The sequence below is a fragment of the Silene latifolia genome, chromosome 4 (assembly GCF_048544455.1).
Source record: "Silene latifolia isolate original U9 population chromosome 4, ASM4854445v1, whole genome shotgun sequence".
Classification (NCBI taxonomy): domain Eukaryota; kingdom Viridiplantae; phylum Streptophyta; class Magnoliopsida; order Caryophyllales; family Caryophyllaceae; genus Silene; species Silene latifolia.
This window is the reverse complement of record NC_133529.1, coordinates 5,651,016-5,723,104: the sequence shown is the minus strand read 5'-3', so window position 1 is coordinate 5,723,104 and position 72,089 is coordinate 5,651,016. Positions and strand designations below refer to the sequence as shown.

The window sequence follows — 72,089 nt, the reverse complement described above, 5'->3', positions numbered from 1 at the left end:
TGATTTAATAAGGTGGATTTGAGTAAGTTTTTCTTGTCCGAAGTTATATCTTGAGTCGGTATTTATGGGAATTGTATGCAATTGTGATGTCTATCGGTGTGGTTGTGGTGCCTCGGGTGGTGATCCGGGCACGGTACATAGTCTTTGTGATGCGGGTATTTTCGCACTACGGTGTGGTCATGGTGGCGGTGTTGTGATGCCGTCACCGGTTGTGGTGGAGTAGGCGGGATGATTATGATTCGAGTTTCGAAAGTACATACCAGTTATACATAGATTGTTGTTTTGTTTGATGTTGCTCTCTGCGAGTTTCAGTTTGTGCTGATAGACAGTTGTCTTGCTTATTCATGTTTTCTTTACCAGGTTAAGTTGGGAATGAGGTAGAGTATGATGTGAAATAGAGTTGTATATGTTTCGTTGTTGTCATGGGATAGTGATAATCTGTTGATGGGACACGGTTGTGAGAGGTTGTTACAGTAATTTTGATCTTGTTCTAGATAAGGCTTTAGTGGACATGGTAATGGCAAGTGATTCGTAAAACATGTGTGGTAATGACCTGATAGATGCAGGTGGTTCATAATCCTTTGTTGAGGCAGTGAGTGTAGGGTGTTGGAGGAAATAGTGTCATGTTAAGTTGTGTATGAGTTTTGCGGTAGTGAAGGAAAGAACTTGAGGATCTAGTGTGAGTGTACGTAACGAGTGTAGATCGTGAGTTATGCTTTTGGGAGATGGGTGCCTTACATAGAGAGGTATGTTGTTTTGCAGTAATAATGGAGAGTTAGTATGGTTATTTTGCTACGAGTTTTATGGTATAGGTTAGATAGTGTGCCGTATGAGTTGGGGTATGGAAAATGTTTAAGTAAGAGAGCCTTGGATATGTGCATGGCGAGTGTTTAGATTATAGGTAGTTATCTTTGACATGCGGTGGTGATGAGGATAATGAAAAGATATATCTAGGATTTAGTATTAGTGAGTTACGAGGACGTAACATTTATCTTAAGAGGAGTAGGATGCGATAAAAGAGATTTTGATTTTAATGGTTGTTCATATGGTAATATATTTGGAAGTTTGGTTCTTGACGTCGAATAAAAGATAGATTCGTGTTGTGATTGATGTTGTTAAAAAGTCATGACCGTGCTTGTAGTAGCGTGATGTTTAGGAGTGTGAGAATATTTCGCTAGTGTTGACAGTTGGATGATGAGGTTACGAGTGTGAGTAAACTTCGAGGACGAAGTTCCTTTTAAGGGTGGTAGAATGTAACATCCCGTTTGATGTCTATGAGTGTCTTGGTATTGGATTTGATAGTTGATGATATTATGGGGCTAGCAGCATTAGAGGATGGTAGTTGGTTATGTATGGAGTTGGTGTCGTGAGAGATATATACGTGGTAGATACGATATAGTGAGTCATGTTGTGGAAGTAAACATAGTTGGTGGAGTGGGTGTTAAGAGTTCATGTTCTATGTTCGGTCGAGTTCTTGAGTCCTTAGCTAAGTTGTTGTGTCTTGGTCGAGTCTGTATGGTTGTTTTTATGTATGGGTTGAACTTCGGGGACGAAGTTCTTTTTAAGGAGGGAAGACCGTAATACTCCGTATTTATGAGTCTTTGGGTACTCTATCGAGTAGGCCTTACTCGTCGAGTAAGGGTAAGTTGCGTTTTAGAATAGTTTCGACTGTTGGGTACTCGATCGAGTAGCCGGGGTACTCGATCGAGTAAGGGGGTACTCGATCGAGTACCTTGGGTACTCGATCGAGTGTCCGTTTTTACGGGGAGTTTTCTCGGGTTTTGTTAATTATGCGATTAAGGTATTTAAACATATTCGTCATTGTTTTAATTCACTTTTACAAAACCTAAAACCCTGTTTAAGAGAGAAAGCACCACTTCATCTTCCTAATCGCATTCTTAGCAATTCCGAGTTCGACGGTCGGTTCTTGTCGTTTTTCGTGTCGTTGGATTCCTTGCGTCGAGGGTAAACTTTTAATATAGTTTTTATAATGTTTTGTTAAGATTGGTTAAACCCTAATTTAGGAATTGGGGTTTTGGTGTGTAGTTTGTGATGTGTAGTCTTTATGTGTTTGTATGATAGGAGGAGAATTCGTAGAGGAGCCGTTTTGATACAGATGTAGATACCGTCTGCGTGTTGTGCTTTCCAGGTAGGATTTCCTACTCGGTATTAGTCCCATAATGGGATATTGGTGATGTCTTTGTAGTTAGTTGTTTGATATGATGATTGTGATTGTGATTGTGATTGTGATTGTGGTTGTGTTTGTTGATGGTTCTCGAGATGCGTTCTCTACCGAGTGGGTCACTTGCGGGAGTGATCTCACGCCCTAGTTTCGCCCTTCGTGGAACCCGCCACGGAAGGGGATGTGCACATTAATGGGACGAGTTATCGCTCGTACGATGAGCGGGCTTAGGTGGAACGGCCGCGTCCCCATCGCGTAATGGGTCCAAAGGGGACATCAATATTGAGACGATGGGAGTTGGTGGTGTGTGTGTGTGTGTGTGTGTTCAGTTCGGTTGTCTGTTTATCTTATTGTTGATATATGTATTGAATTGTGTGATTAGTACGACCCGTTTAAATGTTTTAAAAACTCGTGGTGATCCATTCGGGGTGGTGAGCGATTATTGGGCGGTGTGATATGACGCGTATGGGATAGCCGGGATGAGTCATCACGTGGCGCTTAGAAGTCTTCCGCTCGTGTCGACGAAGTCTAGTAGCTTTGATAGTTTTAGCTGTAGACCGTATGAGAACCTTGTAATTTCTTTTGTTAGTTTTGGTTTGAACCTGTAATCACTTAATCTATAATTACTTTAAAAGTACGTTTCTTTATTGTCTTATGATATTCAGTACCTCGGGCAACCGAGATGGTAGTATCCTTATACCTGAGTGGTCCTGGTAAGGCACTTGGAGTATGAGGGTGTTACATACGATATGTTCATATAGTAGATATGAGAAAGATAAATAAAATATAAAACCTAAAAAATAAAAGATAAAAAATTGTGGTTCACTTTCGACGTGATAGCTACGTCCAACAACAGAAGGGGGAGACATTTTAATGATAATGAAAAGTTACATGCTTCAGATTCAGATTATAAAAGTTATATGATACTCCTTCCGATCCAGACAGATGTAAACATAAGCAAAAAGTGGTTATTTAAGAAAATGTGGAAATGTGAGGGGTAAAGTAAGAAATATTGATTGGGGCCACATGAGTTTAGGTGGATTAAATAAGTAATTGGTGAGTGGGTGAGTGGATGATAAAGTTGTAAATAGATAGTGGATGTAAGGGTAAGTTTGTCATTTTCCATGCCAAATATGGTATGTTTACATTGGCCTAGTTCATCCGTTTTAGGGAAGTGTTTACATCTGTCTGAATCAAAGAGAGTATATAACGGTTAGAATGAGGTAAAGACTAAAGAGAGTTTATATAAGAAAACTCCCTAAAACCTAATCATAACTATGATCATAAGCTAATAAACATAACCTAGCTAGCCCAAACAGATTATTTGGAAAACCATAGTCAGATATTGTTTAGTCATTTAAAACGACAACTATCAAATTCAAGACTTTATTCAACATTATATTCGTCTTATGATAAAAACGGGCTAAATAACAATTTTCTTGAACATACGAGAAGCTTTTTTTAATCCCTATATAATCATCTTTTGTTTCACCTAGCATATTTAACTGTTTTAAATGCAAGGCGACTTTGTCCGCTATATATAGACCTCACAACATTAACCCGGCTTGAAAAGGTTGACCCGACCTGAATTTGACACGAACTACAGTACCCAAATAAGACCCGAAACCCGAATTTGACCCCGACATGACCTGAAGATGACCAAGTTTATTTGTTGACCAAACCCATAAATAACCCGATTCGATATCACCCAATAGAAAATGAATCCGACAAAAACGTAACTCTAATTGACCAAAAGACTTGAAATCGTCAATGATTTAAAATCGCACTTAGTACAACCAAATGAGTTTGATGTGGTGGTTGCTCACCATATCTTTTAACCATGAGGTCAGGGGTTCAATCCCTACCCATGGAAATGAAGCAAACTTTTTGGCCAGCTCTTTACCTCTTCGTGAGAGCACCCGCGACGAGGAGATTATATACTATTGTCGACGGTGGACACCTCGGTTTACACCAAAAAAATTGTACTTAGTACGGAGTACTGTATTATTTATGTTAAATAAAAAATCAATCATCAAAAACTAAACAATAGATCCATAATAGTAGAACATAAAACTGGCTTTTTTTTCTCTCTTAATCATTAACCTAAAAATGACCCGTCCCCAAATAACTCGATCATCGCTTAACTCGAAAATGATCTGATCTAGAATAGTCCGACCCGCTTGACCCAAAATAACTCAACTAACATATTCGAAATCCGACATGACCCAACCAGACCCGAATTAACCCAATAATGTGACGTACTTGAATTGACCTAACCCGAAATTTAGTTGATTAACCCGTTTAGCAGGTTTAGTAGTTTGGCTAAAATTAACATTATCTTTAAATGTTTTTGTTAAAGCTATGGTCCACCTTGAGGAGATTTAGTTGGCAGTCTTGAAAAGGTGTTAACTTTTAAGTGTCCTTAGCACTTGGCAGTCTGCCAACTCATTATCTTTCAACTGTCACATTCACTCTCACTCCCACAGCAATGTTTCTGTTAGTTTTTCAGTCCTTTTTTTCTCCTTACTTTAACCCAAAATGTGACACTACTCATCTACGGATACTATTTATCTAAAGTTTAAACAGATTAAATATGTTATTATTTTCATAATAAGACAAACAATAAGTAAGATAATGGAGGCGATCTTATTATGAAAGTGATGACATATTTGACCTGTCTACATTTTTAGACGGATATACAAGTCTACGATAGAATAATTGTTACTTTAATTGGTTGCTTTTATTGTCCTTGCATTTTCAATCAATTTTTCCTTTTTTCGCATCAATATTAATGTGGAATTTATTTTGGTACAATAATGTAGGCTTTTTTACATTCAGTGTCGGATTCTTTGTTCTCAGTGACTTGTATACATCATAAAAGGATTTATGCAATTGACCGACATACAAATTATATAATCAAACCCGTCAAATTAGTCGGGTTTAGCTGTTTGAATCTGATTTCGATCTTTTAAACAATCATTTTATTATTGATATGATGATATCTAAGGAGTATGTTATAAGAAAATGATTATTTAATCATATGTTTGTGATTTTGAGAACTTAATTTTTTTTAATAATTAGTTCACAATTAATAAATAAATATTAATATTTTGATACTACTTATGCCTTAAATACACATAGATTATTAATACTCCTATTATATATTTTATATCACATTTAACATAAACAATATCTCCACCACATCGAGTCACCGGAAGGGTTTACCGGCATGTCACGTTCAAGTCTACTTGCAACTATATATTATATGAACATTTTATACCGTAATTATTTATGCTATGTGGTTCATTTAATGTTATTTACAATGCTATGTTGTAACTTTTAAGTTTGACACGGTCTTAATCAATCTATAACTCAAATTGTAAAAAGCAATGGAAGTTCAATTTCCATTATTCAATTTCTATATTACAAAACAAAGCCTAATTACAACTGATAAAAGTTTATAAAATGAAGTTAAGAATTTCTAAAATTGTATTTCACAACTAAGCCCTCTCTTGGAAGCCAAGTGATCTACACAAAGCCACAGGGTTGGCCTTGATAAATGCCCGAGAAACCTCTAAATCGCGGTCTTTTCCGTCTACCACCTTAGATTGGAAGTTATTAAAAAACCCTTTACTTAAAGATTCACTTTTATCCTTTTTAATTCCGAGTGTCGACCAAATAGAGCTTTTAGCGGCCTCATCAGGGTTATCGATCCTCAATGTCTTTGGCATCAGAACGGTACTAGTTGTAGTCGTAGAATTATCATTAGTTGTTACCATTTGTCCGTCCCTCGTATGTTTCCCGAGTGTAGGAAGGTTAAAAGGAATAGGAGCACCGGGGTGGTTCCAGTAAGGATGCTGGAAAATTGGCACCTTAAAAAGCTGCAGAAATGGTGTCGATGACAGAACATTGACACCAGGGTGGTTCCACATATAAGGCCACTGAAATCTATCAAACCCGTCTTTATATTGTTTGGCTTTGTGTGCCCCTGCCATCGACCTATCATCCTGATTATTCAGAACCTTTTTCTGACCCATATCGACGACAGAACCCATGGGCTCCCAAAATGGGTTGTCAGGCCCAAAAGTAAGGACAGTTCCATTAGGACTTAACCCAGAGTGGTTTAACCCATCAAACCGAGCTGATTCAAGAGCCTCAGACACTATCAGATGACTGAGCCGAGAAGCGGAGCTTTTATTCTTCCGTCTTCCAGCACCAACCGGAACATTCCTCATGGTCCCACCAGCAGTCCAGTACCTGTAACAACTCTTACAAAAGTGTCGCGGCTGGTTAATGTTGTAGTTGTTATAATAACAGAATTTGGTGTCCATGCTCTTGCATCTAGGACATGGGAGTAATTTGTCTGGTTTTTTAAGTTGTTTTTGGTCTGGATTTTTCGTGTCGTTTGATTCTTTTTCGATATCCTGCTGTGATTGTGAATCTTTCTCAGAATCAATTGCTTCAGCTGAGGAATTATCATCCTCTTGATTTTCCTCCATTGGTGATGCTTCTACCAATTCCTGAAATTTAGAAAGCCTATATGTTGCGCCTGTTTTTTTGACTTAATTTCGATTCTAATCGATTCGATTCGATTCGATTCGACTTCATTGATTCGATTCGATTCATTCGATTCACTCAATTGATTCGATTGATTCGATTGATTCGATCGATTCGATTCAATTCAATTTTTTATTTCAACATTACTATTATTATTCTTCTTGATATTCTTATTATTATTTTTATATGAATGTATTTACTATTGTTATTACTATTATATTATTATTTTTATATTTATTATATTACTATTATATTTATTAATAATTAATTCGTATTGTTTATATTATTATATTTATATTTAACATTTATTATTATTATTATTATTATCATTATTATATTATATTATATTTATTATTTTATTAATATATTTATTATTATTAATATTATTCATAACATATTTATTATTACTATTATATTTAATATTATTATATTAATAATTTATTATTTAATATTTATTATTTTATTAATATACTCATTATTAATAATATTAATCACATATTTATTATTATTATTATTATTATTATTATATTTAATATTATTATGTTAATGAGTTATTATATTAGACCTATTATTATTATTATTATTATTATTATTATTATTATTATTATTATTATTTTATTATTTAATTTTTAGTTATTATTATTAATATATTATATAATTATAAATAATCTTATCATTTATATAACTAATATATTATTATTATTATTACTTTATTTATTATTATATTAATATTTTATTTTTTATATATCTTATTAGATTATTATTATTAGATTATATTAATATATTATTATTAATGAATAATATTATAATAATATTTATTATTATTGGTATTATTTTTATTATAATATTTATTATTATTATTATTATTATTATCTTTTTATTATTATTTCAGTTCAGTTCAGTTCAGTTCAGATCAGTTCAGTTCAGTTCAGTTCAGTTCAGTTCAGCTCCATTAAGTTCAGTTCAGTTCAGTTCAGTTCTATTCAGTTCAATTCAGTTCAGTTCAGACAATTTCAGTCCAAAAGAACAGGGCCTTAGCCATTTTCACAAATTAAATTAAATTACCTGTATATTTCTACATATATTTGTTAAATTTGCCTTTTTTATTCGATATTTTAATAAAATGTAAACACATAATTATGACGGACTCTCAATAGCGTTATTAAGAAACCTCTCACATGATGGGATGAGGGACCCACTGAATTTATTTTTTTCCCTATTATATCTCCCACTAAATTAGTGAAAGGCGGTCTCTCATGAGACCTACTGTTATATAAAATAAGTCATCCTGGACTTGAAAAAAAATCTTATTAGTAAGATTAACCTATTTATATAGCAAATCTCGCTTTTGACCTCTGATCACAACCCTCTCTCCTACATGCCATTACTTTAATCGGTATGAGAGGTGACAAACTTATGACTGTTACAAATGAAAATTTATTTATATTTTTATTTGGTTTTAATTCATATTTCGTACCTAAACATATAAAAACCCTATCATAAATTCATGACAAAAATCCATATCAATGTATCTCTACTGACAGTTGAGACAATCTATTTTGCCTACTAAAGCAAACTTAATAAAGGAAAGAGTGCAAACACTGCTCAAACTTAGGAATTAAACATTGACCACTTAATTAAGAGATCAAAACCTTTTTTACTCACACTAACCAACTTTGGGACGTCGCAAAACGGGCGAACAAAACATGTAATAATAATATTGCAATAATTGCATACCTTATCAACTTGATCAACACAAGAATCATTAATACTAGAAGGAGAATGATAATCTTCATCTCCTTTGACTTGTATTTTTCTCCCAAACAAAGTAATTTGAGGATCCAACATTTTAACTTATGTTTATTGTTGTTGCTTTATTTGGTATTAAACTCACGGAAGAAGAGCAAAGAGCAAAGGGAGAAGAGACAGCTAGACAAAGGTGCAGTCGTTTATTATGTCTAGGCTTGTCGTTTTGTATAGAGAGAGAAATTAGTTTTGAGTATGTGGGACTTGGCAGTTGGCTTGCAGTGTCAAGGTTTGGGTTTTTGATCCGTTTATATCAAACTCCTTTGCCACGTCAGTTCCCTCCCATTTTTCAACCACATATTTTTCTCCCACTTTTTTCTCTTCTTTTATTTTCTAGTACTCATATTAAGACTGCAAATCTAGTGGGTTTATTTTGTTCACAAATTCTCATTTCATACAGCCATTTTCGTCTAAAGTGTTCAAACAGATCACATAAAGTCAATGATCACATGGTCACATATGCCCATTTGAAGACTTCAGAAAAAAAAAACGAGTTAATAGACTATACAATCAGTTGTAGAATAACTGAGGAGGTAGAATCTGAATGTTATAGTAAAGTTTCTGAGTTTTGCTTTTAAAAATCCGAGGTATATTATAAAGTTTCTGAATCTACCCTCTTAATCATAAAAAAATAAATTTTAAATAAGCTCAAAAAAATTACACATAAGCTCGGTTAGATATATGTTGGTTGTACGATACTAATATAGAACTGGTTGTAGCCTTGTAGGATAGTATTTGCGGAAGAAAATGGCCGTTTGAAGGGAGACCGTCTATATTGTGTTATATGTTATACATCGCATTTATTTGTTAACCTTTTATATTCTTTATAACAAATATTTCAATTAAAGCGTATTCAATGGGAACATAGTGATATATTATGGAATATGGATGATTGGATGGCTCAAGTAATATGTCAGTTTTAAGGAAGACCAACTGATGTATGATATTAGAGGTAGTTGGTAAATAACACCTAACCAAAGAAACAAACATAATTAGCCAAAAAGTGATTCGACAAGTTAAACACACAAAATTGAGCGAAATGAGTTCAGAACTACGCGAGAATTTATCTGAATTAAGCTAACACATCTTCACCTTTCTAAACTAATCTTATAGGTTCTAACTCCACAGTAAGAGCAGAAGTAGTAGAAGTGCAGAACTATTCTGAAAAAAAGGACATAGACTGAACTAAACTTCAAAAATTCGCGAAAGTGGCAATTTAGCCCCTTAACTTTGTTCAATGGTGAAATTAGGCCCCTTAAATTTCAATTGTAGCAGTCAACCCCCTTAACTTTAAGAAAAAAAATGCAATTCAAACTAAAATTTTATTTTTCACTAAAATCTCAAAAAAAAGTTCATTTTACATTTATATAATACAACTAATATCACAGAAAAATTATTAATTTTAACTATTAGTTTATATAAAATTAATAATCCACCTAAAAAATATTTTTATATTCATCTATAATAAAGAAAATAAAAATATGTAAATCTTATGAACTATTCTTATATTCATAATAAATTGTCTAACAATTGTAAAATTATAAAAAATAAAAATAAATAAACCTCGATATTACTGATGGGGCATATTCTGCACCGCTGACCAAGTCAACACACTGAGCAAGGTCAAAGATATCCACAAAGAAGTCAACGACTTAGATCGCTTTAGCCGATCTGACCCCATCGCCCGCTAGCTGTCGGTATCGGCATGGCAACCCGCCACCGGGCACATATCCGCGTACTCACATCCAAGACCCTCGTACTGCCCGCCGTAGGACAATCGGCCGAGGGTAGAACGGTCTTTCCACCTGATAAGCCACTTGGCCACTTGGCCACTACGTGACAAAAGGTGAAAGCCTATAAATACTCCTCAACCTTCATTGAGGAAAGGATCCCACAACTTAACCTAAAATACACTATTCATCCTGCAGAATATCTCCCTTATCTCTCTACAATACATTCCTAGCCAATTAGTATACAACTTATACCTCTAAGTTCACCGACTTGGCGTCGGAGCGAGTACGCTTGGCACAAAGCCAAGCCCTCGCCTGTTCATTGTTGCGGGAAAGGCCAAGAGAGGCGATAGGAGCGAGAAGGGTTCAACCAAAGACATTATTCTACAAGCCACGGTGGTAACGATACTTGCTCAAATTACACCCGAACAATTGGCGCCTGCCTCGTGGGGAGAGAGACACTAGAAGCTAGTCACATTCATTCCCAAACAAAAAAAAAAAAAAAAAAAAAAAACCCACCCAAAAAGCTAAGAAAATGTCTAAACAACAAGATGCAACAGAATCGACGAAACCGCATTTTACCAAGATGATACTTTCAACAATTCTCGAGTCATACGGCCCTCCACCGGTGGAGTAATCCAACCGAGTTCGGGATGCCATCAATACCCGACACGCCGCGCCCAACAACCAGGTCACCATCATGGGACGTATGGTTGACGTAGCTGCCGAAAATGCTCCTGACCTAATTAGTAACACGCCCGCTCACACCGTCACGCCGACAAGAGCAAAGCTGAAACTGTCCAGAGACCAGGGCCCAAAACGTGACTCCGAGAAATTTGAACGGAGCACTAGGAGAAGTCGACCCACCAAGTCGCCGGGAGCCCAAAGTGGGCGCGGTAGACCTAAGTCCTTCCCGCACTCGTGGGAGGACAGCGTCCGCCGCACGAACGAGGCTCACCCCGAAGGAGCTGAGGAGTCCGACTCAGCAGAGTTGGAGAAGAAGTCCGAGCCGAAGAAGGAGCCCCTCCCGCTACGGGGAGGAGCCAGTTAGGGACGCAAGGAGCCGATCGCCGCGTGTCGTTCGGACATGGTCGCAGCCCCTTAACGCCTACGTCCCGGAAGTCCCGGTGCCAAATAAGCTCAAGCCGCCACCCCCGTCATACAAGGGGATGGTGATCCAGTCGACCACGCCGAGGCCTTCGAGTCTTACATGTCGGTATGGGAGCACCGATGAGGTCTCAGGTGCCGAATTTTCCCAACAACTTTGCATGGGATGGCTCGTAGCCGGTATAAAGGGCTTCCCGATGGCTCTGTACTACTACGCCGACCAAGGGCGCCTTCCTAGCCCAAGACTCCCGCACAAGAGAAGGGCCGTAGAGACGCCCCGACCTCCCGACTATCGACAGAGGGGGGCGAGTCTCTCCGGAGCTACGTGAAGAGGTTTGATGAAAAGGTCCAGCAGATTCGAGAAATCAATCCCGAGCCGGCGGCCTTCGCGCCGATGAAGGGCCTCCCGAAGGGAGATTTAAAAATGAGCTCATCAAGTGCGGAGGCCCGAGCATGGACGCCGCCAGCAATGGCTTGGCCGACCAAGCCATCAAGGTAGAGGACTATCACAAGGCCCGGGTAGGCCCCAGCGAAGCCGAGCACCTGTGGGAAAGACGCCGTGGCGACAACAGGTCACGGTCCGACGAAAGACGCCGTAAGAATGATAGGTCGCGGCCGACAAGCTCGCCGGAAACAAAGCCCGCGGATACCCGGGGAGCTCGGAACGTACTACAAAAAAAAGACGAAAATCACACCCTCTGGTTGTATCGGCCGCCAAGTTTTCGCTTTGAGCAAGAACGAGGGCCGAAATGGGAAAGACCCCCAAAGTCGAGGAGTGACGGTGACACGAGCCAAGATCGCAAGTACCACGGCCACACCGGACACCTTACCAACGATTGCCGACACCTGAAGGATGCCATTGAGGAACTGATCCAAAAGGGGAGCCTCGGCAAATATGTTGCCAAAGGCCGAAAACCGAGATACCGGCGGATCGACCAAAGTCCACCGAGAGCGGTTAGGAGTAGTCAATGTCGTCATCGTGGACAAAAAAGCAAGGTCCGCTCATGAGCACAAACGGCCCCAGATGAGCCTCATCCGCCATCAACTTTGTGCCCAACACAAAGAACCCCCGCCCCAAAGATCCCGGACATGACCATTGGACAAGAAGACTACGATGGAGTCGCGCTTTCATAGAACCCACTTACAACCGCTGGACATAGCCAACCACTTGGTGAAGCGATGCCTGATTGACACGGGCGCCTACACAAACGTTATGTACAGAGAATGCTTTCTCGGCCTCGACCGAGGATCGAAGATCTCGAATCCCCGCACCGACCCATTGTACAGCTTTTTCTGGGGACGGCCCGGTACCCCGGGATCGGTTAGATTGCCGGTGAGGTTTGGCGAGGGGAATACAGCCAAGAGTGTTATGTCTGAATTCATAGTCATCGACGGCGTGTCCGCCCACAACGTTCTCGTAGGCCGGGTCACTTTGAGCGAGATCGACGCCGTGGTATCCATCAGGGCCCTGACACTGATATATGTCTCGGACGGGGAGGCGCAGGCTCACCTCGGAAAACGAAGACCCCGATTTATGGGAGGTTTACGCTAATAGCTCGAAGGCCGACATCGTTATTATCAGCCCAAACGGAGACGTGTTTGAGCACGCCTTGAAGCTTACCTCATTGGCCTCAAGCAATGAATCCAAATACGAGGCGGTAATAACCGGAGTTGAACTAGCTAAAGCACGGAGCAGAGCGTATCATGGTAACGACGGACTCACTCCTAGCGGCCAACCGCATCAAAGGGGAGTGCGAAGCCCAGACTACGGGACGATAAGGTATCTAGTGAGGGTAAGGGTCTGTCGCTTCGAACTAAAATCCTTCCGTCTACAAGACACCCCCGGATCCGGAAACGATCGGACCATCGGCATGGTCGAAGGAGCAGAGACCGAGGAGGTAGAGATTGACCCAGGCCGCACCGTAACCATCGGTGTCAACCTGGAACCAAAATTCGAGCCGACCTCCTGGACTCCGCCGAGGAAAATAAAGATGTTTTTGCATACTCGGCGGCCGAGATGCCAGTGTGAACCGGAGGTGATTGTTCACAAGTGAACGTACTCACCACCGCCGCCCATCAAGCAGAAATGAGGAACTCCTCCGCCGAGAAGGACGAGGCCATCAAAGCCGAAGTAGACAAATTACTAGCGGCGGGTTTTATCATGCCTTGCACTTACCCCGAGTGGTTAGCCAATGTTGTAATGGTGAAGAAGTCATCGGGGCATGGAGAATGTGTGTAGACTTTACCAACCTTAATAAAGCATGCCCCAAAGATTGCTACCCCTTGCCTCGAATAGATAGTTTGATCGACGCCACGGCAGCTACACCATGCCGAGCCCGATGGACGCCTTCTCAGGGTATCACCAAGTGTTCATGGCCGAAGAAGACATGCCTAAATGCGCATTTATCACCGCCAACGGCACATACATGTATAAAATGATGCCGTTTGGTTTGAAGAACGCCGGAGCAACGTACACGAGGCTGGTGGACAAAGTGTTCCAAAACCAAAAAGGGCGAAACATTGAGGCTTACGTCGACGATGCTATTGTAAAAAGCAAATCCGACAAATGAGCATCCGGCCGACTTACACGAAACATTTTGTTCACTAAGGAAATACAAGATGAAGCTCAACCCAATGAAATGCAACTTCGGTGTCCGGGCAGTAAATTCCTAGGCGTACTTGTCGCTGCCGGGGCATAGATGCCAATCCGCACAAGGTCCAAGCAATCCTAGACCTACCGGAACCAAGGAATCGGAAAGAGGTTATGATGTCGACCGGAGAATGGCGGCTCTTGCTCGTTTCATCTCTCGGTCAGCCGACAAAAGCACCCCATTTTTCAAAGTGTTGAAAGGAAATAAAGACTTCACTGGGGAGGAACAGAGCACGGCTTTCAAACAACTAAAAGCTCACCTTCGACTCTCCCAACTCTGTCCAGTGCCGATCTGGGGAGACACTATACCTATACATAGCATTACCTCGCCACGGTCGTCACCGTGATCATCGGGAAGAAGACAAGCAAAGAACACCCAATCTACTTCACACCATACACTCAAGTTCCCGCCGAGAGAAATTACCCACTAATTGAGAAAGCAAAATTCGCCGTTGTCGTTGCCACAAGGAAGTTAAAACCCTACTTCGATGCACACCCCGTGACGGTCCTAACCGATCACCGTTGGAGAAAGCTTTAGAAAAATTCGAGCAATCCTAAGCAGCTCATCAAATGGGCGGTGGAACTCTCCGGTTTCGGCATTCAATACAAACCAAGGCCTTCGATAAAGGGGCAAGCGCTTGCAGATTTCCTGGCCGAATGCACATATCAGGAAGAGCCAAACCCAGGCATATGGGAGGTCTACACCGACGGCTCATCCACGACGAATAGCTCAGGAGCCGGCATCCTTATCATCAGCCCAAACGGGGACGAGTTTGAGTACGCCCTGAAATTCACCTTCTCGGCCTCGAACAATGAGTCCGAATACGAGGCGGTGATAACCGGAGTCGAGCTAGCTAGGGCCGTTCCCGACAGCCTCCGGAGGAAGGAAATTCTTAATCGTCGCCGTTGACTACTTCACCAAATGGGTTGAGGCCGTAGCAAGATCCAAAGAAAGACCACAAAGAAATTGGCCGTCGAAAGGTAATCTGGGAAAACGTTATAACCCGCTTTGGATTGCCCCAAGTTATGGTATTTGACCACGGTCGAGAATTTTGGAGCGACCTAATAATGAATCTGTTAGAGGAGCTGGGCATCAAGTTTGCGATTCTCCGTCCGCCATCCGCAGAGTAACGGCGGGAGGCGCCAACAAAACCATCCTCACCCGCTTAAAGAAGACAAATAAGACCTTAAGGGAAGGTGGGCCGACGAGCTACTCCGGCCCCCATGGTCCCTTCGAACCACGAGAAAGAAGCAACGGGATACACCCTTCCACCTAGTCTACGGCCCGGCGCCCCGCGATCGGGCGACTTCATGCCGACATTCGTAACGACCACCTTTGACCCGCTTGAAAACGAGGAGGGCCTAAGGGCTTCCCGGATCTGGTCGAAGAGAGCCGAGACACGGCACGCCCGAACTTGGCCGTATATCGAACCGGATGAAGAGAGCCTACAAATCGAAGAGTCCACAAAAGGGACTTAAAAATAGGGGACCTAGTCCTAAGGAAGTCGGCCGCCACCAACAAAGGAAATATTCACGGCAAACCGACGGCCAATCGGGAAGGTCCCTGCGAGTAGTTGAGGAGATGAGGCCGGGTACATACCGGCTGACAGACATGGGAGGTGTGCCCTTGATGAGCCATTGGAACACCGACAACTTGAGAAAATACTTTGTAGAGAGCGGAGGTATCCAAACCCATTGTGGACACCCCAAATAAGACAATCATAACATATGAATGAAACGCCTGTTCCCCATCAAAGTGTCTGTCCCCTCCAAAATCTGCCACCAAACGAGGAAAGAAACGCTATCGAAGCCGCAACCCCGATTACCTCGGTCAAAACCGAGAGCGACGGGGAACACGACGGCCGATACGCTAAAAGATAGACGTATACTCGCCGCAATTGAGACGCCAATCTAGCGGTCAATATGCCTACACAGCTACTGACGACGCTTATCGGCCGCAACCCCGATTACCTCGGCAAAACCGAGAGCGACGGGAACACGACGGCCGATACGCTAAAAGATAGACGATACTCGCCGCAATTGAGACGCCAATCTAGCGGTCAATATGCCTACACGATTCTTACGGACGCTTATCGAGGCCGCAACCCCGATTACCTCGGTCAAAACCGAGAGCGACGGGGAACACGACGGCCGATACGCTAAAAAGAAACGTATACTCGCAGCAACCGAGACGCCAATCTAGCGGTCAATATGCCTACGCAGCGATTCGACGCTAAAGACGTTGAACACGCTTGACGTGCATTCAAACTGCCTCGGTCATGCCAAGTGCAAGAGCAAACGCACTCAATTAGTAACGCGAAAGAATAAACGAAAAACGTGATCAAAGCCCCGGCCAAGCCAAAGGCCGACAAAATAACTTTATTAGGATGATCGAAAGGAGAGTACAAACGACGGCCGTCCCCGTGGGGGTAGCCTAAACTCTACCTACCAAAGCATTACAAAAAAAAACGAAAAACAAAAGGAAAAGCAAAAGATTGCACTTGGGATTTGAAGCGCCAAAAGGATGGCAGGAGAGAAGGCTCAATAATTGGCCCCGAACACCGGCTATCCGAGACGCCAGGTGAGTCCGGTGACGACCGCCCGTCTCCCTATGCCTGTTGTTGCCCTCCATCAGTAGCAACAACATCTTCGGTGGCCGGCTTTGAGGAAGGTTGACCATCTCCAAGCAACTCCTTGGCCTCAGCTGTCTGAGCCACCTTCGCTGCCTCCGCCTTCTCCGCAGCCTCACCTATCTCATCCATGAATCGGTCATACTTTTCCCACGGGAAGGAGCCTTCGGGGACAGACCTTCCCGATTGCCTCCCGCCGCCTCCTCGGCCCGGTCCGAATCGGCGCACATTCTAGGGAGGAGATCATCTTGGAGCATCGCAATATCCTTCTCTTTTTGAGCAAGGACACTGCGCATGTCACTAAGCGCCTCCGCCTGCTTGTGGAATCGATCCTCCCACTCGTCCCTCTTGGCAACCACAAAGATGTCGTAGGCGCCTTTATACCTGTCCCGCTCCTCCATCATTTTGGCCGTGGCACCATCAAGATTCTCAACTTTGGCTCTCTCGGCCCTCGCAGCTTCTCGCCTCCTCCGCACGCCTCACAAAGAAGATGAAGATCCAGCTTAGCCTTCCCGCTTCCCCTTCGCAGCAGAAAGGTCAAGCTTGAGCCTTTGCAATCAGCCGCCCAGACGGGCCGTGGCCTTTTCTTGCTCCACGATGAAAGAGGCCGCCAGACGACTCCATCTCCCCAACCTCTTATATATTTCCTCGCCTTCCGCCACGAGCTCGGCGGAGTAACCTTCTCTGGGAGAGGAGTCCACGACGACGTTCGACCGCCACCTTTCTCGCCGCCTTCACAGTCGCTTCCCTACTTGCCGCTCAAAGGAGAACGACGATTCTTGCCGCGGTGGATCTACAAAAAGTTTACACAGAGCATCGATGTCACCTTGCGTTGACACGTCGAAAGCTTGCCGGAATGTCCAACGAGCCGCCAAATCAACCACAAGTTAAGTCCGTACAGTTCGAACCCTCTTAGTCGGAGGGTCTGGTGAGAGCAGCTCCTCCGCGGCCACGGTAGAAGCGGACGGTGGGTCTTTCCTCTTCTTCGAGAAGGGGCCTTAGCAACGGTCACCTCCCCCTCGAAATGTTGATCACCTCCACATGAACCTTTTCGCCACCGGGTCGAAGAGGAGTTGCCATTGATACGACCTCCCGACTTGACGCCGCCTTCTTTGTCCTCTTCGGCACGACGCCAAGAACCCGTGCCTGAGCCGTCTCCGGATCCAACGCCCTCGTCTGCTTGTCCATGAGTTCGTTAGGGGATAGTCGGCGATCCTTCGTTTCAGCCGTAGGGTGACGGATAAGAACCTTCCCGTCCTTATCAAGCCCCCACCTCTTCAGTCCTTCTCGACATGATCCCACCAAACCGATCTGCAAGAAACCGAACAAGAGTTAAATAAAAAAAAAAAGAGTAAGAACAAAGCTCGTAAAAAGGAACATAACGAGCAAAGGTGGGCCTCACACCGACCCCACTCACCCCATTGAGGGCTCGGATGAGGCCGACGCGCATAGCAGCTCGTCTTGAAGAATAACTGGCCTCGGGGCAGCCATCCCTCCTCAAAGATCAAATAGCCGCATTGCCCGCCTCTCATCCGCAGAAGAGGGACAAAAGAAGCGTCCATCTTAACCTTGCTCGCCCGGTGACGTATTTGTCGTACTCGTCCCGGGTCTCACACCGTAAGTGAACGGGGCCCCGAAAAGACCGAGGCAACGGGTAATCCTCCCGCACTCGGACATACACCATCGCTCTTGCCGCTTTGCGGAAGTAAGCTTGTTTACGGAGACATATCCCGCTCCATCTCGCACGCTATACCACCCCACCCTTCGGGCGAATGAGGGCCGAAGACTATGAAGTCGGCGGAATAAGTCAACCGTAGGGACCTCCCCTTTAAAGAGACAGAGCCATACAAAGCCGATTATTGTCCTCACGGCCAACGGATGCGGTTGGGCCACGCAAGATTCATAGCTCTGATGATGGGCACGACGTGTTCGTTCAAAGGAAACCGGAGCCCGTACTCCAATTGCCTAATGTACACGCCGATATGACCGGGGAGGACAAAGAGACCGCGACCCTCCCGAGGGAAAACAATTTTATACCCCTCACCAAGGAAGAAGTGATCTCCGAAAAGAGTTTCCCCGAGTCGCTTGCAAATTTGTTTGTCCAGCACGGTCGAGGCCACCGTGCAGCCTCACCATGATCCGGAATAGCCCTCCTCCCACCACCAACGGAGCCCCTCACCACGATCCGGAGTAGTAACCCTCCCACCGTCACCAGGAGCCCCCTCATCTTCATCCTCATCTTCCAACTCCTCCAGAGAGGCATCTCACCAAGGAGGAAGGAGACCTAGGGCCCCCAAACCTTAGCGGATGGCCTCCAAGATTCCTCCTCCTCTTCAAAACGCGACGGGGAACCCCGCCGCGCGAAGTACCAATCCCAAAGATCGCGAAGACATGATTCACAAAAATTACTAGCAAGAAAAATAAAAGTTTGTTTGTTTACCTTAAAGAAAAACACTCACGGATCAAATCCTCCGAAGATTAAGAAGAAGAAAACCCTTGAAAGTTTGGAGAGATGAAGATTTTAGAGAGAAATTTTCGAAAATAAAATGGAGGCCAAAATCACGGAATAACTACCCTATTTATAGAGAAAAGCCCATGAAGAAGGACTAATCAGGCACACCCCATGAAGCGTCAACCAATCGAACACACACGTGTCAAGCATGCAACCGCGAACGCCAATCGTCGCAACAGTTGAATGTCAATCAATGCAACAGTGACCAAACGTCTTCAACACGCCTATTCACATCTTTTTCGACTCGTTCATCTCCTCAAACAAATTCCTAGGTATCTAGTATCCGCCGGCCACCGATCAACCAAGCCATGGAGTACGGCGTGGGGCAATCAAAGTCAACCTAAGACTCTCGGCCGGTCTCGGCCAACATCATGTCCTTTTTCCACATCGGATACCCTTTACGCATCCATGTGGAGGGGGGATATGGTATATGGTGCGGCCTAGCAACAGCCACGCCGATACACAAAGACACCGATACAGAAAGATTTTCGAAATTTACTTAGTGCAGAATATATGCTCAAGATACATCTGAGCCCATACCACGGCATGACTACGCCGGGGCAAATTGATGGGGCATATTCTCGCACCGCCGACCAAGTCAACACACCGAGCAAGGTCAAAGATATCCACAAAGAAGTCAACGACTTAGATCGCTTAGCCGATGACCCGATCGGCCTCGCTAGCTGGTATCGGCATGGCAACCCGCCACCGGGGCACATATCCGCGTACTCACATCCAAGACCCTACGCCCGCCGTAGGACAATCGGCCGAGGGTAGAACGGTCTTTCCACCTGATAAGCCACTTGGCCACTTGGCCACTACGTGACAAAAGGTGAAAGCCTATAAATACTCCTCAACCTTCATTGAGGAAAGGATCCCACAACTTAACCTAAAATACACTATTCATCTGGTAATATCTCCCTTATCTCTCTACAATACATTCCTAGCCAATTAGTATACAACTTATACCTCTAAGTTCACTGACTTGGGCGTCGGAGTGAGTACGCTTGCACAAAGCCAAGCCCTCGCCTTGCTCATTGTTGCAGAAAGGCCAAGAGAGGCGATAGGAGCGAGAAGGGTTCAACCAAAGACATTATTCTACAAGCCACGGGTGGTAACGATACTTGCTCTGGAATTACACCCGGAACAATTACAATTATAAATTGTGTAAAAGTTGTAAAGTTATAAAAATTAAATTTTGTAATCGATTAATTAGATTATAAAATGAATTTTGGTGGAAGTTCATGAGAAATCAAACAATTGAGTTTAATTTCACTTTCCTCTCTTTCCCAATCGAGTCTCAAAAGGGCCTAATAGTGATCCTTTGGCTTTATTTTAACAAAAGTTAAGGGATTTAAGTGCTACAATTGAAACTTAAGAGATCTGATTTCACTTTTGAACATAAGGGAGCAAATTACCACTTACGCGTTGAACATTTGAATTGAACTTTTAGAAAGTGACTTAATGCGAAAAATAGCAAGACTTTTTTGTTAATTTTGTAAGCCAAATCACAAACCAAATTAAAGATATCACATAACAAACACAAAATTTCATTGAAAACGGGCACTATCCGTCACTAGTTGAAGACGGATAGTGCCCTCTCACAATTTGCAAGTTGCACTATCTATGGGTACTCCATTTCCCTCCCACTTGCCTTATTGTGAGAGGGGCACTATCCGTCACAAGCTTGTGACGGATAGTGCCCGTCACAAGCAAGACCAACTGCATAACAAATGGGAAAAAAACCAATGAGGTATATTTTATAGCACAAAATCTCATTGAAGACGGGCATTATCCGTCATAAGCTGAAGACGCATAGTGCCCCTCTCACAATATGTAAGTGACACTATTTATGGGGTGCTCCGTTTCCCTCACTTGCCCTTCTACTTGCCTTATTGTGAGAAGGAAACTATCCGTTTTTAGCTTGTGACGGATAGTATCCGTTACAAATAAGAACAACTGATTTTATAGGTGGATGCTATGGAAAAATCTTTATGTTTTGCATTTATTTTTGTCCCTTGTGGAAGGGGGTGGCACTACCCTATTGGCCCTATGGGGATAAATATGACCTTTATAGTTTGTCCTGCATCCTTTTTTTCTATGTTTATTTGTTCTTTTTTCTTCACCTATGATAAAATCAAAATATTAAAATGAAGTACTCTCGTCCCGATTAATTGTTATCCTTTAGTTTTGCATAAAGATCAAGAAAAGAAGAAGAAGCCAATTATAAGATGATGAGTGTACCAAATTGAGTGTGAGGAATTAAATTACTCATCAAATACAATTTTAAAATAAAGAGGATAATAATTGAAATACCACAAAATGAAATACGACAACAAATAATGGGGAGTAATAATTAACAAAGCGTCTTGCTTGTGACGGACTTGTGACGGGCTAATTCCGTCACAAGCTGAAGACATCTCACAAAAAGGGAGAGGGGACAGGATGGGCATCCCATGTGCTTCCCCACTTGCCTCTCATGGGTATTTTGTGAGAGGAAATGGTATCCGTCACAAGCTTGTGACGGATATCGCCGTCTTCAATGAGATTTTGTGAATAATTAAACTGGTTTTTGAATGATTGAAAATCTACCGGAGTAGAGGACTAATAGTTTTTGTGCTTTTTGGGTGTTTGGAAGGTCAGTATTTGTTGTGAAGTGAAGCCATGTATATCAATCAATATGTAATCAATATGGTACGTGCTCATTGGACCTACAACCACACACTACCAAAAATAGTTAATAACTCGAGACTCTTATACAGGTAGGATTGTAGGAACTAGGAAGTAAGGATGTGTAGCGGTCCAAACCGAGTTTGGACCGGAATTAGAATTGACAAAAATCTTGAATCGGAGCCGGACCAGATTACAAAAATTCCAGAGAGAAACCAAAGAGGAATATTTAACAAATGATCGCAATAAAGGAGTAACTAGTCAATTGCTCTTGGAGGGTGACCAAGGGCAGATCAATGTTTATTACTCCCTCTATTTCGGTAGATTGTTGGCCTTTAGTTTTGGCACAAAGACTAAGGAAAAAAGAAGGTCAATTACTAAGTGACAAGTACATCAAATTGAGTGTGAATTATCAAATGACTCATCAAGTTTATCATTAAAATAAAAAGGATAACAATTGACTGAAACTCTGAAAGAACCCAAAATAAAATAGGACAATAAATAAACGGAACAGATGGAGTATTTACTAAGGGAAAGAAGGATTGGGTTGAGGACTTTAATTAAGCTAGGGTGGGCAACTGTGGTTAACTGGGCCTTTCAGGTTGTCAATCAGAATAGCCCAATTAAACTAACCACGAAGAGAAATATAACACACACCTAGCTCAATGGCCCAAAAAGGCCAGCTACAAAACATATGGCCCCATGGGCTCAAACACATTGGATTTACCCACTTTCTAATTATTGGTCTAAACAACAACAACAACATCAGCGCTTTAACCCCAAAATAATCTAGGGTCGCCTGATATGAATCGTTTTTTAGAATCGTTTATGGGTTATCGGACATCTCAAAATGCGAAATATAGAAAAGGAAAAGTGAAAAACAAAAGTGACTGGAACATGGCTGCTAAAGGTCGTCGACAATTTACTAATTATCGTCGACAATTTTAATGAACTTCCTAATCTACCCCTCCCTCACACTCCCCCTTATATTTTTCATATTCTCCAAAAATCAACCTTTCCCACTTCAAAATTTAAAAAAAAAAACCGACTCACATAACAACAAAAAACCGTTTCAACCACATCATTTCCGTCATCAAATTTTTGAAAAAAAATATCGTAATTTAATTTACGAACTTTTCGAATAAAACGGTTTTAAACATATCGACTAATGACGGTAACAACAATCAAGCTAGTAACGATGTTCAAGAGATATGTTTACGTTTCAAGTTTATGATTTAACGAACGGATTAGCGATTATCGATCCACGCACCCAAAACTAATTTAAGACGGAAATTAATAATTTTTTTTTAAAAAAAAAAAATTGTTGAAAAAAGGCCTGGATGAAGAAATTTTTCGTCCAGGCCATGGTCCGGACAAAGAAATTTTTCGTCCAGACCATGGTCCAGACAAAAATATTTTTCGTCCAGACCCAGGTCTAGACGGAAAATATTTTCGTCCAAACCCAGGTCCAGACGAAAAATAATTTCGTCCGGAAAAAAAAAAAAAATTTAAAAAAAAAAAAAAAAAATTTTTAAAAAAAAAAAAAAAAAAAAATTCCTGGACGAAAATATTTTTCGTCTGGACCTGGGTCTGGACGAAAATATTTTCCGTCTGGACCTGGGTCTGGACGAAAATATTTTCCGTCTGGACGAAAAATTTCTTTGTCCGGACCTTGGTCTGGACGAAAATGTTTTTCGTCCGGAATTTTTTTTTTTTTTTTTTTTTTGAAAAAAATAATCATTTTCTGACTTAGATTAATTTTTTGTGCGGTAATCGATAATCGATAATCCGTTCTAACCATAACGATTCTATTCTAAACTACCTAAATCGATTGTTTTTTTTTTAAAAAAAACTTATTTTTCCGTCTTGTTTTGTTATCGATCTCGTTCATGTTGTTAATTACAAATCCCACTTTTTTTTTTTTTTGAAAAACCGTCTTTTTTTTTTGTTGGAGAGATTTTAGTGAGACGGAAATTGATTTGTGTTTTAGTGAGACGGAAATTGACTTGTGTTTTAGTGAGACGGAAATTGAGTCGTGTTTTAGTGAGACGGAAATGGAGTTATGTTATGAAGGGCAAACTTGGAAATTTACATTAAATGTCGACGATAATTAGTAAATTGTCGACGACATATAGCAGGACCCCTGGAACATGGTAAACATATAAGTTTTAAAATCGAAGTCCAAATTACTTTTAAAAAAACTTAGAATTTAAATCGAGATTAAAGATTAAAACGATTTTGAAAACCGAAGTAAAAGTAAAGGTCCGAAATACCTTCAAAAGTGAACCAAGTATATTAGTCTTTGTTGTTTATTTAACCTTCTCTGGACGATCATATACATACCAGCTAGTCTTGTTTGTGACGGGCTAATCCCGTAACAAGCTTTTGACCTCTCCTAAAAAGGGAGAGGGGCCCCACTCCATGTGCTTCCCACTCACCTCTCAATGGACATTTTGTGAGAGGAAACGGTATCCGTCACAAGCTTGTGACGGATATCGCCCATCTTCAGTGAAATTTTGTTACTTTTTGTCTTTCACTTTTTGTCTATAAATTTCACTACCCTTGCCAATACTAATGTTACTTTTTGTCTTGCACTAAGTTCTTCCACATTAGTTTTTGGGTAGAATTTAGTGGTGATGATATGTGGGTGTAAATGAAAGTAAGAGAGAGAATGTGGGATCATAAGTTATTATAACCGCAAATAATAGACAAATAAGAAAAGTGAAAGATCTTTGTGACTTTGACGTTTTAGGAAATGTGGAAGATCTTAAAGAATAGGAGGGACTATTATATTTATTATTCTCACTATTACCACAATTATTTTCACTGCAAATTCAATTATTTATATTACTTAAATTTGCCGGTTACTCTGTATTGTATTTGACCCGTCTTTAATTATAGACGGATATGTGCCGTCTATAATGAAATTTTGTGGAGATACAATGTCACAGGGCCATGACAAGGGCATCAAGACCATGCCAAGAGTAGGCCATGGGTGTGACAAGGTCATGGTATATTGCCATGGAGTACTCTAAAACTGTATTTTAAGACAAGTATCCACTATTTTCAAGTCGGCCTAAAAACAGGGGTGTCTAAGGCCACGGGTAACCACGGGCGTGGGAACCGGGCCTCCGCTTTTGGTCACCGTATTATAAGCTTTCATTAACGAAATTTAATACAAATCTCGAAGTATAATATACTTGTGCATTTATTTTGGGGCGTCATTTTTCCGTGTCGCACTGGGCCTCCATTTATTTAAAGACGCCCCTGCCTAAAAATTACTCCTTCTATGTATTTCAGAAGTGAGATCATTAAAAAACAGAGAAATATATAAATAGGGATTTTACCAAACAAAAAAAATCCTAGAGTGATCACAGTGAGAGTTTAAGTGTGTCGCAGCATGCCAGAAATGTTGACGCGCATCATTACGCTCTTGAAGTTGTCATGCTCCACTTCTAATAGTGAGCCTCATTTACCTTCATTTTCATCTTCACGGGGCAGCCACCATTGTATTATAGATGACACCTTTAGATACATGATCTTTCCATGTTCAACATTTCCCAACCTACTCATTAGTTGACTTGAAGCATTCCAACTTAATTAGGGTATGCTTAGCTTTAGCCTTTTAAGGGGGGTTTTACTTTACTTAACAGTATAACAGAATTATATGCATCATAAATTATAGAATAAGATAGTTTAACAGTGTCAAATGATTTTTTAATTGAGCAAAAACTTGTTTATTATTAACAATATACTCCCTCTTATTCACAATAAATCTCCCATTTCATTTTGACATAAAAATTAAGAAAACATACTACCTATGGAAATATAGAGTTAGTTATTCTAACAACTACTAAAGTTGTTAGAAAGTTGTTACAAGTTAGTTAGGGAGTTTGTTAGATTCCTAACAACTTGGTCTATATATACTATGATGTAATAGCATATTCATACAACACAATTCAATAAATTCATTTTACTTTCTTACACTAAATTCTCTCATTCTTCTCTCTAGATTCTTACTCATTCTCTTCATCATTGCGTTCATCAATCATCAATCATTAATCATGATGATTGATTAGAGATTTCATATGGTATCAGCCTAATTTTCGATCCAAATCACAAGTTTCTTTTCTTTCTTTTGCTTCCGCTTTCATTTTTTTTTTCTTCTTTCTTCTGATCTTTGTTCAAATCAGAGATCCAATTTGTTCCAGATCAATTGGTGTTATTCATCATAATCAGATCATTTTCTTCATTTCAAGATGCCTGAACAAACTTTTGAATCCAGCTACTATTCCATGCTTGATGATCCCCTCTTTCTCTCACCAACTGATCAGCCTAACTTACAGCTGACTGCTCAGTTGTTTGATGGTACTAATTTCATTCAATGGCAGCGTGATGTCATTCAATCTCTCTTCTCAAAGAACAAGACTGGTTTTATCACTGGTGAAGTTGCAGTTCCTCCCAAGACTGATAAAAAATATAATCAGTGGGTTCGTGTTGATCTCCTTGTTCTGTGTTGGATCTTGAATTCCTTGGAGAAGAATCTTCGTGAGAATCTGCAGTATGCTTCATCTTCAAAGGCTCTTTGGTCAGAGATTGTTGAGAGGTATGGTCAGCTCAATGCTCTTGAACTCTATGACTTGAAGAAAGATCTTAGTAATGTGAGTCAAGACAACTCTTCTCTCATTGAATATTATAGTAGATTGAAGTGTCTTTGGGAAACTATTGACAATCTTGACCCTATCCCTCAATGTACTTGTGGCATAATGGCTAAGTGTTCCTGTCAACTTCTTAAACGTTTGCTTGATAGGGAGGCACATTCAAAGTTAATACAATTGCTTATGGGTTTAAATGCTGGGTATGAGCATGTTCAAACCACTCTTTTGTCCATGGAACCCTTACCTCCAATTAATAAGGCCCTGGGATTGTTGCAAAAAATTGAAAAGCAGAAGCATATTAATGATTCTGCTGGGGACCTTCTTTCTGCTTCTGCTGCTTATGCTTCTAAGAAGAGGCATAACTTCTCAGGTCCTGATACTCAGGCTTCTAAGAGGCAGAAAGAGGATAATGCTGAGGATGGGTTTAAGCATTGTACCTATTGTGGTAGGGATGGGCATGTTATTGAAGACTGTTATAAGTTGAAGACCTGTACCTTTTGCAATGTTAAGGGTCACATACAGGATCATTGTTACAAGTATAAGGCTCATCTTGCTCGAAAGGGTAAAGGTAAAGCTTCAGGCAAAGGCTCTAATGTCCATCCTAGGCCATCTGCTAATAATGTGGATATCATGGGTTCTGAAGCTGATCAAGACTCTCAATATGAGTTAATTACTCCCCTGCAAGACTGTCTCTCTCTGTCTGATCCTCAGACTTCTCAGGCAGCTGCAGACTTTCATCAGGCACATTTATCTTCTGATGTTATTCAAGGGATCATCAGTTCTGTTACTCAGAGTGTTCTGATGGCTATCTCTGATTCTGCTGCTAATACTGAGTCTCAAAAACCTAATCTTGCTGGTTCTGCTCTTAAGTCTTCAGTCAACTTTGCAGGTATAATCAATTCTTATGCTTTTGCTGTCAATACCTGTAGTAGTTCATCTGTTTGGGTTGTAGACATAGGGGGCTCAGATCACATGACCTCTAATTTAGGTCTGTTACAGAATCTCAAACGTTTGAAGGTACCAATATTGGTTGGTTTACCTGATGGCACTGTTAAATCAGTCCATCACACTGGCCAGGTCTTATTAACAGGCACTTTAATTCTGCAGAATGTATTTTACATTCCTGATTTTAAACAAAACCTACTATCAGTAGGAAAGCTTGTTTCATCTACTAACTTAGATGTATCTTTTGGGAAATTTAACTGCTTGTCTCAGGACCTTTCCAGTAAAAGAGTAATTGCTGTTGCTCGAAGATTTGGAGACCTATATCACTTGGATACTAGTCAGTTCAAGACAAATAAAGAGCTTGCTTCAACTACTAGTTTTAGTTTGCTTTCATTTAAGCATTGTAATAATGGGATTTGTAATGCTGCTAAGTCAGTAGATCATTTTCTTTTTCATTCACGTGTTGGTCATACTAGTTTTGACAAGATGCATCATATGCCACATTGTGTAAGGAATGTAAAACCTTTCTTTTGTGATATTTGTGTACTGGCCAAACATCATAAGCTCCCTTTTCCAAGGAGTACTTCTTATGCTACACAGTTGTTTTGCTTCATTTAGATGTTTGGGGACCTTATAGAGTTTCATCTCTCAGTGGTGCCACTTCCTTTTTAACTATACTGGATGACCATTCTAGGAACACATGGACCTTTTTAGTACAAAACAAGGCCCAGGTACCTGCTCTGGTCAAACAGTTCATAGCTTTTGTAGAAACACAGTTTCATAAGCAGATCAAGATAATTCGTTCTGACAATGGAACTGAGTTTTTTCAAGTTCAGTGTTCTCAATTTTTTAAAGATAAAGGTATAATGCATCAAAGAAGCATTGTTGGAAGGCCACAACAAAATGGAAGAGTTGAACGCAAACATAGACATTTGCTAGACACTGCTAGAGAACTCAAGATTCAATCTAAAGTTCCCCCAAAGTTTTGGGGAGAGTGTTTATTAACTGCAACATATTTTATTAACAAAATGCCCACACCAGTGCTTAATTGGAAGACTCCATATGAATTGCTTTTTGGTAGTATACCTACATTTGATGAATTAAAGGTCTTTGGTTGCCAATGTTATGCAACTATGCCAGTTACTAATAAAGATAAGTTTGCACCAAGGGCAAGAAGGTGTGTTTTTATTGGTTATCCATATGGCCAAAAGGGCTACAAGCTTTATGACTTAGAAAAAAAAGGTCATCTTTACTAATTGGGATGTTGTGTTTCAGGAAACTATCTTTCCTTATGCCACTTCCCAAGACAATCATAGCTTGCCTCTGGTAACTGATATCAGTAACACTGATTTATGTCTTAATACCTTACATATAGATGGAAACCAGCAGACTCCTATTGAGTCTGACAGTCTCCATACTGATAATTCAGTATTCAATTCTCAGGATGATCAGAATGGGTCTTCAGTATCACCCACGTCTGAAGTTCCTTCTGTAATACAGTCTGATAATGGACTAACTGTCCAACAAGGATCTTCAAACCCACCTACATCTGACAATCCTTCTACATTACATTCTGATGTTGAACAGCATCATTCTCAGGATGAGATCATTGCTAGAAGGTTTGACAGGATTAGAAGACCATCAGTTTTACTTAGTGACTATCAGGTTACTCTACCTAAGGCTAATGCCTTACATGTCAAAGTTCTTAATGAACTATGATAACTAGTAATTTAGCATTATATTACCCATGCTTTTATCTTATTTTCGACTCGATTTTTGTGTGCTTATATGTTTAATTAGCTCATTTAATTACTAATTTATAATAACTAGTCGTATTAGTTATATTTAATAATTAGTCGGTTTTATATAATATTAGTCTTATTAACATTATTTTATTATTATATTAATTTAATGTGTAGGGAAGGCGGAAAAATAAAGAGGGGATTCGAGTCAAGCGCAATTAGAGACGGAAATTAAGGAACAAATTGAATCGAGACAGAAATAAGACGGGTCAAGGTAGAGTCAAAGGAAGGTGATGGAAAGATCCACATAAGCAAAGTCAACTCTTGACTTTAGCAACAGAGCAACAGCATTTCGTACCTGCATCATCAACCTTCCACCATTCATCAATCATTACCACCATTCACACCATTTCATTTCACCATCACCCACCTTCACTCACCATTAATTCACCTCCATCATACACCCATAAACTCACCTCCATTAATAACCACCTTCAAACCCTCCACGGCTCCACCACCATTCATAATCTTCATCACCATTAAATTCGACAGCCACCGTTCTCTGCCACCACTGTCAGTCGAGCACCCAACAACAACAACCCGCGACAACCACATCTCGCAATCACCAGCTCAACCACCAACCCGTGCTCCTCTTCTCTGCATTAACCCAGAACCGATCTCAATTTGATTGAGCAGCCCAGATTCGCCACCAATTCGACCACCACAGTCGAATAATCAACAACCACCATCTGCCCCTTCCGATTGGCAGCCTCCGTTCAATTTGTATTCGACTCGACAATCCGAATCGACCCACAAGTAGCCCAGGTTGAAGTTATGTCCCAATTGAATTTTAATTGCAGCTAACGGGTGAATCATGCTGCCGAGGGACTAAATGACGCCCGGTCGGGTGAAGTTATACCCGGGCGGGTCAAATGTTGCCCGGTCGGGTACAATCTTGGAGGAAGATATTTTGGCTTTTTGGCGGAAGAAGACAAAGGAAATGTGGAAGCCTGCATTGTTTTGGTATTAGCTGTGTGTCGTGTCCTCTTGTGACACTTTGGAGGATTATTATTATTATTATTATTATTATTATTATTATTATTATTAGTGGTATTATTAGACTAGTATAAAAGAGATATCACATTACACCTTACATTACACCCATTACTTTACCTTAGAAATTAGATTAGAAATTAGTCTCTCTTACTCTCTCAATATTTGTAGAACCCTAAATATTTCCCTTTCAATATTTCTTCAATAAAATTTGTAATCTTTACTTAATTAGTTTAATCAATCTCTTGTTTATCGAAGTTCTTCATCCCATCAATTCAAAGTTCCCATGTTATTGGTATAATTCTTTACTCTTATTTCTCTCTTTAATTTCATTTGTTTACTTTTTGCTTTTCTCTTAATTCTTGTTTAATTGTTCATGTTAGACTTCTTGTTGTTTAATTGATGCTATTATCTTTCTTGTTCATCTTTTCTTTGTTTATCATTGTTGTTGCTCTCAAAGATTGAATCTTTGAATTTCTCATGTTAAAGATTGAGTCTTTGAGTTTATTGAGTTAAAGTTTGTGCCTTTAGTTTAATCTTCATTGTCTCTTGAATTAAATTGTCTTTCCTTATAATTTAAGTTGGATTGTTGCATGATTAGTAATAGAATTTGTACTTCCATCATGATTATGCATAAAGATTCCATCTTTGTTGTTTCTCTCGCAATTAGGAACATGATTAGTGAGTAGTCTTCTACTAGGACTCGGTTTGACCCGACATGAGTAGTTTCACTAATTGATTCTCATATGGGCTAATTGTTTGGGGAAATTGGTGAGGGTAGTTTAGAGGAATTACATGGTTTAAGGATCGATTTTGGGTAATGTTGATTTGTGACCCTTGTCCACCAACGAGAGTTGGTTAGGTTGGGAATCGGATACCCGGAATTTGGTCTTATCGCTAACCTTAGTTGAGACCGAAAGGGAGAACTAAGGGAGGGTGCCTCTAGACTAGCGTTTGAAATCGACCCTCGAGAGAGGGAGTGAGATGACCCGGAATACGATGGGGGCTTAATGACCTTGACCAAGTTCTTGACCTCCTCGGAATTGTGCATGATTTTGGGGTAGTTGAGTGTTGAGTTAGGGATTCCTACCTTCGAACCCGAGAGGGGGGTTGGTGGGTAGTGCTAGTGTCCTACTTCGAACCCGAGAGGGGGGTCTTAGGCGAATTAGAGCCATCTCCTCCTTGCTTGTCTACCCGAGTGATTAGCCTAGGGAATTAGTATGTGGAATTACGAATTGTTGTGGGAGAACCGAGTTCTAGGCCTTTTAATCATTTGAATTACAACTTGTCCTTCTTTATCTTGCTCATTTACCTTTGTTTTGTTAAGTTTGTATTTCATTTTGTTTTAGGTAGCATTAGTATAACAACCTCATCTTATATTGCCGACTTAGCTAAGCACGAGAATTTAGACGATTAGTAATCACCCATGCTCCCTGTGGATTCGACCTCGACTACCCTACTACATTAGTTGAGTTATTTGTTTGATCGGGGGACTGCGACAAACCCCGCTTATCAAACTACAACTACTTGATAAACAATATTTACTTTCTTTGTGTAATGTAGTTTCTCAGCTTGAGCCTAGTTCATATAAACAAGCTTTAACTGACTCAAACTGGATTACTGCTATGGATGCTGAGCTCCAAGCTTTAGAACAAAATGATACTTGGGAGGTTACTAATTTGCCACCAAATAAGAAAGCCATAGGTAGTAAGTGGGTTTATAAAGTAAAACACAAACCAGATGGGACAGTGGAAAGATATAAAGCAAGGATTGTTGCTAAGGGTTATAATCAAATCAAAAACAAAGATTACAAGCATACTTTTAGTCCTGTTGCCAAGTTTGCTACTGTTAGAGTATTCATGGCCTTAGCAGCTATTAAGAACTGGCCCTTGCATCAGTTAGATATAAATAATGCCTTTTTACATGGTTTTTTAGATGAGGAGGTATATATGCTACCACCACAGGGCTATACTAAAGCTAAGAAAGGCCAAGTATGTAAACTAAAAAGATCTCTGTATGGTCTAAAGCAAGCATCCAGGCAGTGGAACCTGGAGTTAACAAAATTTCTTACTGGTTTGGGGTTTGTTCAATCCAAACAAGATTACTCCTTGTTTACCAGAACTAATTCTATAACAGGTTGTTTTTTGGCTGCCTTAGTTTATGTTGATGATGTGCTATTAACTGGTGATAGCTTGACTGAAATCATCTCCTTAAAGGCAAGTTTAAATGATAAATTTACTATTAAAGACTTAGGACCAATGAGGTATTTCTTAGGTCTAGAAGTTGCTAGAAATAGTTCAGGTATAATGATAAATTAGAGGAAATATATATTGGATATTATCAAGGATGCAGGATTAGAAAACTGTAAGTCAGTGGCATTTTCAATGCAAAAGGGTTTGAAGCTTTCTACTGTAAAAGGGACACTTTTGGATGATCCTGAGCCATACAGACGCCTGATTGGCAGGTTACTGTATCTCAACATGACACGTCCTGACATTTCATATAGCGTCCAACATCTCAGCCAGTTTGTCCATCAACCAAGACAAGAACATTATCAGGCTGCTGTCCATGTTATCAGATATTTAAAAGGCACTGTCAATACTGGATTGTTTTATTCATCAGCAGCATCAACTGTTCTCAAAGCCTACTCAGATGCAGATTGGGCAACTTGTGCATTCAGTTGCAGGTCACTTAGTGGTTATTGCATTATGTTAGGTACAAGTTTGGTTTCCTGGAAAACTAAAAAACAGGTGACTGTCAGCAAGAGTACTGCTGAATCAGAGTATCGCAGTATGTCTTATGCCTCATCTGAGATTGTCTGGTTGGAAAGGTTGCTTGCTGAGTTTCGTATCCAGGTGTCATTGCCTATTCCTCTTTTCTGTGACAACACTGCAGCTGAACACATTGCCTTACATCCTGTCTTCCATGAGCGTACCAAGCATCTCAATGTAGATTGCCATTTTGTTCGTGACAAGCAACATGAGAGGTTGCTGCAAACTGCTCATGTCAAGAGTTCTGATCAGCTTGCTGACATTATGACCAAGCCCCTAGGAGCTGCTGAACATCGAGCTTTCTGCTTCAAGCTTGGCCTCCACATTTCTGAGTGTAGTCTAGCTTGAGGGGGGGTTATGGGAATATAGAGTTAGTTATTCTAACAACTACTAAAGTTGTTACAAGTTAGTTAGGGAGTTTGTTAGATTCCTAACAACTTGGTCTATATATACTATGATGTAATAGCATATTCATACAACACAATTCAATAAATTCATTTTACTTTCTTACACTAAATTCTCTACTTCTTCTCTCTAGATTCTTACTCATTCTCTTCATCATTGCGTTCATCAATCATCAATCATTAATCATGATGATTGATTAGAGATTTCATACTACCCTACCATATAAATAAATTTGAACCACACAAATACACTACCCCACCATACAATTAAATTTGGACCACACAAACACTTACCAAAAAAGGAAATAGGGAATTTATTGTGAATAGACGGAAATGGAAATAAGGAGGTTTATCTTGAATAGGAGGGAGTATATTTTTTGGGTGTAGAGCATTCGGTTTAATCCGGATTCGAACCAGGTAGGACCACTATAGCGGTAAAGCTCTCCCTCATGAGTTTTAACATTGATGCATTCTCAGGGCTTGAACACAAGAGCTCTACTTTAGCTAGAACAACTCATTACTGGTTGATCTAAGTGCTTATGGGTATTATTAACAATATATAAGTAGAGGTGGACACAACACAAGTGTGGCCCAACCAGCGCCTTTAGGATAAATTTTGGCCAGCTCGGCCTCTAGAACAACCCGACTTGTCTCACCACTGGCTACTGCCGGGCCTTGACTTTAATTTTGAGAGCCGACCCGCTTGACCCGTGAAAAAAATAGCCCAGCCCGCCCCATCACGAATCGCTCTCAATTCTACCATTCCCCAAGCCTGGCCCGCCTGGCTCAGCCCTCATGAGCCCATCATGGTGCGGGCACGGGCCACACCACCACCAGCCTAATCTGACCCACATTCCACCTCTATGTATGAGTGTTTATGTGTATAAAAGGTCTATCTCACTCTGTAAAACGATCTTACACAATAATTAGTTAATCGTTTTCTTTAATCTTACTCATTATTTCAACTAACTTTTTTGCTATAAAAGAAACTCCCCTCAAAACCATCCTAGTGCCGACATATAGAAAGTGAGAGTGCAAAAAGATATGATCATTTAGCAAAAAAAGATTTGAGAGAATGTTTGATTATTAATTCAAATTCAATCTTTGTTTGCAATTATAAACCGTGTTCCAATTCACGTTCATATCAACTTTATTGTTGACTTAGTTGATATTGATTGCTTACTCCCACCACTCAAACACACTTCCCCACCCACACAATAAATTGCGCCACATTCCACCCAAACTACCAAAACAAAGAACAACTTCATCATCTTATTACACTTAGTTTTTCTTTAGTAGAATAGGATGGCATTGCCAAGAACTCTTCTTCAAATGCTAGTATTAATTCTTGGATTTTCCTATGTAATTATCGGCTTGAATGCGATCCCGACAACACGTAAGTTTTCATGTTTATTAACTCAACAATACAGTAGGTAGACTATACCACCAGTTATATGAAGTTAATTGTAGCTTATCATGTTTGCATGGTTTATGTTGTAGGAACTAAAAATCTTATGCATGGTAATCTTGCAAGTATGAAATCTTCAATCAAGTCCCTTCCGGTACGTTTACATGACACTTACATCATCCTTGTCTAATCTTCTAACATATATAAGAGTGGATCATCTGTTCCATACTTCCATTTAGTGTTATAGTTTCGAGATCCATATATACCTAATACTCCATATTAGTTATAATACAAGGTTTCCTCCAAGAGTAACACAAGATGAGACAGAAAAAGTGGTTGACAACATGTCTAACATTTTTGTGTAAATAAATTTTAAATTTAATATCTAATGCGGAGTATGTATTTATAAAATATATTAATCCAGGATAATGGCGAGAAAATTATTCAAGGAAGGATGGGTGTGGAGCTTGAAGACTACCCGGGATCAGGAGCTAACGATCGCCACACTCCGAGAGCGGCTCAATTATTTGGTAGAGGTTGTGTGGATTGTTGACACAATCTCTCTAGGAAAATTGGTTAAATTAAAATGGGATTGTCATATTAATATAATCTCTACTAATAAGTTGATTAACGATTACTCTATGTATTAGAAATTTGTACCCATATTATGTAATTAACTCTAGTATTATGTAACATACGGAGGGAGTATGTATGATCTAATTAGTCCTACGTTTTGTTCTTAATGGTTCCGGTCCGTATACAACAAAATGGCCAATCTCAACTTGAAAAATTGGGGCTCTTAACCTATCAAATTTGATGTTCAGGTACTCTAACCATGATATACCTTGATATATGTCTTATGTTGATTCGGTTTTTTTAACGTGTATCCTAAGAATACACATTAATAACCTAAAGTAGAAATATTTACAAGACATTCTCTTGAGATTTTTGAGTATAAACTCGTTTTTAGCCTAATCAATTGGAATTTCTAGAAATATTTTCACATTTAGGTCAACCATGCATGCCCTTACGACACACGTTAGAAAAACCGTCGTTATTAAACATTTAATTAAGCCTTACATTATATACATTAATACATATATATCATATAGTTGAAATACTAATTTCATGATGTTAATTAGTATCCAAATACATGGTCAGTGGTGGAGCCAGGGAGGGGCTAGCAGGGGCGGTCGCCCCCGCTGGCGTTTGAAAATTTTGAAATTTTTAGTTAAAATTTCCGAATTTTTTTTAGACCCCCTTATAATATAATCATTTCGCCCCCGCTGAAAATTTTCGCCCCCACTGACTTAAATTCCTGACTCCGCTACTGTACATGGTTATAAAAGCAATCAAAGGCATGTTAGAGGCTATGTTACTCCGATTCTTCTATTTTCCACGTACCCGTGTGACATTCAACACTCGGTATTCGGATATGAATATGACACTTCGACACCTTATTTTAAACCAAAATATGCATATTTTTCATAACAGCCGAGTCCGACCCGTTTTGGATACTTGTAAAAGAATCGGAACAATATATTGTACAAGATGTGCGAGGTGAGCCATAGGACAAGGCTTACGAATATTTAAGGGTCTAAAAGCAGTTAAGACTCTGTTCTTTCTGACTTAATTTCAATTTATTTAAATTCAGCTCGGCTCTATTAAATTAAGTTCAGTTAAATTTAGCTTAATTCAGTTCAATTCAACTTTTCTTTTTACAAATTAAATCTTATTTTAATTCTATTCAGTTTAATTGAGCTCATCTACTTTCAATTTCATTCACATCAATTTTTTTACAATTGGTCTCCCTTGTGACGGGTTACCATTTGTGGCGGATATTTTGTGAGTTAAAATGGTAACAAAATGGGTTAGTGGAAAAATGGGACCACATGAATAGTATTACAGAGAGAGAAAAAGTGAGTATTTTGTGAGGTAAAATGGTATCCGTCACTCAAGAGTGACGGATATGTGCCGTTACAAACAAGAATTTGTGATTTTTTTAACCGGAAAAAACGAGACTCAATTGGAAAAGAAGTGTAAAAGGATATCTCCCAAATAGTTGATAGTTTAAGACTCAAGTGGAATAGAAGTGTAGTAGTGGATATATAGTGTTACATGCAACATGCCACTATGTCGCCACTATATATTTTTCTGTCATCTCTTAAAGCTTTATATCATGCATTTCGTCTTACACATGCGTTGAAGAAACATTATAATGTTAGTGTGAATTTAAAGCCTTTGTTAGTGGATCTCAATGGTTCTTCTTTTTGCCAGCAAGTTAAGTAGGGAGGAAAATGACATCAACATCTAATAGTGCACGCACCACGCATGTTTCTCTTGCTCGAGTCGGGATTTAAAGTTAGGAAACTAAAATTTAGATACGTAGTTTAAACACGACTTTCTTCATGTTGTACGAACAAATTTCTAACGAATTTTAAGTTTTACAAGTATAATGTACTCCGTATTTTGATAATTAAACAAACCTTCTTTTTTTATTTTTATTTTTAAGACGGCATTTAGATCTGGCAAACAGGTCAATTAGATCAGGTCAATTCCAGTCGATCAATTTAAGGTTTACAAGGTTCGGGTCATTTTGGATTCGAGTCAACTATTGTGAAATTATTCAAGGATAATAATCAGTGAACAACAATAAACATACGGCTCGGGTTATATTGGTTTAGGTCAAGCTCCGGTCTTTAATTCGGGTGGTGAAACAGATTATTCAGAACGGGTTAATTTTGTCAGGTCTAATAGCAATACTCCGATTCGACTCCGTATATATTTGCTAGGAAATGAATATTTTTTTATTTAAAATACAGTATTTGCTTGGAAATCATGAGTACATTTTCCTGATTTTTGAAATGTGTATAATCAGTTGACCATTGACCTAGAAAAGCAAGGTCTATGACTTTTTTCACGGCGGGTCAAAAGCAATCCGGTTAACCCAAGTCAGCCTAACTCGGTTGTTCCCATATTTGAGCCCATGATCTAAAAAAGCCTATAGTTTGCCATATAACGGCCCAAAGTAATCTTAGGCCATTTTGGGCCAAATGTTTGTCCCAATATTCAGTTCAGTTCCCATCTTTTAAGAAGGTACTTTTTATTGTAACCCAAACCCAAATTGACCCTAAATTCTTGCAAATCCGAACACCCGAATTCGAATTGACCCGAACTGAACCCAACCCTAAGATCTACAAATACTTTAGTTTAGATTAGCAACCAAGTTAATGTAACTTTTAGTCCACGTGCTTGCGGGTAGATCGCCTATTTTGATGGGACGGGTATGGTCAACCCAATTAGTAGATTATACAACCAGTTGTATACGGTTGTATGGTGCAGAATCTGAGCTGTGTACTAAAGTTTTCGAGTTTTATTAAAAAGAATCTGAGCTATGCTTTAAAGTTTTTGAACTCACACTAAAACATTAAAAAAATAAACTCTTACAAAACTCAATAAAATTGTACATAAGCTCGGATTAACATATAGGTTGTACAATGCTTATTATACAACTGGTTGTATTGTAATATTTGTGTGGTCAACCAGAGTAGGCTTATTATAATGATCACGTGTAATAAATTTAGGCTCGTTGAACAATTTTCTCAAGTGTAGGACCGTTCAGATCCCGCCCAAACCCGCTAATGATCACCCCTACGTGAAATGATCGGAACCGAAAACGAGCCAAGCACCCTCCCAGGTCGATAACCCCCAGCTGCGTCGCCCCCATCGGGCAGGCGGCCATAGATTCCAATTGCTTAGTATTCCACCAATTAGTAACTCATGATTTCAGATTCCGAAAAGTCGTTCCGAATTCAATTCGAAACCTATCCCAACTCGATACATACTTGTCCTAAAATAAGCTTGGCCAGATAATGACTCAATTCAATGCCTTGATCCGGAAAAAATACGTTAACTCGATATAACCCGAATACGACCTAATCAAACCCAACCCATCCCAAGCCCATACCACCTACACGATTTTACATCCCCCATAATGAAGGATCCAACCCAAAGAAGCTGAACATTAGAGTAACGATTTGTGACAAGTAACAAGGGACAAATAGCAAGGACAAAGCCATAAATAACACAGACGTGTTCAAATGTGAACCATCCTAAAGTGAAGAAAAGTGACAAGTTTAGTCCTGAACCAAACTTGAACCCATCACCCAAAATCTCCCAAACAAATCACAACCCTTCATTTTCACAATCCAACGGTATTAAACCCTTCAAATATCTGTAACCATATCCCAACTCCATACTTGCATTAACAAATAAATGAACAAATAAAATTACTTGTAACAACCACCACACTTCACACTTGTTCACAGTTCAAATAATTTGGAAGGTCTGAAACTCAAGTGTTGTGGTAATGGCTTCATCAATGGCGTTCAAGTCCTTTACTGGTCTCCGTCATTCCACTCCAATGGCGCCTGAAACTACTGCTCTTGTTAAACCCACCTCCATTAAGATCAATACCAAGATTAGAGCTGGTCTTACTAGCCCCAAGGTTTAATTTTTCTTTTCTTTTCTTTTCTTTTCTTTTTTAATGATAATTTTATTAGAGAATATATTATCATATTAGGAAAGATATTATTATGGGTATCATAATAATATCCTATAGAATATTATTTAGGAATATGCTTGGAGTATCCTCCAAGACGGCCTCCTATATATTGTAACCGATCTCATTAATAATAATCAAGTCATTCAGTTATATCTTCCTTCTACTATCTTACATGGTATCAGCTTAAAATCGATCCTCTCTAAAAATCTTCCGCTTGCTTACAACTGCGTACCCAAACCGCTAGCCGGAGATGGCGATCCTATTACCATCTCCGGCTGGTCATCATTAAGTACCACCTATTCTTTCCTAATATGATAATATATTCTCTAATAAATTTGTCTATTTATGCATGCATGTTATTATATATGTTATGTCACATTGTTGATTTTTATGGGTTTTTGTTGGTGTATAATATGGTAGAAGTTAGTTTGTTTTAGGTAAATGATAATCCCCAAAATTTTAATTGGGGTATTATCCCATATCGGTAGAAAAACGGTTAAGAGCCGCGTTTATAATTAATAATTAAGTGGGTTACTTGTTCTTTCACCAACACCAATTGATTTTAGGATGAAACCCACTTGTTATAGGCCGGTCTCGGACTCTCGGTCCATTAGGTCCGAGGTTAAGATAGAAATGTCTTAGCCTAGTGGTTAATACCGACTTCTTGTAAGTCGGTTTTAGGAGACTAATCAGGGTGGATTTTGTTATTTGAGGGATTTTAATGGATTATTTATTGCAATTTGTAACCATAAGGTAAGGCCAGTAAGTAGTCATGAGAGACCGTCTCCCACTAAATTAGTGGGAGGCATAATAGGGAAAAAAAAAATCCAGTGGGTCCCTTTCCCATCAGAGTTCTCTCAATAACACTATTGAGATACCGTCTCTCCGGAATTACTCGTGATATACAATTCTTGACAATAAACTAGGAATGGAGATCCTAATAGTCTCTATATATAATAGGTGGAAGGTCGTAATCTTCGGGTTGCCGTGATTGGAGGTGGGCCAGCAGGAGGTTGTGCAGCCGAAACACTAGCAAAGGGAGGCATAGAAACGTTTCTAATCGAGCGAAAGATGGACAACTGCAAACCATGTGGGGGAGCCATCCCACTGTGCATGGTAGGAGAGTTTGACATACCCTTAGACATCATCGACCGAAGGGTAACAAAAATGAAGATGATATCGCCATCAAATGTGGCGGTTGATATTGGAAGAACCCTCAAACCACATGAGTACATTGGCATGGTTAGAAGGGAAGTACTTGACTCTTATTTACGTGAGAGAGCTGCTACTTCTGGTGCTACGGTTATTAATGGACTTTTCCTTAAGATGGACCTTCCTAAGTCACCTAATGCTCCTTATAAGCTTTATTATACTTCTTATGATACTAAGACTGGTGGTGTTGGTGTTAAGGAAACGCTTGAGGTTGATGCCATTATCGGCGCTGATGGTGCTAATTCCAGGGTCGCTAAGAATATTGGTGCTGGTGATTATGAGTATGCCATCGCCTTCCAGGTTTGTATACTCCCTCTGTCTCTGTCATTTGTTGTCTTTTTTCATATTGGGGTGTCTCAGTGAATAAGAATGAATTTGATGAACAATTTGTTCCATTTGTCACAGATTAATCACGCTCAATTTGTTCCATTTGTCATTTAGTAATTGGTCCATTCCTCTCTCCTTGGTCTTTGTGCCAAAACCAAAGAACAACAATTAACCGGGACAGAGAGAGTATTTAACAAATTATCTCAGGATTATTGTTCAATTAACTATTTTTTGTTTGCTTCATGTCGAACATAACCAACCTATATTAATATGTGAATCTTCAAAAGATGTAACTATTGTGGTTTTGTCTCGGCTAAGGAAGCCACAATGGCGGTTTCCATGCCAACGGGTTGGCATATGCTAGTCTATTCTAATTTTTTCGTGGTGAATGTCTTATAAACATAGTATGAAATCTTTCAGGAACGTATTAAGATACCCGACTCAAAGATGACATACTACGAAGACCTGGCAGAGATGTATGTTGGAGATGATGTGTCACCAGACTTCTACGGATGGGTGTTCCCCAAATGTGACCATGTAGCGGTAGGAACAGGAACCGTGACACACAAGCCTGACATCAAGAAATTCCAACTTGCCACACGCACTCGTGCCATGGACAAGATAGAGGGAGGAAAGATTATCCGGGTTGAGGCTCACCCTATTCCTGAACACCCAAGGCCAAGACGTGTGCTTGACCGAGTTGCATTGGTAGGTGATGCTGCAGGGTACGTGACCAAGTGCTCTGGCGAGGGGATTTACTTTGCGGCAAAGAGTGGAAGAATGTGCGCTGAAGCAATCGTGGAGGGGTCCGCAAATGGAAAGAGGATGGTGAATGAAGCCGACTTGAGGAAGTACTTAGAGAAGTGGGATAAGAAGTATTGGCCGACTTACAAGGTGTTGGATATCTTGCAGAAGGTTTTCTACCGGTCTAACCCAGCCAGGGAGGCCTTTGTCGAAATGTGTGCAGATGAATATGTGCAAAAGATGACTTTCGATAGCTATCTGTACAAGACTGTTGCTCCAGGAAACCCTTTGCAAGACTTGAAGTTAGCAGTGAGGACTGTCGGAAGCTTGGTTAGGGCATACGGGTTGAGAAGAGAGATGGAGAAGATCGAGGCTTGAGCTTTAAAGGCCGCTCATTTGATCTCGCCTTCCCTTTTACTATTGTCTGTAATTTGATTAGTAGTTAATCAACCCATGGACGGTTTCGAGATCAATCAATCAATGTAAGTAGAGAAAAATATTCTCCATAATACCTTCGTAGGGAATTAAATCAATCGTTCCCAATGCTTAAATTTGCTTAATAATCCGCTGAAACCCGAAAATAAGACATTTTCAGATGTCGAATCCAAAATTGTTCAAGACAACACATAGATAAACTTTAAAAAGAGCCCTAGGCAACTCTAAATAACAATAGGTCGGAAAGTTGGTTTTCCGACCCTTTTCCAAGCTATTCCGACCGATTTTGACGGTCGATAAATACCGACTTCCTAATTGTGATAAGACCATGCCCAAGCAAGGTCAATTGGTAGGTCATGACCTTGCTTGGTCATGCTAATGACATAATTAAACAAGTACAATTGGTGACCTTTGATGGTTAATTTGTGACCTTTTGCATCAAAAGGTCAATTTGTGACCATTGTTGAGCAAATTGACCACCTTGGTGACCTTCTAGGTGGATACTTTTTATTGGTTGAACAATAAAAAAATAATAAATAAAAGTATATAATATGATAGTGGGGTATGATTGGGAATGTTGTGAAGTGGAAAATGATCGGGTTGATGACCTAGGTCGCGACCTTCTGCTTGGGAGGGTGAAAATGGGTCAAGGTTAATAAGGTGGGATTAAGAGTAAAATCGGGTCGTGACCTAGTTAGCGTGACCACTGCTTGGGGATGGTCTAAGAGTATCAAGCAAAGTAAGAATATTGATCCTCCATGATACTTGTTTCTCCATCTAAATATTGATCTGCTTCACTAATCCTTGAAGTTTGAGAAATTAGGTCAGAATTCAAGTTGTTAATAAGCTTTCTCCTCTTATATTTAGCCTTGAAACAAGCTTGTCTTAATCTTTTGGTTCTAGTTTCAAGTTGTAAATCAGGAATTTCCTCCATCAATTTCTTTTCTTGCTCTAATATTTCTATTGCTTCCATTAGCTTTTCTCCATTTTCATCCCCTCCTTCCTTGCCCAATTCCTGCATGCATACATTCATACGAGTCAAGATTCTCTCCATTTCCTCTCAACGGTTCACATCATATTTTGATGTCATCCAACGACTCTAAATTATGCATGAAAATAAAAAGATTTTAATGGGTATAGACAAGAAACTAATATTATATGATTCTTAGAGATGAAATGGACCTCGATGTTTGGTTAGAACGTGTATTTATGTTTAAAAATGACGGAACTGAATGTTTTAGTTGAGATTTCAAAAACTCGTTTAATTATCTAAAACCAAACTCAAAAGCCAACTTCAACCAATCAAATATATTGTAAGTCATTAAAAACGAAGAAAATTAAAAAATTTTAAAGAATAAATATTTCGATAAACAGATAATATTCAAAATTTTCTCAAAATCATAATATCAAGTTTTTAGTGGCATTAAAAATGTAGAACAATGCATGTAACTGAAATTTAATAATATTAACAATCATAATTTAATTAAAACAATACCAATAAATAAACATGATTTCCCAAATAATAATTACCTGAACGTTTTTAATTAATGTTTGCAAACTCATCAGTTTCCGATGAGGCCATCTTTGAATGCCAAGTTCTCTACACCTTTTCTTGAGCAATGTTGATCCAACGTTAAGCTCTTTTGCTGCTTTTGTAATTGGCATATAAAAATACTGGCTAATTATCTCCTTCGACAATGCTTTAACGACGATATTATTATTGTTATTGATATTGTCGTCGTTATTGTTACTGTTATTGTTATCGTTGTTGTTATTAATTATTGTTCCATTTTGCTCGAAGGATAAATCACTCTTAATCTTCTTGCTATCCATAAAATCCTCTCTTTTGAGATCATCATAGCACAATAGTGATGGTAGTACTTTCTCTAATTGGTCCAAATCGCTTAATTCTTCGTAGCCAATTCCATATCCTTCATAAATGTTTTTATTATCTGCATGGATATTTTAAAAAAAAAAATCAGGCAAATTGCCAAATCAATGAAGAAGGATTTGAATTTTAAAATTGAATATAACTACATACACGATATTTTCGTAAAACTTTTGGTCCAATATTTCGTAACTTGGAACAATTCATTGGAACCATTTGGGGAGTTACATACTTACATGCCTACATAGTATCAATGGGTAGGACTTGCTATCCTAAATCTCAAAAAATTATTGATTTCTGCTACCAGAGAAATTCTAAAGATGCAGTCTTAGTAAAGATACTGTAAAACGAACTAAATTTCGTTTCTCAAGCTACGTCCGTAATATTTGGAACTAAAATGAACTAAAAAAAATGATGGCCTAGTTATTTTAAAATTCAATTTTTGATAAATTGAACAATTACATTGTGATACATAATCAAAAGAAAGTTAATTATATGTTACCTTGATAAACATATGGAATTGAGAAGTTTGGATCAAGATCAAGTGATGAAGACAATGGAGTTGAAGCATAAGTAGGGAAGCACTCCATCAAAGGAATTGGATCCACATTGTGTAAAGGAAGTTGCTCATTTTGCCATTCAAATGGAGTATTGTATCCACTACATACAATTAAAAAATGCATTAAATAATTAAATGTAACATTTCAAATAATATCAATGAACTAGATATTCTCAGGCAAAGAAGAAATCTACTAGCAATACAACAAAAACTTTGGTGAGACGGTCTTAAACAAATTCAGAATAATAAAATGGAAAAAAACTCATGACTGATACAACTATAACATAGTTATGTATAGTAATTTGTTACGAGTATATGACATGAGAATAGCGTATATTATACGATCCCAACACGTAAACTAAATCAATTCTACTAAAATATATAGTAATAAGAATAGAGAATAAAAAAAATACTTGAAATTGAAATTAAAAGATTGATAATGAGGTTGAATGGAGGGTTCTTCATCATCATTAGGCACTGACCAACAATGTAAATGTTTTTGATTCCACATAAATCGGAGAGGGGTAAAAATGTGAAAATTTGATGCGTAAAAGTATATGATTCTGAAAAGTCTGTCATTAAATTTAGGTGACGGGTGACGGCATATGATTTTATTTACCTTACATTAATTAATTCTTCATTATAGAACTTGATTGATTACTATTATGTATATATGTACTATATTGATCATTCATAGCCGTAGTCGTGTGTTTTAAAAAATATAAAAGATAAACAAATGATTGAGACTGAATAAATACTATAAACTAATGTAATCCAATTAGTTATTGAGAGGTTTCGAGTTCGACTACTAGCTGGGGCGATGATCATTTGGTCACTGTAGTCCCTGAAGGGGTAGCTTACATGGTCCATGTGGTGGCGCGAGAATGCATGGGCCCGGGTATACTCAACCCCCTCGTCAAAAAAAAAATATTAGCAGTTATGGTTTCTTTTATACACCGTGATCCGTGTATAGTAAAACAACAATTCTTATATAAAACCGATTTACATAAACATTATTATTATAAAACCAAATGATTATTTACCTAAAAACTGTTAGGTTCATATACCTATTATTAGACTCCTCTAATAGTGAACAAATTAATGGTTTATAATTTATTCTTTAAACCTAGTGCATGCATAACTAAATGAAAGATTTGTAAAAAAAAACAATGTTCCTTACATTGTAATTTGGTTCGAAATATTGGGCACAAGTAAGGTCACCTTCCTTCACTTGTTCTTGAGCTTATATGATGGATGATTTTCCAAGATTCCAAGTATAGAAATCCTCCTTTGGTTGCAGCCAAGACTTACCCTTAAACTAGTATACTAATTAACTAGATTAATATACAAGTATCCTTAAAATGATTCTAATATTGTTATTACTACTACACTAGTAATGAAGTTTTTGATATTAGAATTGATGAACAATAACTTTTGTATCTTCAAAACTTGTTGAAGAATTGTAGAGAGAATGATAAGCAAAAATACATGTAGATGTTGAATGAATGTATGTTTTTGTGCAACAACGAGAGTTGCTCCAAAGAGCAAGACTCACGGTTTTGAAGAGGCAAACCGTGCCATTGAGTGAGACAAGAGTGCATTGCCCATCATTTTTGTGTAACACAAAGCAAAGGGAATAAAACATGGTAGTATGGGTTGATATAAAAATAAGCAAACCAATGATGCAATTATAGTAAACAAATCAATTGTTTACCATAATTAAATTTCCATTCGATCCATGCCTCACAAAATGGACTACCATTTTATTTTGTCAATTTGTCATTTGTCACACAATATGTCACATGTAGTATTTTACATGTTATTAATTAATTGAATGCATATTTATCCCATAAATATCATTTTACGAATTAATTAAATTACATACAATAAATTGACTAGTAATACTTGATCACATAAATAAAATAGGTCACAAAATTATAATTCAGAACATCTTGTAATTATAATTAACCATTCATTCTTATCTCAATTGTTTCTCAAACAATATGTTATTTTAGTAATAAAGCATTTTATTACTTAAAATGAATCTTATATAATCTCATTACAATAAGATATTTATATTCTCTCTCACAAGTAAATTGTTCACTTTTAAGGAATTGATTACCTCGTATCGTCATACAATTAATCAATTTATCCATTAAGGGAATTGTCATTTAGGTGTGATCTTAAGGGATCAACTGACCACCACCGTCACACAACAGTAATGTCAAACTCTAGTCAGCCAATCATTACCGATTAATGACGGTCAGTCGACTTTATAAATTATCATCCCTCCCGTCTTCCCTTTTACTATTGTCTGTAATTTGATTAGTAGCTAATCATCCTAAGGACGGTTTCGAGATCAATCAATGTAAGTAGAGAAAGATATTCTCCATAATACCTTCTTAGGGAATTAAATCAATCATTCCCAATGCTTAAATTTGCTTAATAATCCACTGAAACCCGAAAATAAGACATTTTCAGATGTCGAACCCAAAATTGTTCAAGACAACACATAGATAAACTTAAAAAAGAGCCCTAGGCAACTCTAAATAACAATAGGTCGGAAAGTTGGTTTTCCGACCCTTTTTCAAGCTTCCTGACCGATTTTGATGGTCGATAAATAATGGCTTCTAGTAGTAAGAATATTGATCCTCCATGATGCTTGTTTCTCCATCTAAATATTGATCTGCTTCACTAATCCTTGAAGTTTGAGAAATTAGGTCAGAATTCAAGTTGTTAATAAGCTTTCTCCTCTTGTAATTAGCCTTGAAACAAGCTTGCCTTAGTCTTTTGGTTCTAGTTTCAAGTTGTAAATCAGGAATTTCCTCCATTAATTTCTTTTCTTGCTCTAGTATTTCTATTGCCTCTTTTAGCTTTTCTCCATTTTCATCCCCTCCTTCCTTGCCCAATTCCTGCATGCATACAAATCATACGAGTCAAGATTCTCTCCATTTCCTAAAAGAAGTCAATTTCCTCTCAACAGTTCACATCATATTTTGATGTCATCCAACGACTCTAAATTATGCATGAAAATAAAAAGATTTTAATGGGTATAGACAAGAAACTGAAGTGGACCTGGATGTTTGGTTAGAACGTGTATTTACGTTTAAAAATGGCGGAACTGAATGTTTAGATTAGAACATATAGTTTTAGTTGAGATTTCAAAAACTCGTTTAATTATCTAAAATCAAACTCAAAAGCCAACTTCAACCGATCAAATATATTGTAAGTCATTAAAAACGAAGAAAATTAAAAAATTTTAAAGAATAAATATTTCGATAAACGGATAATATTCAAAATTTTCTCAAAATTATAATATCAAGTTTTTAGTGGCATTAATTTGTTGTTCAGTGTACTTTATGTAGAACAATGCATGTAACTGAAATTTAATAATATTAACGATCATAATCATAATTTAATTAAAACAATACCAATAAATAAACATGATTTCCCAAATAATAATTACCTGAACGTTTTTAATTAATGTTTGCAAACTCATCAGTTTCCGATGAGGCCATCTTTGAATGCCGAGTTCTCTACACCTTTTCTTGAGCAATGTTAATCCAACGTTCAGCTCTTTTGCTGCTTTTGTAATTGGCATGTAAAAATACTGGCTAATTATCTCCTTAGACAATGCTTTAACGACGATATTATTATTGTTATTGATATTTTCGTCGTTATTGTTACTGTTATTGTTATCGTTGTTGTTATTAATTATTGTTCCGTTTTGCTCGAAGGATAAATCACTCTTAATCTTCTTGATATCATCCATAAAATCCTCTCTTTTGAGATCATCATAGCACAATAGTGATGGTGGTGCTTTCTCTAATTGGTCCAAATCGCTTAATTCTTCATAGCCAATTCCATATCCTTCGTACATGTTTTTATTATCTGCATGGATATTTTAAAAAAAAAAATCAGGCAAATTGCCAAATCAATGAAGCAGGATTTGAATTTTAAAATTGAATATAACTACATACACGATATTTTCGTCTTAACCATTAGTAAAACTTTTGGTCCAATATTTCGTAACTTAGAACAATTCATTGGATTGGAACCATTTGGGGAGTTACATACTTGCATAGTTACATGCCTACATAATATCAATGGGTAGCACTGTTATCCCAAATCTCAAAAAATTATTAATTTCTGCTACCAGAGAATGATTCTAAAGATGCAGTCTTAGTAAAGATACTAAACTGTAAAACGAACTAAATTTCGTTTCTGGCTACGCCCGTAATATTTGGAACTAAAATGAACTAAAAAAAATGATGGCCTAATTATTTTAAAATTCAATTTTTGACAAATTGAACAATTGCATTATGATACATAATCAAAAGAAAGTTAATTATATGTTACCTTGATAAACATATGGAATTGAGAAGGTTGGAACAAGATCAAGTGATGAACACAATGGAGTTGAAGCATAAGTAGGGAAGCACTCCATCAAAGGAATTGGATCCACATTGTGTAAAGGAAGTTGCTCATTTTGCCACTCAAATGGAGTATTGTATCCACTACATATAATTAAAAAATGCACTAAATAATTAAATGTAACATTTCAAATAATATCAATGAACTAGATATTCTCATGCAAAGAAGAAATCTACTAGCAATACAACAAATAATATCAATGAACTAGATATTCTCATGCAAAGAAGAAATCTACTAGCCATACAACAAAAACTTTGGTGAGACGGTCTTAAACAAATTCAGAATAATAAAATGGAAAAAAAACTCATGACTAATACAACTATAACATAGTTATGTATAGTAATTTGTTACGAGTATATGACATGAGAATAGCGTATATTATACGATGCCAACACGTAAACTAGATCGATTCTACTAAAATATATAGTAATAAGAATAGAGAATAAAAAAAATACTTGAAATTGAAATTAAAAGATTGATAATGAGGTTGAATGGAGGGTTCTTCATCATCATTAGGCACTGACCAACAATGTAAATGTTTTTGATTCCACATAAATCGGAGAGGGGTAAAAATGTGAAAATTTGATGCGTAAAAGTATATGATTCTGAAAAGTCTGTATAAATAAGAGTAATTTTTTAGATAATTATATATATACAAACAATAATTTACAAAAATTAAATGAAGAAGGAATATAGAAAGGCGTCTATCATTAAATTTAGGTGACGGCATATGATTTTATTTACCTTACATTAATTAATTCTTCATTATGGAACTTGATTACTACTATTATGTATATATGTACTATATTCATTGGACTGTAAATTTAGTCATATCTTATGCGAGTACGTAGTAGTGTATTGATCATTCATAGCCGTAGTCGTGTGTATTAATTAAAAATATAAAAGGTTAACAAACGATTGAGACGGAGGGAGTTCTATAAATTAATGTAATCCAATTAGTTATCTTAATATTAGCATCATGGTTTCTTTTATACACCGTATATAGTAAACAATAATTCTTATATAAAATCGTTTTACATAAACATTATTGTAAAACCAAGTCATTATTTACCTAAAAACCCTCAACTAAAATAATTTCTACCAATCACCACTTTCCATAATAAGAGCATTAAATTCTTTCGTTATATAATTTTACAATATGATAATGTAAAACCGTTTTATAAGAGATTTACTCTCTATATATGGTTGGAATAAACCAAGCCCAAGACACTAGACAGCAAAATAACAATGGATCTCATTTTACTTTGGCACATTCCTGAAAAAACGGGTTGCTAGGAATGTGCAAGGCGGACTTACTATCACAATATAGTGTCACGGTTTTAAGATAATAGAGAAATAAATTGGTTACAAAAGTCGGGTTTGATTATAGAAAAAATAAATTATTGAAGTTAAGGTGGGGGCAATTAACCTAAATACGTAATTTGGTCTAATTTAGATCGGAAAATAGCGATCTATTAAAACTTAACTCCAAGAAGAATGCAATACACCTTGATATATTCGCAATTCTATTTGGATTGGTACTCAATATGAATTTGTGTCATGAATCTGCCATACAACAACAACATCAGAGCCTTAGTCCCAAATGATTGGGGTCGACTGACATGAATCATCCTTTAGAATCGTCCATGAGTGGTGACACACTCAAATTAGAAAAAGAAAAGTGGAAAAAAAACAAATGGGAATAATCACTATGATCATGAATCATAGAAAAATCACTATGATCATGAATCTGTATTAGATTATAGAAAAATCACTATATGATCATGAATCTCCATTAGATTGAGATCTTTATGATCATGATATTAGAGAATTCACACTATGAATGTGTGACTGATGGATCATATAAAAAGAAACACAACATGCTACATTTTAAGCATCACTCATTTTCTACTAAACCTTCTTCAACTTGAAAATGTATTAGGATATTGGGCCCATTAGGGCCGGCTACCTCTCTAGGGTTTACAGTATCGTCATCTATTATATATATCGTCTAGGTATTGTCATCAAATCACATCATTCAATAATACAATTATCATTTATGAATTCCTCCTTCTTCTATAATCTTAACATGGTATCAGAGCCTCTTTCTTGAGGACTCTAAAATTGCTTCCGCTTTCTGCCGGTGGGCGAAATTATATGGCGCTCACCGGCGGGATTTTCATTATCAATTTCTAAAAAAAAAAAAAAGAAAAAGAAAAATAGGTAGAAATTTATTCGTCCAAATGTCCAATGATGGTGTAATGGCAATTTGATAACACCATTGAAGTTATCAATGAAGGTGCTATTTATTTCTTGCCGTTCCAACATTCAAACGGATGTTTTCGGTTGATAGAAATTTGTCATATTCCCACGGACTTCTTTTGCCAAAATATTTAGAAAAAAAAAAAAAAGAAGAAAGAAGCAATCTCTTCCTTTTCTTTTGAAATTTGATTTAAATTCTCTTTTTCAAGGTGGTATTTAAATTGATATATTTGGAGTTCGAAAAGATCAACGTTCTCTAAATTTTGAAATTAACGGATAATTTCCGTTCTATTGATATTTGTCAGGTTCGATTAGGGTTCCTGCAAATTAACTCATTTTCGACAAGTCCGAAAAACTTAACGTTCTTGTTCGAAGAAATTTCTAGCGAGTCTTAATACTCGTTTATCTTACCAACCTTGCGAAGAAATTAATGAAGATGGAGAAGAGATGAAGATTTTGATTTTCTTGTCCCGAAAATAAAGATGTTTTCTTTATTAATTATAATTTTATTGTAATTCTCCAATCGTAAAGTTCGTACTACGTACTGCCTTTACGATTGCGGGAGGGTATTAGGATATTGGGCTCATTAGGGCCGGCTACCTCTCTAGGGTTTACAGTATCGTCATCTATTATATATATCGTCTAGGTATTGTCATCAAATCACATCATTCAATAATACAATTATCATTTATGAATTCCTCCTTCTTCTATAATCTTAACATGGTATCAGAGCCTCTTTCTTGAGGACTCTAAAATTGCTTCCGCTTTCTGCCGGTGGGCGAAATTATATGGCGCTCACCGGCGGGATTTTCATTATCAATTTCTAAAAAAAAAAAAAAAAAGAAAAAGAAAAATAGGTAGAAATTTATTCGTCCAAATGTCCAATGATGGTGTAATGGCAATTTGATAACACCATTGAAGTTATCAATGAAGGTGCTATTTATTTCTTGCCGTTCCAACATTCAAACGGATGTTTTCGGTTGATAGAAATTTGTCATATTCCCACGGACTTCTTTTGCCAAAATATTTAGAAAAAAAAAAAAAAAGAAGAAAGAAGCAATCTCTTCCTTTTCTTTTGAAATTTGATTTAAATTCTCTTTTTCAAGGTGGTATTTAAATTGATATATTTGGAGTTCGAAAATATCAACGTTCTCTAAATTTTGAAATTAACGGATAATTTCCGTTCTATTGATATTTGTCAGGTTCGATTAGGGTTCCTGCAAATTAACTCATTTTCGACAAGTCCGAAAAACTTAACGTTCTTGTTCGAAGAAATTTCTAGCGAGTCTTAATACTCGTTTATCTTACCAACCTTGCGAAGAAATTAATGAAGATGGAGAAGAGATGAAGATTTTGATTTTCTTGTCCCGAAAATAAAGATGTTTTCTTTATTAATTATAATTTTATTGTAATTCTCCAATCGTAAAGTTCGTACTACGTACTGCCTTTACGATTGCGGGAGGGTATTAGGATATTGGGCCCATTAGGGTCGGCTACCTCTCTAGAGTTTACAGTATCGTCATCTATTATATATATCGTCTAGGTATTGTCATCAAATCACATCATTCAATAATACAATTATCATTTATGAATTCCTCCTTCTTCTATAATCTTAACAAAATGGCCTTCCAAAATCAAACATGTTGTACAATTTTTTTATTTCTTTTCATGACCTCTTGCATAATTAGAGGAGACTCAAGAAAGATGTGTGAAAATGAAAGTTTAAAGGGAAGAGAACGTAAACTCAACGAGGGGCTGTTACCCCCTAGAGACGGGCATGTCTACAACGGTGAACGTAAACTCAACGAGGGGTCGTCGCCCCCTGGAGACGGACATGTCTACAACAGAGAACGCAAACTCAACGAGGGGCCTTCTCCCTGGAGACGGGCATGTCTTCAATGGAGAACGTAAACTCAACGAGGGGCCCTCTCCCCCTGGAGACGGGCATGTCTACAACAGAGAACGCAAACTCAACGAGGGGCCGTCTCCCCCCGGAGACGGACATGTTTACAACATTGAACGTAAACTCAACGAGGGGCCATCTCCCCCCGGAGACGGGCATGTTTACAACATAGAACGTAAACTCAACGAGGGGCCATCTCCCCCTGGAGATGGGCATGTCTACAACAGAGAACGCAAACTCAATGAGGGGTCGTCTCCGACGGGCATGTCTACAACAGAGAACGCAAACTCAACAAGGGGCCTTCTCCCCCTGGAGACGGGCATGTTTACAACATAGAACGTAAACTCAACGAGGGGACGTCTCCCCCTGGAGACGGACATGTCTACAACAGCAAACGCAAACTCAACGAGGGGCCATCTCCCCCTGGAGACGGACATGTCTACGGAACCGTTGTTCAACAACATGAAAATGAAGGGCTAAAGGGGAAAGGACGTAAACTCAACGAGGGCCCATCTCCTCCCGGAGACGGGCATGTTGCTCACGAGTCACCTAGCTTTTTACTTTAGTAGTCTCTCTTGAGGAATAGTTTCACATTCATGGGACTGACCTTGTAGTTTTAACTATTTCAAACAAATAAATATGCGATATAATAAAGTAATTGATCCAAAGTCACTTTGGCTAATTCTGATTTCAGCTATTTATATTTGCGTGCAACGGTACTAAAGGTTTGAACAATATCAATCAATTAATTATGTTTCTTCTTACTAGTACTCCGTTAAGTAAATTTCATTACATCTTTCGGACTTTTGGGGTATGTAAGGAATGATTTAAGTTACTGATCGGGCTTTAAGAGTCCGTCTCTCACTAAGTTATGAATTAATACCGAATAAAACAAACTGGTTACAGTTTATGATAAAAAGGTTACGCAGTTACGGTCATTATGAAAAACATGTACTCTATTACTATCTTAAAGAAGACTTGGCACAATATTGCGATTTGTACAATAAGGCAAATAAATCATTTGATGAGATAAGTCAAGATATCGACATAATATAGTTAGATAGGTATATGGTATAGACTCGAGTCTATATAGAGAAGTAATTCTATTAACCTAAGTCTAGAATATTTCACAATATATAATATACTATATCGTGTCCAGTTATATTATGTCGATATCTTAACATATTTTCGACAGATTCTAAAAATCAGTTTTTCAATAGGAGGAGAATCAGAAGGATTGATTATTACCATAATTAATGCATGAATGCATCATATAAAACAAAACAAAACAGAACAAGTTTTTTTAACCTAGTCCATTAATCTCACATTCCAAGCATCTAATTTTGTACCAAAACCTTTTAACTTGAATATGGCCTTCAAAACTCAAACCTGTTTGACAATTTTTTTAGTTCTTCTCTTGACCTCTTCCACAATAACCGGAGAGTCAAGAAAGTTGGGTTTAAAGGGAATAGAACGCAAACTCAGCGAAGGACCGTCTCCCCCGGGATCAGGACATGACAAAACCGTAGTTCAACAAGAAGAAAATCAGGGATTAAAGGGAAGAGAACGTAAACTCAGCGAAGGGCCGTCACCCCCGGGATCAGGACATGACAAAACCGTAGTTCAACAAAAAGAAAATCAAGGTTTTAAGGGAAGAGAACGTAAACTCAACGAGGGGCCGTCTCCCCCGGGATCAGGGCATGTTGCTCACTAGTCACCAAGCTTTTAACTTTAGTAGTCTCTTGAGGAATTATTTCATATACGGAGTACGTCTAAATGTTCGTTAGACGGACTGAATTAGATTAATTATCTCAAAATAAAAAATATGCGATATAATAAAGTAATTGTTCTAAAGTCACTATGGCTTATTTTGATTTCTGCTATTTTATTTTCGCATGCTAACGGATCTAGAGGTTTGAACACCATTTCTAACTGTGCTTCCCATTACTAGTTCTCCGTTAGGTCAATTTCATTACATCTTTCGGACTTAGGAATATGCAAGGAACAAATAGAAATGGTTACAGTTGACGATAAAAGGGTTACGCTCATTGTGAGAACATGTACACAATGAACACGGAAAATTCCTAGGGGTTCAAGACTTCCAAGTGTTAAAACTCCTATGTTTTTAAAGGTTGAGCATTAAAAAGCATTATGTACACCATCCATAGCAATAACATTGACTCTGATCCAGATTTATCTATATGCACTCAATGAAACGACTTACCAGAAGACGAGTGGAGAACATTTAAGGCGTTCGATATACTCTCTCAGTACGATTCATGTTCACAGCAGATTGTTTCCGAGCTAATGCTTGCCAAATCATATCGACAGCATCACCTGGCTTAGACGGGTACTGATACTCGAAATGATGGGCAACTTCTTTAAGCCTCTCCCACATCTTAGTCCACTCATCCTTTTGGATTCCCCGAAGAAGATTCAGCAAGAATCCTTCCTTCACAGCATCAGTGGCCCGTACAAACACGCTGAAATCGGAATAGTTCAGTATGTCCTCGTATGGAAGCTCAATGTCGTCACTTATAATTACAGGGACACAATGGCTAACAATGGCATCAAAAAGACGGTTTGAAGATGGGGTGTCTCCAGCAATGTTTAAACAAAATTTGGAAGATCCCATTCCTTGGCTTGCTTCCCGTACTCCGCTCTTTTGTGCGCTTCCAAATGTAAAGTGAACGTCATTCTCGTCTTTGAGCAGATAATATAGTTCTTGGCGAACTGCTCCTCCCTATTAAAAAATCAGAGCAAGTTACTCAAATTTACCGGTGTGTTAGAACATAACTTCAGTAAAATTTCAACGAAAAAATAACTACTTCACAACATGTGAGTCACACGGTTTAGCGAGCCATTTTGCTTAATTACATCCAAAAATACAAATCGCATCAGTATATTAGAAGTCCTGAATCAAGTAAAACATCTAACTTTGTATCAGATTCTATAACAGTTCGATATAATTCTCTCTGGTTTTCTGCAAAAACTCGATTTATCAAATACTAATGCAACATCATACCTCAACTCACCTCATTACATCAGAAAACCTTAGTACACATCAGAAAACCTTAGTACATAATGTCCAACAAAATTAAACATAAATATATCATGACAAAGAAGATTAGCGGGAATAAAGAGTGACAGAGTTGAGATTACTCACATCCTTCCGAAATATTGCTCCTTGGAAATAAATCAATGTAGGCCGGGAATCAAAAGGGGCCGAGATGTTATTGCTGATACTACTGACAACATGTTTGTAAGGAGCAATGACATCCTTTTCTATATTGGCAGTCTTCCTCTCATACCTCCCAAAATCAGCAAGGACAAACCGGGCAGAACCCAACTTACTTCTCGCATACAACAAGCTATTCGGATGATGTGCCACAATGACATGGTCCTTCCCTCTAGACTTCCGCCACTCTGGACGCCTGGTCAAGAAGTTGACCAGCCGTTTCTGTATTTTTCTATCAAGACTGAATTTTTCTGTGTCGTCAACCTTGGAATGTCGATTGTAACTTACAGATGCAAAGAAGGGTACAAAAATAACATCGGCCTCACTTGGATTTTTCACTCTAAAAACAGAACAAGGTCTAACTATTTCCTTAATGTTAGATGACAGAAGATCAAGAGTGAGCCAATATTCTACACTATGTTGCAAATTCAACCCCCCGCGATACCGTGGGACTTGACTAGGATTACTAACATCAGGCCATATTTCATTTGAGTCAGGCTTCCAATCCAACAAACCGAAGTGAAATTCAGGAGACAAATCATACATATATACTTTAAGGAGAGCTTTAGTTTCATCACAAGAGGCATGATTTTTTACTGTGTTTTCCTTAAACTCAAAAACCGAGGAATCAACATCATCCTCGGGTTTAATATAGACATGTTCATCAACAACACCAATGAACTCAAAAACCGAGGAATCTTCAAACGGGTTAATGACTGAATGAAAAAGAAAGAATGATGACAGTACCACGAGCATCATCAAAAACCCGATTATGCTCAGAAAAAACCTTGAAGATCGCAAGGTCTTCCCTGACATAGCTATTTGCTTTGCATATACAGTTTATTTACTCCCAAGGTTTCAAGATATCAATCATAACTACATAACTAAGTACTCCCTTTACTCCGTTCATTTGTTTTCCATTTTTTATTCGTGTAGAGTATTTTAATCAAAGGCAAACAAATGACTGAAACGAGGGAGTAATAATTTCTCCGAACCACCAGGCATCACATAGCTCTTAGCTAAGAAAAACACTAAATTTATTAGGATTTATGTGACTAGAGGGCCAATCTATCACATAATACAAATTCTAAAAAATCTCAAATTTGTACAATTTATGGTAAGTGATCTTGACTTAGATTATCAAAATCGCGACGACTCATTCAAAATTCAATCTTTAAATCATTAGAACATATTTTACAGCCAACAAACCCTCACCTACCTCAAGTTACAAAAACCTCATCAATTTTTTTTTGATACAATACACAATCTCCTTTAAACACTTTGAAAGGTGTATATTATGTTGGAATTTGGATTTCCATTAGTCGGGTTTTATTATTTGTGAAAACGGGTTGGAATTTGGACTCAGACACAAGCTTTAATTCCCACAACAACATAAAATCTGCAAGTTTACCTGCATAAATATATGGAAAAACAATAAATAAACTAAATATCCAGCTTAATAATTATAATTTTTTCCATACAGGTTCAATTTAATTATATTTATTGTAAGACTAATTTATGGTTTTAAATCTAACATCTCAGAATAATAGTAAAATAAAAATAATTATATATACTCTCTAATTCTCTAAACATTCACGAAGGAAATAAATATTTTCAGATTAAATAATGGAAAATTAACAGATGAAACGAAAAGGGTTATTAAGAAATTAAATTTAATGGAGTGGGTCGATGAGAACTTACAGGAAGAACAGCTGGTTTCAGAGCTTTTCAATATGATGATTTTAATGGCAACCCTTTGAGAAAGTGTAATAAAATGTGTGGGGAAATGTCAATATAATACGACTACTGTACAAGTTAAAGTCTTCTGACATCAGAGAAAAGTACGAATGTTGGAAAATATACAAAGATTATACATTATCAAATTATCAGAATAAGTCTTTTGAGAGGTCGTCTCTCACTATATTATTAATGAAAGAGAACTAATAAATTCCTAAAAACTAAGTAAAAAAAAAAAGAGTTAGGAGTAAATCTTATGAGAGAGGTCTCTCACTCACATTAACGAGAGACTATCTCTCTTCAGAATTTATGATATCAATATCAATATTATACCACCAGGCACGAGTAATATATAAACTTTATAATTAGGACATTGAGGAGATATTAATTAACTCAATTGATAAAGTTATGACCGATATTGTTTATGACTTGAGTTAAAATTTTGTCAACATCACTTGCCCTTCTAATTCTATTTACACAATAAAAAACAATTAGAGCTCCTAGCCATTAGTCTTACTTAACAATCTACATAGTATAAAAGCCGGGTTTTTTAAAGGTTTTTGATTTGTCGATAAAATTCAGAAAATTGGCTTTGTATGGGTCCCCCCATGTTTTACTTCTCATTTAATTACCCTCTCTACTCTCTAATATATTTCTACTCCTATTATGATTATTCAATTGTCAATTCTTAATTACTCAAATTCAATAATTAGTGATAATAATTGTAAACCAGTTATCACTCTCCAACCCACTTTAAATAATCTTCTTGACTTTAATTTCAATAAGTCACATACTCACATGTTGCATAAAAAAAAATTAAAAGAAAAATAATTTCATGTTAAAAAAAATGATGTTTAAAAAAAAAGTATGGAGTATAGTAAATAAATATAAATTCCTTAAAAAATAATATCTTAATAAAAAAAATACCTGCTATCTAAAAATATTATGTGTATAATTATTTTGCGGAAATAAATCTTAATCATTGGGAATACATTTATCGACCTATTTAAAAAAATTAAATCACCATAATAATTATAATTATACTATTGAATCTTTTAAAAACTGTAGATTTGAAGGTTTTCGGAAAAAAAAATATTGATAAATCTTTTAAAATGAAAAAAAATGCGAGTAACAATTAATGTAGAAGTGAAGATTTTCGGAGAAAAAAAGCAAAAAAAAAAATTAAAAAAACTATTTACGAATAATCCTTTAAAAGAAACATAAACAAAACACCTTAATGAATATACTAAAATATACTAAAGAAACATAAACAAAACATATTGACAAAATTTTAAAAATCGAAAAAAAAATATGCACTTTGAAATGGACCAAACGAATAAAAGAACTCAGATAGTATAATTTTTGGATTATACTTACATGAATTTTTTTCTACTTACACTCTTCAATTAACTCCAATATTGACATTAAATTAAATTTATTAAATTCGAATCTAAAAGGCATTAAAGATTAAAGAGTATGTATATTAATGTAAATTGTCGATGAGGCAGAAAACTAGAGGGAAATTATCTTTGTTTTTTCTGTTAAGATGGAGACCCGATAAAGATTGGAATAAGAGGTGAAAAGTGTGAGGGTGACACTTGAGAATGGGTAGGATCACAAAAGGGAGAAAGATGATGATGAACAAAGATTGGTTTAAAGGAGCTTAAAAATATAAGAGGTGACTGATGAGGAGTGCGGCAGAATTTTAAGATAAGGTTAGAGAGTCACATGAAATGGGACCGGGGGGGGGGTGTAAAATGAGTGAGGAGGTGGCTCGGTAGAGTTAATTACTTAAAACACATTTTTGGCTATGTATAATTTGTCGAGTACTCTAATTTGTTTAACTTTTAAGTTTTGGTGGGTTTATCCGTTTATATGTCAAAATCAGAATTTATAGGTAGGTAATACGGACTTACGGAGTACGTAGTAGTGAATAATATGGCGTACGATGTAGTGAATAATATGGGATATGGTAGTTTTTGTGAAGCGGTTTTGCCCGATAAGACGATTTTATTGTCTAAAAATACAAATTATTTATTAGCATTAAATAAAAGTTTTCTAACAAAAATAGACCGTTTTACTATATGATGTCATATTATTCTATAATTTGTGTAAGGGGCATATTTATCATTTTGTGAAAAGTTATTTACCTGAATATGGAAATAGATAACGAATGAATAATATACTTAAAATAAAAACAGATAACAAATGATCCAACCGGAGGGAATAATAGTTTTGGACTCATATTTTAGTCGTATGTGCATTTAAAGAACTCAGAATGTCGGCCCAATTACAATTTAGGCACATTAGGATTGTTGGTCTAAATATTGTAGGAGTTATATAGATGTACATTTATTTTAACATGTCGAGATAATATATAGTTATTTTCACTCCCGTCGGCCCTCCATATAAGATTTTTCTTTGTTCTTTATATCAGTTTAAATGTATTAAAATCATGTTATATTCACTAGATACTTTTAATCAATTTAATTGACCATGAATTTAAAATTCATTTTATATACATATACTTATATTTTACTTGAATATATTCTCATTACTGTTTGTTTTGCGATGTCAATAAACAAAGTCAAAGATAATCATACTCATTTAAGTACTCTTATATACAATGATAAATTAATAACGCATGTTATTAATTACGACCCGTGCATTTTCTGCACGGGTTTAAAACTAGTTTAACATGGATACATCTGTTTTCAGTTAATTTTTTTTTTCTTGAGGGTGTTTTGGGAAAAAGTTATAAATTATAAAAAAAATTGTTTTAACAATTATTTTATTGATTATGTAATCATTTATTTGTTTATTGCTATTAATAGACGAGTGCTTATGCTCATACTAATAAAATAGTCGTGCACAATAATAATTATAGACAATAACATATTAGTGCGACCCTTAGATCGATGAAGAATCAAACAAAAAGTTTACTAAAATAAGTGAACAAAAATAAACTTGAGCACTTTATAAAAGATATATTTAGAAATAAATACACTTTTATAAGTAACTAAACTAGGTAAACATATATTGTTGGGGGTAACTTGAAAGTTGGGACAAATAGAACATCTTTTAAAATAATTTCAGATGTAACATTAACAGTTTTAAGGGTAATGCTAAATACAACCCATTTCAATGGGTTGTATTTAAACATTAAATACCTTCTAATTTGGGTATTAATTTAAGAATTAAGAACTAAATTACACATTAACCAATATAATTAATGCATATATCAAGAATTTATTTTCTCTTTTAATTTCTTAAATACAATCCAATGGGTTGTATTTATCACTAACCCAGTTTTAATGGTATTAAATGATAGTAGTGTGAGAAAGTCAGGATTTCAACAATTCATTGAGTTGTAATGCTATCCACCTGGTCTAATCAGTGGGTAAAGTGATAATGTAGAATAAGCAAGGTTTAGCAATGGTTCTACCATTTGAAAACAAATCAATGTATACACATATAATCACTAACACCGCTCTTGAGTATAATACGCGTAGTTCTGTGTCTAATGTATAAGAATGTGTCGGTCACCAAAAGAAAAATGTTAGTAATAAGAATGAGTCCATTTAATCTTAACTAGGACATAATCACAGAAATCACAAAATTAAAATTAGAGGACTTTTCAACATAACTTTGGCAATTGGCATATCGTGTTTCTGTTATGGCAATAACTTGTCCGTGCATTATGAAAAACGAGTGTACCGTTTTAATTTTAAAAGTTAGCCTGAAATCAAGGTTTGTTTAGGGGAATGTGAATGTTATTGGAGTATGACAGTTGCAAGACTCGTTTTATGAGACTCGTGAGAGTATTGTTCTTTCTAAATTTCTAATCGTCTAAAAAATACGGAAATTTAATGTTAACTAGTATTGGTGCCCGGCTTCGCCCGGGCTACATCTACTTACCATTAAATATTTTTTTTTATTAAATAAAATATTTTAAAGTTGCATAATTTATAAATTTATTATTAATATATTTTTCTATGACATATCCTAAAATTACGATGAAATAAATTTTGAGACGAATTCACTACTCCCGATATTAATATTTTACTCTCATTAATGAAATAATAGTAATAACATTTCACTACTTGCCTGTAATCATTGTTACTTTCACTACTTCCGCCGTAATTATTGTTACTGTCACTACTGTCGCATTAAAATTGATAATTTCACTACTCCCGCCGTAATTATTGTTACTTTCTCTATTGCCGCATTAATATTGATTATTTCACTACTCTCGTTGTTGTTTTTACCACTTTCACTAATCTCACTGATAATATTGTTACTTTTACTATTCAAATTAGTGATTACTATCATATAACTATATCCAATGTTACTACAATTTTTTTCTTTACTGATGAAATTACTTTTACTTTGTAGGCATGCAATTTTAAGAGGATTATATATTTGTATAAATATATTACATATATGCATTAAATCAAATCGAAGGAATTATGCAATATTATATATTATGGAATCTAACTTGGATTATTTATAAAATACTAATATTATATTTTTGTATGTTAAATAATTAACATCTCTATACATTTAATAAACTATAAAGTTTAATATAATTGCATAGATTTAAAATTTAAAATATAATTTCATGATGATAATAATTGATACCATAAGTCTACATGTTTATACTAATTTATTATTTTTTTAAGGAAATTGATCATCTTCTAGTATTCTATAAATAATTAGTATTCTATACTGATTATTTTATTTTAAGAAAATTGATCATCTTAATTGATTATTTTATTTTAAGGAAATTGACCATGTTTTAGTGTCTTACAAATGTTTAGGAAAATTACCAAACTTCTATACAATTTAATTTTAACCTCAACTATATAATATTTGCATTGAGATCCCTTAATCGGGTCCATCACATGGTGCTAGTGAATTAAAACTATATAGTATAATTAATTTGTATAACTTTCTTTAATTACATTGAAGTCCTTTGGTTTCTAGAATTAATATATAGTATTGATTTATATGGTATTCTAGAAAATACATAAGTTTAATGATAATTTATACTTCCTCCTATTCATTCATTTTGTCCCCCTTCTATTTTGCACAAGAATTAAGAAAATGATTTTGGACCACACAAAACACTTTATTCCACTCTACCCCACATGTAATTAAATTTGGACCACACAAAAGTTACCAAAAAAGGAAAGAGGGACAAAAATCCGACTAGCTTCGATAAGGAAAGAGGGACAAAATGAATGAATAGGAGGGAGTATTTCGTATGGTATTCTATATGTTTGTCACATTTTCCGGCTACAATCTATCGAGTAACATGTACTCCATATATAGAATTAGTTAACAACCTATATTATACAATATGATTATTATAATTGATTTTGTCTGTCAACCAAAATATATGGAATTGGACCTAAAAAAGCCATTCAGGTTTGTTATCGATTAGGTATCAGTGATAACATTTATACCACTTATATTATAGGGCACAACAATATGTCAATATGGTCCTATAATGTATTACAAATTAATCATTCTTAAGATAGACATGACTAAATAACAATCTATTTATTTAGATTATTGTTGGGAGTCATGAGCTAAACTTTGTCTTAATTGTACTTAACCTCTGTCAATACTAGTCGTTATTCGTTGAGGTATAGAAGTATGAATGAATAGAAGACCAAAATAAAAAAAACATGTATTCTACAGTACTCCGTACATTGGTAGTGATTAGGTTGGTCAGAGGAAGCTGACAAAATTGATGATATCATGCATTCATTCATGCTGCTCTTGCTGAAATCACGTGGAGGTCTATTGCACATTTGTACAGGACGTGCCGCGTACATGAAGCTAAAATAATACGGTGTATATACAAGTATTTTTTGACCAATTCTTCAAATATGCAATTTTTTATACGAAATTTTGCATTTTTTCTTCAAATACCTTTTTTTTTTTTTTTTTTTTTTTTTTTAAATTTTAAATTGACGGGTTATATCTCTTAGTTACGATATCATAAAGTTCAGATCCTTTTACCTAGGTTGATCGTCTTTACAAGATCTTCAATTTCAAAAAAAAATCGCGTTTTTCTAATATCTTAGACAGTTAGACCATTGGTACTATTAGTCAAAGTTTATTCGTTCAAACAACTTTGACCGACTATAACTTTCGATCACTGGTTCACAAAATGTAACTTTTTTTTTTTTCAAAATGATCGTCTTTCCGCAATTTAGAATAAGAATAATCGTGACTATTAGTCAGTAAATATTAGTTAGTCTATATTTGATATTATACTCCTGTATTCTAGGCTAGGATATCGTATATCTTGTATACCGTTCACACTTGTAATTAGCTATATATATCGTATGAATGAAATATCCTAATCAAGGGGATTCAGTTTTTTACAGTGACTTTATAAACTCGGGACTAGGACGATCAGACAGTTTTTTACAATGAGATACCTATCTGAAATGAAGTACTGCCTAGGTTAATATTTGAAAATTTCGGGTAGCTGATTATATTGCATCCACTGTTTTTACCGTTCAATTTATATGAAATGCTATGATTCATTATATTTATGATATCAAATAAAAATGAGTCATCTATGTAAATGATAAGCATATGTAATAAATTGATAATATTGGTACTTTAATACAAGTGCAACTTAATTAATTATACCCTAAATTAACGGATTATTTCGGGCTCGAGACGAACATGTCACGAGTTAAGATTTTTCGTCTTAACCCAGAAAGAACAGGTCGGGCAAGTCGAAATTTCCTATCGAGTCTTCGCCTACCCATTCATTCTGATTTTCACGCAAAGCAAGAGACCATATACGTTACATCTATGAGTTGGGCTGTTATTTTTGGTCTTGGAAATGTGGGCTTAATGCATTATAATGCTGTTATACCCTGTGTATCTTTTATTTGTGGTTTCATATAAACAAAAACACAAAAATAATAAATTAAGTGCAAGAGTAGCCCAACAATATTAGGCCCAACAAAATAAATTAAGAAATACTCGTAGTCTCGTATATTATAATATCGTTATTTAAATAATCTAATACTCGTATTTTAAATTGATAACTTGCATATTTAATTATGTAAGTTTTCTTCGGTATATGAGGTTTGAAGCGATCAAAATAAAATAAAAAACTTAATATACCAATGTCTTAAATTTAGGCTTTTTTTATTGGCCAGTCCTATGATATATGACGTCCCATCTTGTCCTTTTGGTATAAAGAGACTTTTTTTTATAACGAGGAACATCTCTCGTTAGCAGCCTAGGGCAATACACCTTTGAGAGACCAAACCCCGAGAAATAGGCGGCAGCACGGTAAGTCGGCACTCTCTTTTAACAAACCTCAAAGGTCCCTGTGCAATAACCGCATACTGCTCATGCAGGGAGTCGAACCCGGGACCTCGCAATTCATGCCATTTCATGCTTTGAGGGTGACCCGCGCTCCACTGCACTCACAACACTTGGTTATTTAACTATAAACTTATTTTACCATATTTAAAGGAATACTCCGTATCTTGTTAATTTTAACATATGTAGGTTATTAATGTGTGCTCTAAGGATATATATTAGAAAAATCGTTAACCTAAATCATTACTATGTTACTGTTAGTACTACGAATTCAAGAAGGGTGGAGATTTGCTTTGGTACTTTACTACTCTCAATTGCTAAATAAAGAGATTTGTTATCAAGAATCTTTGATTAAGTGCAACATATATGTCAATCAATTAATCATCCAATCAAATTTGTCAAAGAATGACTACAAAATGTCATGAGTAGGTTTCGTAGTAGAAACACTAGCATCTACTAGCACAATTCATATGGCAAACATCGACGAGACCTTTGTAGGGTCTTGTAATTTTTGATAAGAAGTTAGACAACTACATTTGTTACCAACTACTACTAACCATTTCAATAAAATTGACATGAAATCTCAAGAGTTTGCAACATTACAGATCACACTGTACCTTATTTCAGATTATTTCCCATCTTCCACCGGCCACCACGTGAGAAGAACCGCGTTAAGCAATCAATTTTAATTGAAAATATATGGGATCGAATTACAGTTAATCTTATTTATGAAGAAAAGTAACTTGTGACATATCACAACCAATTGGTCAGCCAACCCTCTTTGAACCCGATCTATACAACCAATTATATATAGGTCAACCTTAATGTCTTGTAAGAAATGTTCACAAGGTCGAGTCGAGCTATGTCAAGTTCTTACATACGATTGATAAGTTGGTCTCGTAAAAGATTACTCTTCCGCATAACTTGAGACAATAACATACTCTTTTCAGATGATCCTAGTAAAATCTACATTGAAAATAAACGAGAAAAAGGAACATACATCGGAGGTATTACCTCCAACTTTTTTATTTTTGAGCATATATGTATATTTTTTGAGCTTATTACCTCAAACTTTATTTGTTTTTGAGCATATGTAGTTTTTTTTTGAGCTTATTAAAATTTATAAGTTAAATTTTAATTTTTTTCCGTCAAAACTCAAATTTTACTTAACTTATATGTAATGTTTTTGAGTTTTATTGTAATTTTTTAGAGCTTAATGTTCAAGTGAATAAACTCAAAAACTTTATAGTAAAACTCAAAAATTTTAAAACAAAACTCAAAAATTTTATCCTAATGCTCAAAAACTATAGAATTGGTGGTAATACATCAGATGTATAATCCATCTACTGAAAATAAACCTCTTAACACAAACAAAAATAGTGATTTTTAGCTATATACTCTTTCCGTCCGGACATTTGTTTACCTTTTCCGTTTTGGGGGTGTGTTTTATGTTTCTATTTTGGGAATGTCTTTGATGGGTAAATTGATCCTTCTCACTCAATTTTTTTCACTTGTCATCCAATAATTGACTCTCTTTTCTTTTCTTGGTCTTTACATCAGAACCAGAAATAAACAAATGACCATTTCAGAGGGAGTATACAAAATAAAAGTGTAGCTATTGATCCGATGGCAATAAGATGAGAAATTCTATGATCATGAAGTCCACCTAGCGCAGTGTGAGCTTAACTAATGTCTTGATTTCTACAAATTGTCCCTAAAAGAGTGCAAGTTTGACGAAATTTCATGTTACTTTGGTTTCATATTATTCTTCTTTCGAGAAGCATCTTCATGAAAACTTTCAAAAGATTTAAACAAATAGTTTGATTAATTAGTTGATACGCCACTTTAACGACTAGGGCATGTGGAGATAAGTAAACCCCACCCGTGGCAAATTCAAATAAACATTGACATATGACCATGACATTAACTAATTAATCTCGATTCGACACTTTAATAATGTAATTGTTCGATTATTTGATTTGATTGGAATTTATTCTTTGATAAGTATGTAAATTGCCTTGCTTTAGATCAACTAGCGAGTTTCGAAATAAATTTTACTAATTTTTATTGTACTTAATATATATCTCAAAAATCAAATTGTACTTAATTGTTGTACTTAACACTAGTGTTGAAAGTGTGTTCAAACAATCTAATACTCGCCTAATTGGCATATATTAGCAGCTTCACTGATACAGTCATAAGTAGTGGTATTCATAACTTGGGTTCAAATCTCATCTGCGTCATACTAATTCTTGTGGCTCCCTTTACACAACCTAACATACACTTCTTTTAGTATATTATTTGATGGGAAATTATATATATGGATGATTAAAGAAGACCAAAGGACAAACTAGCATAAGATCAATAGGCAAAACACCTCAAAGACAACTAAAGACACACACTTTTACATACCTTATCTTGGAGTTTGCTTTTGTTTGTTTCTTTTTTCCAACAATATTAGTTTTATTATGTTTATATTATTGCATAGTATACTATAAACAAGTTGGAAATGTTGGCATTGAATCCCTTGAATCAATTATTAATTTGAACTTATATGTAGAAGGTTCAACTAATAATTGTTGTTTTTAATTCAAAAATTCATAGCATGGAGATCTAAAAAAATAACATTATCTTAAACATAAAATGATCACATAAGAAAAAACCTGAAAAAAAGATTCAATTAAATTCCTGCCATTTATACAACATCTCAATTTGATCAAACCCACATGCATATATAGACAATGGAAATCATGCAAGACGATATACCCGTCTTGAATAAGAAACTAGTTTTACTCCCGTGCAAAAAAATGCACAGGTCGATTTTAAACTATCATATACTAACCTTGTATGAATACAATAAGAGATAATATTATTTTATCGGCAATTAAATAAAAAAAATATGAACTGAAATTAAGTTAGAGAATTGACATTGAATTAAATTGAAATGTAGTAATAATGAATTAAATAAATTACCCGAACACTTGTAGAGAATTTGTTGAAAATTGTAATTAATTGTTGTTAAGATCATGGGTAGGCCCCACATTATAAAATTACTTTTTTACTCCTAAAATCAGCAGCCAATCACAAATCTCCAAAAAACTTGGCTTTTATACTATGTAGATTCTATATAAAACAAAATGTAACTTTGATTTCAAATCTTTTGATCACAAATCTTACACTATAAGGCAAAATAAATCAATCCCACAAATTTCCTATGAATTTATACACCTTACATAAAATCCATCTATAATGAAATAAATTAAGAAGAAGAACTCTCACAAACTACCTCGGTTTCGGGCTCCTTTCTATGAAAATTCCTATGGCAGCTACAAGCTGCACATATAAGGGCATTGCTTGTTCCTTCGGCTCCGCTTGCCATGAACTCTCTACAACCATCCACAGCATACCCACCTATACTTGCAGCATGATTCTTTTGACATTCTCCATATCGAATGACCGGGGAATTATAGCTTGTTCTCTTCCCTTGACTCCTAACCACCACTTGCCTCTTCTTCATGATATTTATATTTTCGTCTTTTTAGTAAGTAACTTAATAGTTATGTAACCCAGCAAGTTGCGGGAGCCTTTTTTTATCAGAATACTAAATGGGTCTGAGTCGACCTTTAATTATTAACTTAAAATAAATAAAAGCAATATAAATGAATAAGAAAAGGAAGTTACACACTTGATAAGCTAAGTTTTGATAAGAAAAGTATCAAAGAAGAGAAAGGTACCTTAGTTTTAAGGGAAATTTTTTGGAAGGAAACCCTAACCCTAATATATTTATAGGAAAGTGGAGTATAAAAGGTTTACAAATGGGTACAAAAATGAAGTGGGCCCAAGATAGCACTATAAAGAGAAATCAAGATGGGCCGTGTCAACAACCCATTGTCTAATTCATGGAGATCCTTAGAATAAGGACAGATATCCACTAATGGTTGTAACCTGTAGTAGCCAATGAATTCCACCTCATAACCACCTATTTTTCGAGAGTCGGCTATTTCGATTTTTTTTTTTTTGACAACAATAAACTTTCATATTGAAATATAAGCAAGATACAAGAAAGTTTAGCCTGTTGCAAGGCTTACAGACCATAAACGATGAAGAACAAACAGTGTACGGATCTGAAAAACAGAGTTCCGCACAGTAATTGGTATTGGCAGTAAGTTTGCCAGAACGGAGGATAGTTTTCGACATGTAACTCGAAAGCCAACGTTGCTGTAATCTGTGCTTTGAGCATAACGCATAGCCAGAAGGAGGGCTCTTGCAGACGCATCAATTGAGGTTCCCGCTCGGATGTTGAGTGAAAAGGAGCGGCCCAAAGCAGAATCCAAAAACGAACAAGTGAAAAATGGTGAAGCACGATGACAATGTGTAGAAACGGTTATCCAACGACATCCAGATTGACATGAAGTGGTACCTGTGACAATAGTAGGAGGAAAACACACAGCAGGAGTCGTGAATGATGATCTAGCCAATTGCAAGTGAGCACAAGAACTTACCAGTTCGTCAGTGAGACGATATATAAATCCAGGATCAACAGGATGATTTTGAAATACAACCAAATTTCGCGAGGACCAAATTGCACGGAGTAAAGAACAAAAGTAAATCAAGCCGTAAGCCTTGGTCTGGCTATAAGAATGATGTGAAAGATAAGATAATAAGTCCGCAGTCCATGTGCTAAAAGGAGTAAGCGGATTCGCCATGGAATTGATACCAAGCCAGGAAGATCTCCATAAGTGTTGTGTTATCAAACAGGATCTAAATAAATGGTCTATCGACTCAACCAAATTATGACAGAAGTGACAGTCTTGTCCCACATTCAAACCGCGTGAAAGCAAATTCGCATTCGTTGGCAAAATATTGTAAGCCATTCGCCAAAGAAGCAGTGACAACTTTCGTGACAGTGTCTTTCTCCAGATAATATGCCAAGGAAAACATGGTGTACTAGATCGAGCAAAGGAAGCAGACGAAGTTTGTGCCCAGAGGAAACAGTAACCGGACTTGGCAGAATAAGAACCATCTTCCGTAAATTTCCAATAAATAAAATCATCAATCTCAGGATCGGGAGGTTCCATAACAATGATTGCCTTAGCTGTTTTTGTCGAAAAATAACGGAAGAGCATTATTGGATTCCAATCCCCAGATGGCAAAATAAAGGATGATAAAGGTGGCGGTGGGTCAGGACACTGTGAATTAAGTGTAGGTAGCTCACCATTAACCCATCGACTCAACTTACCACTTCCAATTTTCCAACAGACAGCATCTTTGGTTAAATTCACAGCACGATAAATACCCGACCATGCGTAAGAAACATTTGAAACCAAAGACCTGGACTTCGGAATAGGCAGATCCTTCTGGTATTTAGTCATCCAGAACTTTGCAAGTAAGGTATTTGGTTGAGAAGTTATGCGCCAGAATTTTTTAAGGAGTAAATCCTGTCCCAGCACAAAAGTATTTTTAATACCAAGACCGCCATATGGCTTGGGAGCATGTAACATATCACGACGAAGCCAGTGAATCGTCTTCTTGTTCCAATCACTCCTCCACCGTAACGCGCAATCGTAGCATCAATCTTTCTACAAACACCATGCGGTATAGGAACGCATGAGAGAATATGGTTTAAAGAGGCCAGCAGATAGAGGAAATAATAACAAGTTTGCTTGATCGGAATCGGGATGCAAACATGTCCACGAAGCGATGCGAGTAGTAAACTTGTCAATTAAAGGAAGAAAGGGTTCTGATTTTTTCCGAGGAATATCAATTGGAACACCCAAGTAGTTACCAAAAAAAGAGACCGTAGGCATCTTCAGAATTGACATCAAGTGCGTCTGAAAATCAGCTGGCGAATTCGGACTGAATTTGATGTATGATTGCAAAGATTCTTTTACTCTTTATATTAAGATTTAGATTTTTCCTTCCTTATTTAGATGTAGATTACATTTTTGCAAGTTGAAACAATTATTGATTTCGTAATTACAAAATCTCATTTGAGGCCATGATTGTTCAACTTACAACGACGGCCTTTATTCCATATTATGACCCTATTTGGTAAACGATAAAAGTAGATTTATAATAGCACAGGGGTGTCTACTATTTCGGGCGACCACAGGCAACGGAGCCGGACCTTCAGTTTTGGCCACTGAATTTATAAGCTTTGCTGATAAAATTCAATACAAACCTTGACGTGTGTAGTACGCTTATACATTCATATTTAGGTTCTAAATCCATTTCAACCCCTTGAAATCTCATACCCAAGTCTCACCCCATGATTCTAACTCCATCCCTCCACATCCAAACCCTAGCAAGGTAAAAAAAAAAAAGGTTGTACACATCTCACGAATTATTCTCCATTGATATTCCTTGATCCTCGATTATCAGCTATGCAATTTGTCTTCAATTTTCTTCTTTTTCGTTTAATTATAAATTTGGTACTTAGCTGGTAATTGTTCATTACTTTTTTTTTTTTTTTGTGTAAAAACTGTTCATTACTTCATTCCACAAAGACTCCGCCCCCTTTTTTTTTCTTTTTTTTTTTTTAATAATTTGTTCTTTATATCGTTAGGCCTAATTTGATATTTATGCTACTTTGTACGTGA

The 72,089-nt window shown here is 36.9% G+C and overlaps 7 protein-coding genes across 7 annotated transcripts; 2 read left to right on the top strand and 5 right to left on the bottom strand.

The window, feature by feature from the left end:
• Positions 1 to 5,559: 5,559 nt before the first annotated feature.
• Positions 5,560 to 8,768, bottom strand: LOC141652010 (cyclic dof factor 1-like). Its single transcript, XM_074459682.1, has 2 exons — positions 8,477 to 8,768; positions 5,560 to 6,702 (listed from the first exon to the last, which is right to left on the bottom strand). Exons 1-2 carry the CDS (start codon positions 8,585 to 8,587, stop codon positions 5,683 to 5,685), a joined length of 1,131 nt encoding a protein of 376 aa, XP_074315783.1. The 5' UTR covers positions 8,588 to 8,768; the 3' UTR covers positions 5,560 to 5,682.
• Positions 8,769 to 26,103: 17,335 nt separating this feature from the next.
• On the top strand, positions 26,104 to 29,166 carry LOC141650977 (uncharacterized). Its single transcript, XM_074458709.1, has 3 exons — positions 26,104 to 27,952; positions 28,066 to 28,616; positions 28,723 to 29,166. Exons 1-3 carry the CDS (start codon positions 26,104 to 26,106, stop codon positions 29,164 to 29,166), a joined length of 2,844 nt encoding a protein of 947 aa, XP_074314810.1.
• Positions 29,167 to 38,914: 9,748 nt separating this feature from the next.
• Positions 38,915 to 42,223, top strand: LOC141652709 (geranylgeranyl diphosphate reductase, chloroplastic-like). Its single transcript, XM_074460299.1, has 3 exons — positions 38,915 to 39,332; positions 40,350 to 40,901; positions 41,349 to 42,223. The coding sequence occupies exons 1-3, from the start codon at positions 39,195 to 39,197 to the stop codon at positions 42,048 to 42,050; spliced, it is 1,392 nt and encodes a 463-aa protein (XP_074316400.1). The 5' UTR covers positions 38,915 to 39,194; the 3' UTR covers positions 42,051 to 42,223.
• A 612-nt stretch (positions 42,224 to 42,835) lies between these two features.
• LOC141650976 (uncharacterized) lies at positions 42,836 to 46,165 on the bottom strand. Its single transcript, XM_074458708.1, has 4 exons — positions 46,128 to 46,165; positions 44,498 to 44,655; positions 43,638 to 44,059; positions 42,836 to 43,122 (listed from the first exon to the last, which is right to left on the bottom strand). Exons 1-4 carry the CDS (start codon positions 46,163 to 46,165, stop codon positions 42,838 to 42,840), a joined length of 903 nt encoding a protein of 300 aa, XP_074314809.1. The 3' UTR covers positions 42,836 to 42,837.
• An 843-nt stretch (positions 46,166 to 47,008) lies between these two features.
• Positions 47,009 to 48,439, bottom strand: LOC141652708 (protein RKD1-like). Its single transcript, XM_074460298.1, has 2 exons — positions 48,021 to 48,439; positions 47,009 to 47,466 (listed from the first exon to the last, which is right to left on the bottom strand). The coding sequence occupies exons 1-2, from the start codon at positions 48,432 to 48,434 to the stop codon at positions 47,185 to 47,187; spliced, it is 696 nt and encodes a 231-aa protein (XP_074316399.1). The 5' UTR covers positions 48,435 to 48,439; the 3' UTR covers positions 47,009 to 47,184.
• Positions 48,440 to 55,061: 6,622 nt separating this feature from the next.
• LOC141652707 (putative arabinosyltransferase ARAD1) lies at positions 55,062 to 58,451 on the bottom strand. Its single transcript, XM_074460297.1, has 3 exons — positions 58,093 to 58,451; positions 56,320 to 57,802; positions 55,062 to 55,896 (listed from the first exon to the last, which is right to left on the bottom strand). Exons 2-3 carry the CDS (start codon positions 57,205 to 57,207, stop codon positions 55,399 to 55,401), a joined length of 1,386 nt encoding a protein of 461 aa, XP_074316398.1. The 5' UTR covers positions 57,208 to 57,802; positions 58,093 to 58,451; the 3' UTR covers positions 55,062 to 55,398.
• A 10,273-nt stretch (positions 58,452 to 68,724) lies between these two features.
• On the bottom strand, positions 68,725 to 69,215 carry LOC141652009 (mini zinc finger protein 2-like). The gene has a single exon (XM_074459681.1). The coding sequence runs from the start codon at positions 69,005 to 69,007 to the stop codon at positions 68,750 to 68,752; it is 258 nt and encodes an 85-aa protein (XP_074315782.1). The 5' UTR covers positions 69,008 to 69,215; the 3' UTR covers positions 68,725 to 68,749.
• Between the last annotated feature and the right edge of the window lie 2,874 nt (positions 69,216 to 72,089).

Bases quoted from the DNA above. Each gene is read 5' to 3' on its own strand.
- LOC141652709 (XM_074460299.1), top strand. From the start codon at position 39,195: ATGGCTTCATCAATGGCGTTCAAGTCCTTTACTGGTCTCCGTCATTCC. The intron at 39,333-40,349 runs GTTTAATTTTTC...TATATATAATAG, and splicing joins CTGGTCTTACTAGCCCCAAG to GTGGAAGGTCGTAATCTTCG. The intron at 40,902-41,348 runs GTTTGTATACTC...GAAATCTTTCAG, and splicing joins AGTATGCCATCGCCTTCCAG to GAACGTATTAAGATACCCGA.
- LOC141650976 (XM_074458708.1), bottom strand. From the start codon at position 46,165: ATGATGGGCAATGCACTCTTGTCTCACTCAATGGCACG. The intron at 44,060-44,497 runs GTAACATATAAT...ATATCCATGCAG, and splicing joins AATTCCATATGTTTATCAAG to ATAATAAAAACATTTATGAA. The intron at 43,123-43,637 runs GTAATTATTATT...GTATGCATGCAG, and splicing joins CATTAATTAAAAACGTTCAG to GAATTGGGCAAGGAAGGAGG.
- LOC141652009 (XM_074459681.1), bottom strand. From the start codon at position 69,007: ATGAAGAAGAGGCAAGTGGTGGTTAGGAGTCAAGGGAAGAGAACAAGC.
- LOC141652707 (XM_074460297.1), bottom strand. From the start codon at position 57,207: ATGTCAGGGAAGACCTTGCGATCTTCAAGGTTTTTTCTGAGCATAATC. The intron at 55,897-56,319 runs GTGAGTAATCTC...ATTTTTTAATAG, and splicing joins GAGCAATATTTCGGAAGGAT to GGAGGAGCAGTTCGCCAAGA.
- LOC141650977 (XM_074458709.1), top strand. From the start codon at position 26,104: ATGCCTGAACAAACTTTTGAATCCAGCTACTATTCCATGCTTGATGAT. The intron at 27,953-28,065 runs GTGTAAGGAATG...TGCTTCATTTAG, and splicing joins GATGCATCATATGCCACATT to ATGTTTGGGGACCTTATAGA. The intron at 28,617-28,722 runs GCAAGAAGGTGT...GTTGTGTTTCAG, and splicing joins AAGATAAGTTTGCACCAAGG to GAAACTATCTTTCCTTATGC.
- LOC141652010 (XM_074459682.1), bottom strand. From the start codon at position 8,587: ATGTTGGATCCTCAAATTACTTTGTTTGGGAGAAAAATACAAGTCAAA. The intron at 6,703-8,476 runs GTATGCAATTAT...TCTAAATTTCAG, and splicing joins GTGTTGATCAAGTTGATAAG to GAATTGGTAGAAGCATCACC.
- LOC141652708 (XM_074460298.1), bottom strand. From the start codon at position 48,434: ATGTACGAAGGATATGGAATTGGCTATGAAGAATTAAGCGATTTGGAC. The intron at 47,467-48,020 runs GTAATTATTATT...GTATGCATGCAG, and splicing joins CATTAATTAAAAACGTTCAG to GAATTGGGCAAGGAAGGAGG.